At 42.1% G+C, this 72,089-nt stretch overlaps 1 pseudogene; it reads right to left on the reverse strand.

Annotated features, from left to right (window-relative positions):
* Nucleotides 1-8,587: 8,587 nt before the first annotated feature.
* On the reverse strand, nucleotides 8,588-22,298 carry LOC132651907 (stabilin-2-like; annotated as a pseudogene).
* Nucleotides 22,299-72,089: the final 49,791 nt, after the last annotated feature.

Raw genomic sequence — 72,089 nt, forward strand, 5'->3', positions numbered from 1 at the left:
TGTTGCAACAACCCAGGCAATGGGACTAGTCACTGTCATCCTAAATCAACTCTATGCCCACTTTCTCTCACTGACCCAGTTTTTTTCTCCCTATATCTCAACCTTCCCAGAAAAACCACATTGTTTTATGCTGTTACCAAATGATCTTCTTATAACTATTTTCCAAGTCTCTTCGAGAATGCAGACAGCAGTCAGGTGTGGTGGCACATACCTTATTCCCCATACTCATGAGACAAGCCCAGCCTACTTTACAAAATGAGTTCCAGGACAGCCAAGGGCTGTTTCACAGAGAAATCCTTTCTTGGGGAGGGTGGGAGGAGGGAAGGAGACAGAGAGCAATTGCATGATAGAATGCAGCCCATCAATTTAAGACTCTCCCATTGCCCTATGACCTTAGCAGTCCCTTTTCTTTGGGCTCAGAAGTTCTCCATATGACAAAGACTGCAGCTAAAAAACAGCTACAGTGTTCCTACTCTACATTTTTATATCCTCTTAGAGTTAGGAAGGATAGTTTCCTGCTACAAGATTACACTTCTTACTTTCCCTTGTGGCCAGACTAAGCAGCTCCAGAAACAAGGGACTATGATGTGGTAGTAGTTTCCATCCACTTAAAGGTCTGCATTTGATCATCTGTACCATTTGGGCATCCATACACGTGGCTGATAAGGTGGAACTGTGCCATGAGTAAACCTGGTCCTATCTGTGCTAGCTAGTTTTATCTCAACTCAACAAGCAAAAGTCATGGGAGAGGAGGTGCCTCCTCTCAATTAAGGAAATGCCTCCATAAGATCATGTTGTAGTACTGCCTTTAGGGCATTTTCTTATTCAGTGAAGGGATGGGGCAGGGCTCAGTCCATCTGTGGTTGTGCCATCCCTGGGCTGGTGGTTCTTAGTTCTATAAGAGAGCAGACTTAGCAAGCCATATGAAGCAAGACAGTAAGCAGCACCACTCCGTGGCCTCTGAATCAGCTCCTGTCTTTGTTCAAGTTCTCACTCTATTTCAGAGTTCCTGTTTTGACTTCATTTGATAAGACAAACAGGAATATGGACACTTATGTCATATACGCCCTTTCCTTCCCATGTAGCTCTTTGATTATTGTGTTTCATCACAGCAAAAGAAAGTATATTTATGTTGCAACCTAAAAGCTAGACCTACAACTTCCTTAACAGTACAACAGAGCTGAAGGGGAATGGGGTGGGAAACTTCAGGTTCCATAGGCATAACATATTTGAGAGCTGTGAAGAGATGGTCTGCTAGAATTTGAAGGCTTAATATACCTGTCACAACAAAATACCCATTTATGAAGGCCCGTTCTTTCAAAAGGCTACCTCTTCTCAAGTTTTTAACTCCCAATGGGTACAAAGCAAGCCAAGTACTGTGGGCTGGACTTCACCTCCACTCACCTTCTGACCAAGTGCCTTTATGCAGCACACAGCCCATACTCCTGTACATAATGATCCTAACCATGGAGGCGTGATGCCAGTTGACTAAGAGTTCAAGACGCAGCTGTACAATCCAGGGGCTAAGAAAAGAACACTCATGAACTTAGTCCAATTACTTATTTTGGAGTGTTGCCTCAACTGTGACAGGAGGATGATATAGCACTCACATTTTAACATTATAAGATACACAAGGAAAACCAGCTGGGGGTGTGATATCTGGAATCTAATGGACCTTCAGAAGTTCCAATTATCATACATAGGGCAAGGAGTTTGTTCTGAAGCCTCCAGGACAGAGTCACTAAAGGATAGCAGGAAACAGGCATCATGTATAGGATGCATAGTGGCCATGCCATTCAAACAGAATATCCCATGGGATTTCAAAGCAAGAAGGGAATCAAGCCAGCATTTATTGAAGGTCCTTTACTGGCAAGCCTTGAAGTAGAGGGTGTTATTTAATCTTCACAAAGAAAGATAAATGATGCTTGGAGGGATTAGATGACTTCCACAAGATTATTCATCTAGTGAAGAACTCAGACTCTATCATTTTAACATACTTTGTAGATATGGACTGTGTGGGAAGGACACCAAAGTGTTGGGACTCACTATTCCATGGTGATAAGTTCAGAAAGAAAGTCATGTCTATTCAAAATACGTAAGAAGGGAAATGAGGTGAGTGTGTGTATTTGTGTTCACTGAGCCTGGAGTTCAATATTTCATCTAGACTGGCTGGCTAAAGATCTTTTTGTTTCTGCTCCCCTGTGCTGGTGTTACAGATCTATGAAACTATACCCAGGTTTTTACGTAGACACTAAAGATCTGAATTCAACTCTTCAATTTGTATGACAAGCACTTTACCTATTGAGCCATCTCCCCAGTCCAATTTTATGTTTTTGTAATCAGTTTTTTTAAAGTATTTTAGTACTCTGGAAAGCTAAGACTAGAGAGAAAACTGTTGGTAAGCAGTGTCACTTGGCATTATATGGAGTCATAATTTCCCAAAAATGCTGAATCTCTTGCCTAACACTGCTGAGGGAAAAACCTCTGGATAATTCAGCAGAATTGCAAGGACTTTGAAAATCTTATAAACTTCCAAACAACCTCTTTTTTGAACAGAAATTGTTCAGTTATGGTTTTTAAAAATTGAGGATGTATGCCCCAAATACAAGAGCACTGACATTCGTAAATGAAACATTATTAAAGCTTAAATCATACATTGATCCTAATACCTTAAGAGTGGGAGACTTCAACACTCCACTCTCACCAAGGGACAGATCAACTAGACAGACACCAAATAGGGAAATAAAAGCACTCACAGAATCCCTAAATCAAATGGACCTAAAAGACGTCTACAGATCATTTCACCCAAACTCAAAAGAGTACACCTTCTTTTCAGCACCACATGGAACCTTTTCCAAAATTGACCATATAGTGGGTCACAAAGCAAGCCTCAACAGATACAAAAGAATTGAAATAATCCCTTGTATACTGTCTGACCATCATGGACTAAAGCTAGACATCAACAACAACAGGAACAACAAAAAGCTGACACACACATGGAAACTGAACAACTTACTACTCAATGACAGGAAGAAATAAAGAAAGAAATTAAAGACTTCCTAGAATTCAATGAAAAGGAAGGCACAACATACCCAAATTTATGGGACACATTGAAAGCAGTGCTCAGAGGAAAATTTATAGCACTAAGTGCCTGCAAGAAAAAATTTGTAACATCACATACAAACAACTTAATGGCCCAACTGAAAACCCTAGAAAAAAAAAGAAGCAGATACACCCAAGAGGAGCAGACGGCTGGAAATAATCAAAGTAAGGGCTGAAATTAATCAACTAGAAACAAATAAAACTATCCAAAGAATCAATGAAACAAAAAGCTGGTTCTTTGAGAAAATCAACAAGATAGACAAACCCTTAGCCAAACTAACTAAAAAGCAGAGAGAAACTATCCAGATCAGCAAAATCACAAATGAAAATGGGGACATAACCACAGACATAGAGGAAATCCAAACAATTATTAGGTCATACTACAAAAGCCTATATGCCACCAAATTTGAGAATCTAAATGAAATGGATAATTTTCTTGAAAGATTCCATCTACCAAAACTAAGTCAAGATCAGGTAGAAAGACTGAATAGCCCTATATCTCCCAAGGAAATCAAAGCAGTCATTAACAGTCTCCCCTCCAAAAAAAGCCGTGGACCAGATGGCTTCAGCGCAGAATTCTACAAGACCTTCAAAGAAGTGCTACCTCCAATTCTCCTCAAGCTATTCCACAAAATAGAAACAGAAGGAACACTACCAAACTCATCCTATGAAGCCACAGTCACCTTAATACCTAAACCACACAAAGACCCAACAAAAAAAAAAGAGAACTTCAGGCCTATCTCTCTTATGAACATTGACGCAAAAATACTCAATAAAATACTTGCAAACCGAATCCAAGAACACATCAAAGATATCAACCACCATGACCAAGTAGGCTTCATCCCAGGCATGCAAGGGTGGTTCAACATACGGAAATCCAACAATGTAATCCACTACATGAACAAACTGAAGGAGAAAAACCGCATGATCATCTCCTTAGATGCCGAAAAAGCATTTGACAAAGTCCAACACCCATTCAAGTTTAAAGTCTTGGAGAGATCAGGGATACAAGGCACATACCTAAAGATAGTAAAGGCAATATATAGCAAGCCTATAGCTAACATCAAACTCAATGGAGAGAAACTTAAATCAATCCCACTGAAATCAGGGACAAGACAAGGCTGCCCATTGTCTCCATATCTCTTCAACATAGTACTTGAAGTCCTAGCCAGAGCAATAAGACAACTAAAGGAGATCAAGGGGATACAAATCGGAAAGGAAGAGGTCAAAGTGTCACTATTTGCAGATGATATGATAGTATACATGAGCGACTCCAAAAATTCAACCAGAGAACTCCTTCAGCTGATAAACACCTTCAGCAAAGTGGCAGGATACAAAATCAACTCAAAAAAATCAGAAGCCCTCCTATATACCAAAGACAAAAAGGCTGAGAAAGAAATTAGAGAAACAACACCCTTCACAATAGCCACTAATAACATAAAGTACCTTGGTGTGACTCTAACCAAGCAAGTGAAAGACCTGTTTGAGAAAAACTTCAAGTCTCTGAAGAAAGAAATCGAAGAAGATATCAGAAGATGGAAAGATCTCCAGTGCTCATTGGATTGGTAGGATTAATATTGTGAAAATGGCCATTCTGCCAAAAGCAAGCAATCTACAGATTCAATGCAATTCCCATCAAAATACCAACTCAATTCATTACAGACCTTGAAAAAAAGAGTCTCAGCTTCATATGGAGAAACAAAAAACCCAGAATCTCCAAAACGATCCTGTATGACAACAGATCATCTGGAGGTATCTCCATTCCTGATCTCAAGCTGTACTACAGGGCAACAGTAATAAAAACAGCATGGTATTGGCATAGAAACAGAAAGGAGGATCAATGGCACCACATAGAAGACCCAGAAATAAACCCACACACCTCTGAATACTTGATATTTGACAAAGAAGCCAAATCCATTCAATGGAAAAAAGACAGCATCTTCAACTAATGGCGCTGGACCAACTGGATGTCTACATGCAGAAAAATGAAAATAGATCCATCTTTATCGCCCTGCACAAAACTAAAGTCAAAGTGGTTCAAGGACCTCAACATAAAACCAGATACCCTAAATCAATTGAAAAAAAAGTGGGGAACAGCCTAGAACTCATTGACACAGGAGACAACTTCCTGAACAAAACAACAACAGCACAGGCTCTAAGAGCAACAATCAATAAATGGGACCTCATGAAACTGAAAAGTTTCTGTAAAGCAAAGGATATGGTCATCAAAACAAAACGACTGCCTACAGATTGGGAAAGAATCTTCACTAACCCTTTATCTGACAGAGGACTAATATCCAGTATATACAAAGAACTAAAGAAGCTGAAAAGCAGCAATCCAAGTAATCCAATTAAAAAATGGGGAACAGAGCTAAACAGAGAATTCTCGACAGAGGAATATTGAATGGCAGAAAAACACTTAAAGAAATGCTCATCCTCATTAGCCATCAGGGAAATGCAAATCAAAACGACCCTGAGATATCACCTTACACCCATCAGAATGGCCAAGATGAAAAACTCAAGCTATAACACATGCTGGAGAGGTTGTGGAGAAAGGGGAACCCTCCTCCACTGCTGGTGGCAATGTAAACTGGTACAACCACTCTGGAAAGCTATCTGGTGCTTTCTAAGACAAATAGGAATTTGCTTCCTCCAGACCCAGCTATACCACTGCTAGGTATATACCCAAAGTTTGTTCAAGTACACAAAAAGGACACTTGCTCAACCACGTTTATAGCAGCTCTATTTGTAATAGCCAGAACCTGGAAACAACCCAGATGTCCATCAACGGTGGAATGGATACAGAAATTGTGGTATTTTTATACAATGGAATACTACTCAGCAATCAAAAAGGATGAAATCATGAAATTTGCAGGCAAATGGTGGGATCTAGAAAAGATCATTCTGAGTGAAATATCCCAGAAGGAGAAAGAAAAACATGGGATATACTCACTTATATAGACCTATAAGATATGATAAACATAATGAAATCTATACACCTAAAAAAATAATCAATTGAGCGGACATGGGGTAAGATGATCAATCCTCGTTTAGAAAGACAGATGGGATGTGCATTGAACGTATGACAGGAGTCTACTGAGCGCATCTGAAAGACTCTAACTAGCAGTGTTTTCAAAGCAAAGACTCATGACCAAACCTTTGGCAGAGTACAGGGAATCATAAGAAAGAAGGGGAGTTAGTCTGATGGGGAAAGGATAGGAGCTCCACAAGGACCAAATATATCTGGGCACAGGGTCTTTTCTGAAACTGACATTCAACCAAGGACCATGTATGGATATAACCTAGAACCTCCACTCAGATGTAGCCTGTGGTAGCTCAGTAACCAATTGGTTTCCCAAAGTGAGGGGAACAGGGACTATTTCTAACAGGAACTCAGTGACTGGCTCTTTGGTCTCCCCACCCCCGAAGGGAGGAGCAGTCCTGTTAGGCCACAGAGGAGGGCTTTGCAGCCAGTCCTGAAGATACCTGATAAAACAGGATCAGATGAATGGGGAGGAGGTCCCCCCCATCAGTGGACTTGGAAAGGGGCACGGTGGAGATGAGGGAGGGAGGGAGGGACTGGGAGGGAATGAGGGATCGGGACATGGCTGGGATACAGAGTTAATAAAATGTAACTGATAAAAAATAAATAAAAAATAAAAAAAATTGAGGATGTAAATACCAAATAAGAACAATTTATTTAAAATACAAGCAACTAATTCTCTACCTAGACTTACACCTTCTGAAAGTTTCCTGTGTTCTGGAAATTTCTTTTTATTTTATTTTTTATTTTTTATTTTTTTATCAGTTACATTTTATTAACTCTGTATCCCAGCCGTGTCCCTGAAGACTAGAAAATGGCCATTCTACCTAGATTCACTAGAAATGACATTGGCAAAACAAGTTTTTGCCTCAGAACAAAGAACCCAGGCTTTACATTCTTTGTAGGCAGAAAGATTTGAATCTCTGGAGAAAAAGAGAATCAACACCCAGGAGCAGTATTGGTGCTGGCCAGTTGGTGCTGCTCTAGGTAAAAACAGTCCCATAGGAGCAATGAGAAGCTGTAGGTCTCACTGCATAGTGTGAGGCAGATGAGATCCACACATTTGCTTAGAACCCAGAAGGAGCCTGCTCCTGCTTGTTCTCCAAGGTTGACAGAGATTTCTGAACTAAGACAGAGAGTAGAGCAGTTAATTTTTTCTATAATTTGGCTTATTTTGGCTTTAGTACCTATATCCTTAGGTAGCCGAAAACTCTTTTATTGTCATAGTTCTAAAAGTAACATTATTAGGGAGGCCATATAATTTTAGAATTTTAATAATTTCCCAGGAGAACAATATTTCTTTTCAAAGATTACCTTAAAGTGAGTGTGAGTTCTAAAGGGGAGTAAAACTGCTTTTCAACAATAGCAAGTTTTCAGAACATTCAAACATGGCTTGTATTTTTTAAAAACATCCTTCCTGGGGTTGGAGATTCAGCTCAGTGGTAGAGCATTTGCATAACCTTGGTTCAGTCCTCAGCTATGGAAAAATAAATCCTTCCAAAGACCCCAGGGGATCTGGCCTATTACCTGGAAACCATTAGAAAACTCTCATATACTGACAAATTGTTGGCTGAGACATACCAACCATCTAATTTTTAGCAAAAGATTTATGTTTGTATTTTATGTGCATGAGTGTGTTGCGTGCATGTGTGTATGTATGAATGAAAGTGTATCTCATGTATACGTACTCTCAGAAACCAGAAGAAGGCATCAGATTCCCTGGAACTAGAGATACAGATCATTGTTAGTCTCCATATGGGTATTGGGAAGTGAAATTGTGTGTGTGTGTGTGTGTGTGTGTGTGTGTGTGTGTCTGTGGTTTATTCCTTTAGCACTTTCAGAATGGAAGATGTCCTTGCTGGTATCTGAAGGTATTCTAGCAAGGACTCTATCCATGAATCTATGAGCCAAAAAGGCAACATATTTCAGGGTCAGCATGGCAGTGTGCTTGAGTCTGCCTGTATTAGAGTTGGGATGCACCTACACATCTGTTGCTTACACTCACTTTAGTATCACTAGCCACTACGTTTAGGATCAGGTCCTAAAACATGCTAGACAAGCCTCACAGGTGATTCCTGACTACACTGGAGTCCTTGAGTCACTGATTTTAATGAATTGGGTACTCTCTACCTCTCACATTCTGTGTCATCAATCAATCAATCAATCAATCAATCATCTACATACCTATCTCTTATCTATCAACTATTTATTTTCTATCAAGTGTCTATCTATCTGTATCTGTATCTATTGTCTATCATATGTCTATCTATCTATCTATCTATCTATCATCTATCTATTGTATATAATCTATCTATCTATCTATCTATCTATCTATCTATGTATCGATCTACCTGCTTATCTATTGATTTTAGTATGGAGAAATGCCAGAGTGGTCAGAGACTGGGACAGGGATGCCAATGCCATGCCTTGGTAACTGGGATACTATACCTCTGGAGAAAGGAGGTAATTGAGGGTGCCAGCCTTCATATTATTTAATGCTTCATCACTTGGAACAAAAATTCTATATGAACCAACAAAGCCACCTTCTTCTAGGGCATATCCAACATTGGTTTCCTGCATTTGAAAAATAAAATTTAACAGTATTCCTTATTGAAAATAACATTTGAAGTAGCTGCTAGAAAAACTGTTTAAAATTGGTGTCTCTGATGATTTTACAGAGGACTTGACTCCATTCTTCTGAAATACATGAAAGCACGTTCCTCTAACAAAAATCTGAACTTGCTGTATCTTGCTTGTACTATTGTCATTATGCTTTGCTGAAAAGACAGATTTTGTTCAAAAGTCAGTAAAAAAAATAGTTTTGGTAATATGAACCTTCATGTTAAGAGACATGGAAGAGTTAAGGTGAAGGTGTGAGTATGTATAAAAGGACCAAGCCAACTGCTCTGTGTATACAAGTGTTTTGATTTGACAGGTCATGTAATCTGTGCATTCTACAACAGTCTCTGGCCATATCATGCAGGTGAGAAAGAAGAAATTCATTGTGATCATGACTATCCTCCATACAGCCCAAGGAATGAACTGCAGTGACAACCTGGCACCAGGCAGAGTTGTCTGATATGGCCATAAGTAAAGTTTAAGAAAACATCTATAAATCATCTCCCACCCCAGCATGCCTTCCTTTCTCTCTGCAGAAACACTCAGTAGCCTACTGAAAATGGACAAACCATCCTGCCTTCTCTAGCTTGAGATCTTCCTTGTAAAACTTTCTTCATAGATTTAACTCTCCAGGCAGCAAAGATGGTGGGGGTAGAAAGAACTCAAATGTATCCAACTTGCCTTACCTGGGGGTTGCTCTCAAGTGTGGGCTCTATCTTGTCCATGGCACTATGGAGGATATGTACCAGCCCATTTAAAGCAACTCTGTTCGTCTGGATAATTTTCATTCTTTGCCTCTGTAAAGTTTGAACTTTAAGGTTGTCCTAAAATACCAAAGAAAGAAAAATAAATAAATGAATAAAATTAATATGGTGTTCTAGAAAGAACAATTCTGGGATTAGAAAATAAAAGTTTTGTGGCTGTGAGACATTGGATAAATCACACAATCTTATATGAGGACAAGGTGTCTGCTTGGCCTACTTTGCATTGTACAGTCATTGACATCACTGATGAGTATCACATTCAAATTTTGAGTTGGTCAGTGTATGCTCTCCTCCAATAAGCTGCAAGCCCTACTAGGGTGTAACAGTTCAGTTGACTGTAAATACTTCTCTTGCTTTAACACAGTGGTTCTCAATCTGTGAGCCAGGACCCATTTGGGGGGTAATGACCCTTTCACAGGGGTCACACATCAGCTACCCTGCATATCAGATATTTAAATTACGCTTCCTAACAGTAGCAAAATTACAGTTATGAAGTAGCAACAAAGTAACTTTGTGGGTGGCTGTCACCATACCATGAGGAACTGTCTTAAAAGGTCACAGCATCAGGACGGTGGAGAACCACTGTTTTAACATATTACACAGAGAATGTGAAAAATACATGAATTTGTTGCCTGAGAAACTGGAACTAATTGCTTTTCCTATTATGTTAGTCCTAAGAATTACAGACAATAAATGTAATGAATGAATACATGGATATGTATACATATTCAGGAATATGAATACATGCTGTGTCACATATATGCTTCTCTATCATAGCTATCATCCATCCTCACATTCACAGCATAGCAGATTGGTGTCACTAAGATCCACACTTGAACCCTGGCTCAGATATTTTCTGTGACCTCTCCACTGCCAGTAGGAGAACCAAGGATTCTGATGAATCCTCTTTTCCTGAATTGTTTTACATAATTTAAATAAAGGTTGATGCTTGTACTTATCATGGAAAGAGCACCCATCGGTCTGCCAGCTCTTGAAATTAAGGGAAATATAAGAAACAGCCCAGGACAAAACCCATCCAGGCGCTCCTGTTAATTACTTCACCAGCTTAGTCAAAACACAAAATGTGTTGTGAAGGAAAGTGAGGTAGTCTGATTTAAAAACAAACAACCAAACAAAAAAACAGGAAACAAACTGGCAGGATGAATGGAGAAGATGCATCAGTGACAGCAACCCAAACCAAACACACTCTATTCATTTTCTTTTGTAAGAGGAATGCTGATGGTTTGGAACCAGGAAGCTGGCTCAGGGCACTTTGTCTTTATGGTGGTGACAAGCCAGCCTGCCTTCATCTTGGGCTTGAAAACCACAATAGTGAGGACAAAGTAGGTTCATTACAATTTATGATTAAATATCTGTTTCTTAAGGATTCGGCTATGCCCTACCTGTAATCTTAACTGCAAATGGTTCTATACTGCCTGTTCCAGCAGTATAGAAACAGCAACCATGTCATTGTTTCAAAAGGTAATTATGACCACTTGTTGTTTTGATTATGTCTGTGTTTCAGGAGGTTGTTTTGACCATCTTATTATGCTTATGTTCTGCTTCTGTAACCCTGCCTATTTGCCTGCCAATCCCCTATATGAAACCCCCTACTTCTGAACTATAAAAACCCTTATCTCACTCATGTCCAATGCTGAACACTTGAACCCCACCTTTGGGGAGAGTCAAGCCTGTGTACACAAAATTTTAAAAAGTGTGGTTTAATTAATTGCTTTTTTTAATTAATTTGACCAAGATGTTTTGGGTCAGTGGTCATTGTCCTCACATCTGTGGGTTTAGAAGTGGCAGCTGAATGATGTTGCCTTGAATGCTAAGTCAGGCCAGACTCAAAGAGTTCCTTTTCTATAACAGTTCTCCCAAACCCCTCTACACAGTTCCCCAAATCCCAATACAAAGTCCCCCCAAACCCCAATACAAAGCCTGGGTATTGCCTTTGTGCTGTCATGGGAGTAAAATCAGAGAAATTCTGACCTTATCCCTGTTGAAGATTTCCCCTGACTTTCCCGGCAAGGTATAGAATGTGTCCATGTCATTCATTTTTTACAGTGCTCATTTGCCCAGCAATGATGTGGAGCTTCACAAGGTACCAAGCAGCCTCCTTGTTCATTAAGAGCTCTTTACCTAAGAAAAGAGAGCCACCTTGGGTGATGTCTGGAGAAAACAAGTGTTATAATACATTCCACGACTCACCCATCATAAAAGACTCCCAAGCTGGAGTGCTCTGCAGGGCTCTATCTGAAGTAGGTGATGTTTCAGGTGAGCACAAGCCTTAATGAGAATGGGAATCTGGAGAGTCTGAGTTGATGCCCAGAGTATCACCCTGGAACTCACATGGTATTGAGAAAAGAGCAATGACTGCAAAGGGAGCAAGAGGGTACCAGGCATAGAGGAATCTAGAAAAGAGGACCAGAATGAAAACTTCTCAAGATTTTGTTTTTAAATGAAAAGAGAAGGTAGTCCTGAACTTGAAGATGTGCACCACCCCATGTTTTTAAAACACAATCAAAGAACAGACAGTCAAAAATAAAGAGCAGGTACAATGGAATGAGGATGCTTTAGAATAATGAATTTATGGGACCAAATCTGTATCTTTGCTATTCCTCCATTATCTGACCTGTCCCGCGGGCTAGTTGAAGAGGTTCTACCTGAAAGAGGGAGTGGAAATTGGGGGACAGAGTCTCAAAGAATGGAGACAAGACAGATTCCTGATCAAGTCACAGTTTATTGAATGTGCAATCAGCACTTATAAAGCAAAGGGTACAAGCAACATTTTTTCACAGTAGCAACACATCTGTGCCACCTGGCAAGACATGTAGGAATTCACTCAAGGTTACACAAAGTTTGCTGTCTGGTTCCCAAGGGTGCAGGGAGCTTGCTATCTACTTCTCAGGCTCAGAGCACCCTGCCTGCAAAGATCCACCCAAGGACGGTCTCTGAGAAATTGAACTATGAATATGACCTGCATCTGCCAGGGAAGGAGGCAGAATTCCAATTACCAGACTCCTTCAATAGTGAACAATCAACAGATACAGTTTTATTGCGTTCTCTACAAACTTTATATATTAAAAGGGAGGAGTCTCCTTCAAAAATATCTAAGATGTAGGATGATGACATTGTTTTTTCTCCACAGCAGAGGAGACACAAGACATCTCTCTGTAGGTCACCAGTAGACAGGCTCATCTCGGGTGGTTGAATGGCAATATTGTACCAGTTTGAAGGAGACTGCCCCATACTAGACTTTAACATAAGGTAGCAAAAATGTCATCTGAGAACATCTTTTGTGAAGGAGAGATAATGCATCCTTAAAAAAAAATAAACAGCTTGTAGAGCAAGGAGAGCCATCACCAAATCATACCTTATTGTGAATGTGATTAAAAGATGGAAACAGATTCCATCCCAAGCACTCAGAAGAACTCAGCATCTTTAGTTATGGCTTTATCAATAAAGATACAGATGTAAAAAAGTTGTGGTTAGAACACCATGGTTTAAAAAAGGCTTCCAGCCATGTAGCACATGAGATCTTACAAGGAGGAACAGAAAGGCTGTTATGTGAGTCTGTGAACATAAAGCTGGGATTGCACTGGAGAGTCCAAGATGTTAGAGATGCCAGAGTCCTGGATGCATGTAAAGGAGAGCTGTGCAGACCTGACATGGAACCAGCATAAGAAAGTGTGATGTACTAAACAAGTATCAAAGGAGTGGGTGATTGAAAGAGCCATCTAAGTCAGGATTTTTAATTTGCTGGTATTTCCATACTTTGCCCCCTTTCCTCCCTTTGTGTTTTGGAAGTTATGTAACTTGCTTTGTGATTTTACAGGGGGTTTGAGATAAGCAATTTCCTTGTGTCTCAAAAGAGACTTTGGACTTTTAAACTGTCAAAACTGTGACGATTTCAGGGACTTTTGAGGTTGAATTGAATATGTTTTGCCTTATGATAGGGTAAGAAGCCTGATGGGGGCCAGGGAGTGGAATGTGATCCTAATGGCTCATATGTTTGAATGTTTGGTTCCCAGTTGGTAGAACTGTTTAGGAAGGTTCCAGTGAACCTTGAGGTATTAAAAGCTTATGCCAAACCCAGTCTCTCTCTCTCTCTTTCTCTGCTGCCTGAGAGTCAAGATGAAAGAAAGCTCTTAGCTACTGCTCCATCACTGTCCCTGCCTGCCTCCATGTTCCCTGCCATGATGGCCACTATAAGCTGCCTCTGTCTTCACAGCAATAGAACAATAAATGAGATATGCAGCATCCTTATCTTGAGTGTGATAAATGTTTCTCACTTTAAATAAGGTACTGCCTACTAAGGCCTTTTATATTGGCCCCTTAGATGGGGTCATCTTAGATACTCACATCAATTACTTTAAATCCCATATCTGAGGGCAGCAGCACATTGAAGGGTCAAGGCTTGTTCAGTGGCCAGGCATAAGTTTTGTCTTAAGAGACCAAACACAGGAAAAAAGAAAATATCATGGTCAGAGGTACATAGGTTTTGAGACTGCTCAGGGGGTTTTGAGTAAGGTCTAGTCCCTGTATGCCTTCTGCCTTCCCTCTACTCTGTGCTGTTCCTGGCCTGTCCCTACAAGGACTAGTCCAAGTGCACCAGCCTTGCCTGCCCTCTTCTGCCTACTTGTAACTCTCAGATGCCCTGGCCTGGAAGAGTGCTGCCCTCAAGGAGGGAATTGCATACCCAGGATGGAGATGAAAGAGGTCAGCCTTACTTGCCACATTCTTCTAGTTTCAGTATTTAATTCCCTATGTCTCTCCATGCTGTTTCCAAAGCAGATTAGGACTTCACCCAAGTCCAACTGAGGTACTCTAAGAACACATGGTACTGTGATATGCAAGCCTCTCATCTTCCCAGTACTCTCTAGGAGTTTCTCAGGAGACCTAGCTGGGGCTTTGTAGGTGCTCTGTTCTGAAAGGGCAAGGTGTGTCAAGGCCGCCTGGCAGTCCCACAGTCCCTGATCAAGTGCCTGGCTTGCTGAGCTGTTTCATCTCTACATGTAGAGATGCGAGATCCACACAAGGGAAGGTCAGAGGAGTCCATGATAGACCAATTGTTCCATTTGTACCCTTTTGACAAGGAAAATGTTTGAACAAAGGACCCTACATTTGCATTCTGCCCTGGACCTTGCAAGTTAAGTATTCTGATGGTTTCCATTACCCAGAAGATGCCAGGAGGTTAGGACAGGCTAATGCTGTCATATATTAGCCAGGTGCATGGGGAAGGTGAAAGGTAATCAGTACTCTGTCTAGGAGCACTCGTGCACAAATGTGGGGAGGGGGTGGGGGTGGCTGTGTGGTCTGTATTTCATAGGAAACCTTCACCTCCTTCCATTCCCATTCACCTTCCTTAGAACTCTTAGCTGAAGGTTTGAATTACTGCAAGACTGTACTCCCACCCAAGCCCTGTGTGTAATGCTTGATTTTCCCTAGGAGGTCTTGCAAAGAGTGGAGCATCACACAGAAGATAGAATTATTCAGAGAACACAGCATTGGCCTGCAAGGACACTGACTTCTTCCCTGTGTTCTTTCTGGGAGATTGTTTCAGTTTACTTGGCCAGTTTTAACACAAATGATGACATGTTAAGGTTTCTGTCTGGTCAGGTCTGTGATCTATCAATCTATCTATCTATCTATCTATCTATCTATCATCTATCATCTATCTATCTATCTTTGATTGTTCATGTTTGGGTGAGGTGTTACCCAGTGCTCTGATCAGGTATAATATTTTGTCCTTCAGGGGCTGTGGGGTGACAGTTGGTAGAAGGCATTTGTAAACAAGTGAGCATGTTGTGTTATCACACACTCCCTCAGGCACAGAGAAGATCTGTTACTATGACAAGTTAATTAGTAGCTTATACTTAAGGGTGCACACCAGCATGTTTAGTCCAATATTTAAATGACACCTTCCCTGCTGGGCATGGCTACCACCACGTGGCTGTCAGGTTTCTCAATTTTCAGCATTCTCTGCAACCTTTATTCATCCTTGAAAAACACAAGAAGTCAAGGGGAAATGGACAATCTTTTACACCAGTGGCTGTCCCTCTTGCTCTCATAGCTAGTCTGTTAATTTATGTGGATATCATGACCTTATCCTCAGCTCTCCTCCCGCTAGTCTTTGCAGTGCTAGTCTGCCTGTCAAACAGCCCTCTCCTTGGAAACAGCTCTTCTGCCTCTCCCCATCACCCAACTGGCCTGTCCCTACAAGGATTAGCCCAAATGCACCAGCCTTGCATGCCCTCTTCTGCCTATTGTACCTTGCAGATGCCCTGGCCTGGAAGAGTGCTGCCCTCAAGGAAGGAATTGCATACCCAGGATGGAGATGAAAGAGGTCAGCCTTCCTTGCCACATTCTTCTAGTTTCAGTATTTAATTCCCTATGTCTCTCCATGCTGTCTCCAAAGCAGATTAGGACTTCGCCCAAGTAACCTTTCTGGCAAATGCATCTGTAGAGAGGGTAAATCACATTCTCAGGGACTTGGAGTGTTCTTGAATTGAGAGTATACAGCCCAAGTCTTCATTTCACAATTGAGGAGAACAATAAGAAAGAACAGGGTTGGAGAAGCAGAGACTCAGTGCTCCCTTAAGCTCAGACCCTGGCTTCTCTCATTGCCTTTCTAGATGGGTTTAAATAATATAATGTGTGCATTTACACACAATAGATAGCTTTGTGTGTTCTCTAGAAGTAATTTCCACAATGTGGTCCAGATAGCATCCATGTCAGAATCACCTGTAATGTTTGCTACAAATGTAGACTCAAGAATAAACTGCCCATAGCTAAGGTTGATAGCCAAGGTAGTCAGCTGTAGAATCACCATGGAGACAACTCTATGGACATGCTTGGGTGTGGGTCTCTAGATTAGACTAACTGAGGAGGGAAAACCCACTTTAACTGTGGGTGGCAGCATTCACGGGACTAGGATTCTGGGGTAAACAAAATGGAGAAGAGAGTGGGCACAAACAAGGGATCATCACTCTCACTGCTTTCTGTATCAAGTGTTCATCACACTCTCTCTCTCTGCTTCCTGCACAGAAGCAATTGTCACTCTGCTCCCTGACATGCATGTGCAGCTGCCTCTAAGGCTCCTAGTTTTGTGACTTCTTCACCACGATGGAAGTTTAATCCAAGCTGTGCACCCAAGTGCTCCCTCCTTCCTTAAGCTGCTTTTGTAAGACAATTTTTCATAGTAACAGAAAAAAGAGCAAACATGCTACAAAGGCAGCCTGCAGGACAGTAAGACTTAGAACCATCCATACGTAGTACATGGCCCCTGCTTTCTCCTTCCTCAGGGAAGCCTCCTCAGAAATTTGCCTCAATAGTCTCATAAGAAAAAGAGGTAAAGATGTGCTGGCTGAGCCTGGCCACAGTCTGAAAACTATCTCTCGAGGCCCCGGTGGGAAAGCATTGACTGACAGCATTTGGCACTCTCAGTGCATTATCATTGTGCCTTGGCTAATTTCATACTACTAATATGTGGTCAACAAGCCTGAGAAATTCCTGAAAATTTAACCCTCAGCTCTGAATGAGGAAACACTCACCACTGTTTTCAGAAAAGTTCACAGTGGAAACTGAGAAAGCATGTAGGATGGTGACTCTGGATAGGAAAAAAAAAAGATTGGATGGGAAAAATCTTCCAGAGAGAAAGGCTAAGGGAGATGAAGAGATACTGGTCGGTTCCCACCACAGCATAGAAGAGATGTGTTAGGGCTATGTTCCAGATTAAACTATTCTCTCATGAACCCAGCTGCAAATAAACACCATCTCTTGGAAAACAGATATATTTTCAAATCAGTGGGGCAAACCTCTCAGAGCCCTGTTGCCTGGATTGCAGCAGTGACCATTTTGGTTTTCTTTATTTTTTATTTTTATTTTTTGTTGGACATTTTTTTTAAAAAAATAATATTAGTTTCAGTTTGTTAACCTTGTATCCCTGCTGTACTCCCCTCTCTCAGTTCCTCTCCAATTGAACCCTTCCTCTATCATCTCCTCCCTGCCCCTTTCCAGGTCCACTGATATGGGAGGACCTCCTCCCCTTTCATCTAACTCCGGTTTATCAGGTATCTTCAGGATTGGCTGCAAAGGCCTCCTCTGTGGTCTATCAGAGCTGCTCCTCTTTTGGGGGGTGGGGAGACCAAAGAGCCCACCATTGAGTTCATGTCAGAAACAGTCCCTATTCCTCATATTAGGGTATCCACTTGAATACTGTGCAACCATGGGCTACATCCAAGGAGAGGTTCTAGGTTATATTCATACATAGTCCTTGGTTGGAAAAAAGAGTCTTATAAAAGACCCGTTTCCAGATATATTTGGTCCTTGTGGAGCTCCTCCCTCTCCTGGTCATATTAACTCCTACTTCTTTCTTAAGGTTCCTTTCACTGTGCTGAAGATTGGTTATGAGTCTTAATATCTCCTCTGATACACTGCTGGTAGGCTCTTTCAGAGGCAGTTTGTGGTAGGTTCCTGTCCTATTACTTGTTTTCTCCAACATCCACTGCCATTGCTGTTCTGTTCTCCCATCCACCCTTTGTTGAAACTCAAAGTTGACTTCCTCAGAAGAGAAACCTGTTAGCTGTATGTTTCAACCCTTCTGACCCTTTTCTCTTACATAATAATATATAAGAATTGTGTATCTGCTGCCCACCACAAGCCCTGGAAGCATTCAAATGTTACATGTTTTAAATAGGATCTCATTATGTCATGCAGGCTAGACTCCTACCTCAGCTTTGCAGATTCTGGGATACAGTTGTACAGCAGCAATGCTCTCTTTAAAAAGGTTGCTCTAGGTTTCCTCAGTCTGTTCACCTTATTGGCAGTTATCTGAACTCTTCCCTATTTCTGGACATATCAGTTCCATTAATTCACCTGTTTAGGCCCATTGTATTTGTACCCCATAGATATCGTACGCCAGTTTCCACAGTTTGTCAGGCAGAGGTCTACTGGAAGACACACCTGACCATTCCCTTGGTAGCCTTCTTAGCATGCACAGATGTGCCAATTTGGTCCCAGGTAGGAAGAGATTACATGAGGGTGGCAAACATTTTTTAAACATGGGTTGATAGCTTGAGAGAAGGTGAGACAAGAGGTGGTTAGCATTCTCAGAGATGAAGGAGAGATAAATGAACCGCCAGGCAGCAGTGGCTCAAATGCATCACAGACATCAAGGCAGTTGGACAGTATTCAGAAAGAATGCATCTTATTATGCTGTCTGATCACGCTGCTCTGCCAACATGAATTCACACAGGAAAAACAGAAACTGTAATTGCCTATGAAATCTTTGTATTAGCTAGATAATGGAAGGGGATCTGCCACTATTCCAAGATTTCTCAGCTTTCTTCCTGGAGCTTTGTCAATTTCTTACTGAGCTTCACAGAAAGGCAAATAGGGTGGGATCCTACCCACCCTTGCAGATTTGGCCATCACCTTCACAATCGGGAAGGCATTTGCATTCGAGTTTGGTTTCATCTTTGCTGGAAGGTGCACATATGGAGTTTTCTGGGCAGAGCAAAGCTGCATACTCTGGGATGGATGCACAGGAAGGTTTTAGAAGCACTCCCGTGAGTAGGATAACCAATTATAAAAGTCTTTTATTAAAAATGTTAAGGCTGCCAGGCACGGTGGTGCAGGCCTATATTCTGAGCATTAAGGGAGACAGAAGTAGGGGCAGGAACAGGGGTAGGTGAAATTCTGTGAGACTGAGAACAGCCTAGTCTGCACAGTGAGCAAGGAAAGACAGGGCTATACAGAGAAACCCTGTCTCAAACAAACAAGCAAACACACACAAAAAAAAATAAGGCTTATGGCAATAATTATTAAAATATAGCAAACAGGATCTCTTGTAACTCACTCAGGTTGGCTTCCAACTTGCTATGTAGTTTTATTGCTTGGAAAAAGGGTTTCTCACTGAGCCTGGAGCTAGGCTTGTAGCCTAGTCCCAAGTATCATTTTGCCTCTGGGTCCTATACTGCTGGAGTTCTATGTGCACAAGCCACAGCAGGTTGTAGAAGTTTGAACTCAGGCCTTCAGTCTTGCAAATCGAGGGCTCTAACTCCCAGAGTCATCTCCCCAGACCGGGAATCACTTTTAACCACAACAACCACTAAGAGGACAGCAAGGCAAAGATGCTATGTCATGGAAAAATGTAGTGTGTTCTCATATGAAGTCATGAAATAGCCCAGGGTGGCAGGGCTTATTAAGTGAGGAAGCACACTTAATGCTTGTCATACCTGGGGCCCCAGTAGGCTGAGAAGCAGTCGCAATCTCCATCACGATTGAGGCCACTGCAGGGCACACTATGGACATGCTGTAGGCAGAAAAGGGAGTGTGTCATTCTCTGATGGGGATTGCTACTAAAGATCACAAATGGGTAACAGTCTCAGGAAGCCCATCTGAGAGTCACTCCCAGAGAAACTAGTTTGCATCATGGCTTCATCTCTCTTCTATTGAAGTTGGGATTTTTCAGTGTGTGAGTTGGGCAGTGGTGCCTCGGCTGTTAAGAGTGTAAAGTAAGGAAATGGATCTAAAGCATGCCTGGCACAGAATAGGCACTGGTATTCTCTTCCCCACTGAGATGTTTGCTTCACCTTTGGATAGCCTGAAAGTGGGAATAAAGAGAAGAGTCCCTGTTCCCCTCAACTCTGCCCTGTAGCTGGCTGACATCTCTGTTATCAAATCTTCTTCAATCAAGTGGGCAGTGCTATGATTAGAAAAGAAAAGGAAACCAATAGAGCCCAGAATGACTATGTCCTATTTCTGCCCAGCATAGATGGCAGATTAAGGGCCTTTGTTATAAATGGTCCACGCTTCAACAACCATCTCTTACACAGTTTACTATCAAACTAGCCAACAGTATACTGAAGCCAAGACCTGTGGCTACTAAGCTGGAAAACACACATATGGGAAATATCACAGGGAGCTCTGTTGAACTCTAATCTAGAACTCAGAGAGCTTTTTTCTGGGTCTCTTTTTAGGCTTAATCCTCTTAACAATTCAGGGCTTGCAGCCAGCAAGATGGGTCAGGAGGTTAAGGTCCAACTGAGTTCAATGCTCAGAACTCAACTTACATGGTGAAAGGGAAGAACTGAGCTGTGAAAATTGCCCCATGACCTCTACATATGTCCTCTGGCATGCCCATACGTAAGCACACAAACTAAAAGTTTACAATGTAATGAGGATAAATAATACATTTTATTTATTTCAATTAATAAAGGAAGAAATTTTCATTTATTAAAAACAAGTAGTGTCAGAACCATCTTCATCCTTTTTGCCCCTGCTTCTCCCATGGCACAAGCAGGAAGCATATCCTCTTTCATGTAGAAATATCTGGAATTTCCGTTATGTTTGTGCTTGTCAGCAATCAATGCCCAGCATTACAGAGGTTCCCTGGATTACCTTCATACTAACTTTTCATCCCCACATAGGCAGTTTACTTTTCTGGGGTACTGTTTGCTTGCTTCCTACTTTCCCACCTCAGTATTCATTTAGTTTATTTAATTTAAACCCTAATTGATTGTGCTAGGGAAGGAGCTGTATAGAAGGAGAGACAAAATAGGATTCTAATCACTTTGGTTGTGTGTTAGTTGCTCTCCTTCAAAGCAATGCAAATGTTAAGAACCTGTGGAGTAGTATGACATTCAACTTGCTTTGCTAGTGCAGTTATGGAATGATCTTTGTGGAGCAGAGAGTGAAGGAACACTTAAAGATGAGGAGGAACTAGGGAACAACAGTAATGACAGCTAACAGCTACTATGCTCTATCTCATTACACACTCCCCAGAGATGGCCATACTACTTGCATTCACAGGTAAAAAGCTCACAGAGACCATGTTCTATAAGTTCTCCAGTTGCTGCAGTGAGCAGCCCTGGAGCAAGAGCCCTACCAGGGTCTAAGCTTCAGCTTTAATCCTTTCATATGTACCTCCTGAAATTGTGCTTCTGTGCCAGAATAATATGACTGAGTCATTCATTCATTCATTCATTCATTCATCCATACACTTATTTGTTCATTTTGGCTAACAAACAACATTGTTTCCAGTGCTGTCCACACTAGAGAAGCTAGGAGAGAAAAAAATATAATGGATTCTTGCCTTCAACAACAACCCATGCATCATAATGAGGAAGTCTTCTTTTCCTCCAGGTGAAATGTATTATGCAACATGCTGAAAAACTTATGGGGTTGAATGTATGTATGTGTTTATAGGTTTTTTGAAAATGAAAGAAAGCAAACTGCTGGCCAGATATAGCATATAAGCCCAAGATAACACTCCTGGGCTTATTCCCAAAGGACTCCATATCCTACCACAGAGACACTTGCACATCTATGTTTATTGCAGCTTTACTCTCAATAGCAAAGAAAAAAAAGAACCAACCTATATGCCCATCAACTCATGGATGGTTAATGAAACTGTGGTGCATGTACAAGTGCCACCTCGCAAACTCAGTACCCCCAAACCTCTGTCCTCACTAAAGCTCCAGTTTCATGTTCTTTGTCACAGCCAGGGAAAGGCAAACTACTTTGTATTTTAAAATTACACAACTCTATCCATTTCTGGAGGCCAGAAATCCAAAACCACTGTTAAAAATCAAAGTAGCCATCTCTGGGGATTTTAAACGTTTACAGTGCTTTAAATGAACAGAAATCAAAAGTACCTGATGAAAAATTTGGCCTGAAAACATTGTCAGCAGCACAGATTTCACAAGCTGTTCCCCATAGCCAGCCTGAAAATTACAGGTGGATGACATCAGAGCCAAGGTCATACCTGGTGACTCCTATGTTATACAGAACGCCCCCGGGTAACCCACCAATCGCCTGGCCATTATGTGCTTCTCAAAACTCCCTTTCCCCTGAGCCTTTCTTTTTTCAGGTCCCTTGCAATCTGTACATGTCACAATGTACACATTTTGTTGTTTTTCAGTTTATTTAATTTCATTTATTTTTGTTTGTTTTCAATACATCTTGATGGCTCCAATTCTTCCAGTCCGCACTCCTCGACCTTCCCTCTCTGGAAGATCTGCTGTTCCTCTGTTCCCCTTCAGAAAAGTGCAGGTCGCCCAGAGATACCAACCAAACATGGCATAACAAGATGCAATAAGACTAGGCACAAGTCCTCATATTAAGGCTGAATGAGGCTGCGGTGAAAAAAAAAAAAAAAAAAAAAAAAAAGATCCGAAGAGTAGTCAACAAATTCAGAGACACCCCCTCTCCAACTGTTAGGGAGTCCCACAAAACTACCAAGCTACTTTTTTGTTTTTGTTTTGTTTTGTTTTTCCTTTTGTTAAAGGTCTAGACTCTATGGAAGAAAACTGTCAGCCCAATGGTATAAACAGACAGTAAGTGCTGTCAGTTATCACAGTTTCACCCAAGGACAAAACAAAACCACTTTCAATTCTGTTGAGAAGGCAGCTGAAATCAATCCCCTTTAGAAGGACCTGTGTTCAATTCCACCACAGTTTGAAATTCACAAGAGTCATCCTTGGTTAGCTAAAGAAATTCTTCAATGGCCACATGTCCCTGGTTGGCTCAGGGTTGGGAGCATAGCCCCCAGGCTAGTCTAGTAGCAGGGATGACTGTTACCAGTAACAAGAAGTGACAACGTTAAACCTTAAATGCATTCATAATTTAGATTTACATAAATGACTTCACTTTATACCTTCAAAGAGGCTTATTCCATAGGTCTTTCTTCAGGTTTTAGTGGTGTATAAATGGGTGAAAGGTCATTTTGTTGTACATGGTGAACTCACTTTATTAACCCTTTTACTCTTACAGAATTCTATGATGCGATGTCATGAAGGCAGATCAACAGGTAGGAAGGGGGAAGCTGTGACCCGCCCAATCATCTAGCCAGCAAGAACGCACCCAGACACAAGGATCCTTCTGCAGTAACGTTTATTAGGATGAATAGAGGAAGACGATAACCGCCAGAATGGTGATGCTTAAATACACCCTATGGCGGCGTGTACTCCGCTGATTGGCTGCTTGCCCATTGCCCCTTGTGACGTCCCGGACTGGGCAGTAACGCTCCTGGGCTGGACAGTGGCTTGGCGCGCTTTTGCAACTTGCAGACGTGGTCTATTGTTTGTTCATTAGGGCCAGGGCTGGATGTCGGTGCCATCTCATGATGGCAATTGCACTCTCTTGGCTCTCCACATCTCCCCCTTTTTGTTTTAATGAATGAAAACTGCCTCAAAGCCTTGTAATCGCGGCACAAGAAAGCCCTAAGCTCGATCAAGCGGACTCCTTCTTTGGAGAGTAAGCGATTAAGAGCTTTAGATTACTCCCTTACCCCACCAGGTGCAATGGAGACAAGTCCTCTGGGTGCAGGGGCTAAGGGAGAAGATTAAAAATGGAGGTGACACCCATTCCCGTGCAATGGAATAAAATTCCAGGGAGTGCAAGGGCTGTCATCCTCCTATCTTGGTACCGCAGCTGCTTAGGCAAAGGCAACATTGTGACTTGGATCACTCATTGACTCAGTGCAATGGGTAAAACCCCTGAGGTGCATCAACTGAGAGTCACAGTCTGTTTTAATTTTTTAACCTGGATAACCAAATTTTGGGAGATAATCCTTGTTCCAAGGCCACAAGTGCTTGGGTGATCATGACCTTGTCACGTTGTTGTTGGGCTTTGAGCTTGCAGACCAACCAATGTAAGAAGACTAAGCCACAACATAGGGCTGCACCAAACATTCCAACGCCCACCCATTCCTTAAAATAAGAAAAGGCAGAAGAAGCCCAGGATAATAAGCCATCTGTGAGCGATAAATCCACTCGAGTAGAATTAATGGTCACCACTGCTGCCCTTAGCTCTTTCAAGCGTTTCTTCAAATCCTTCTGACCAGTTTCCTGCAAGATATAAGGACAATTTCCTGGACAAATTAGCGGCTTGGGTAAGATTTTCATATTGTACACTGGTAATACAGAGTGCTCCTATTTTTCTCTCACATCCTAATTGAGCCAATTGAAATAAAATATCTATTCTTTCTTCCATAAGATCCAGACGCTGGTTAAGAATCATCAATCCACCTTTTAATTGTGCACTAGCAGATACATGAAGGTTCATGACTTCAGCCACACCTGCTGACAATTGATTTACTGTTGTGCTTGTTTGGACTGAATTTGCCATTGCCAAGCCGGCTGCAGTGGCAGCAGCTGCACTGACAGCGATGGCAGTAACAATGGCTGCGGTGATGCCAAAATTTCTCTTCTGTCTAAACAGGGAGAGGGTGGATGGAGTCTCCACAGGGATTGGGATCCACTGCAGGACTCTAACAACCAGGGCACGAGTGTAACGCCTGGCATTCCAACATTGCGACATCCAGCATGTCTCATTGGTACAATTTTTAAAAGAATTATTGGACAAAACAAATAAAAAAGGAGGATAAACAGACAGGACTAGGTGGAAAAGTTGTCTGATTTGTAATGGTTCTATTCCAGTTGGTAATTTGCCATGTTGTATTTACCATTTCCATACCCTTTTTTAACAGAGTACCATTTATGGTGCCCCTGATGATCGATTTCCCTACAGTACCACCACTAATGAATCCCAGAGGATTGAGGTCCATACAACTACCATTTATCCCACAAAGTATCCATTTATAAAAAGGGACCATATTTCGATGTTGTATAAAGAGCCCCTTTTTTCATTACCCAACTTTTTGTAGGATCCATTAACATATTTGGGGAAAAAGAAAAGGTTTTATTTTTGTCAGCCCATCAAGTAAAGTGCGACTGACAGTCGGACTATGGAGGGATGGTCTCATTTTCCTCCCATGTACATGAAGGGGCCACCCTAGGTTGAAGAGGTCTATCTTTATCTAAAACATTTGGTCCTAAAAAGGAACCATTTATCCAGGTGACCTTTTGCAAAAAGGTATAATAGATATCGATGGTGTCGTTATCATCCCTTTTCTTTTGGGTCATAACTTCCCAATTTCGATCCTTATAACTAAATGAGCCAAGCATCCTTTTGGTAAGCCGAACACAATCTCCTACAGAATCCTCGATTTGAAAGCAAAGGGAGCCAGCTTCTGGAAAGTCATGGCTTTCCCCTAATGATGCCTCAGTCTCTTCATAAGGCAAATAAGGCAGGCCTAAATCTTTATTGGATGAGAAGAATTTTGGGAAAGTCAATGAATTATGTCTGACCGGCATAGGCTTCAGGAATGCAGACAAAATGGCCCAACGTTGTACCCCCCACAATACTAGGAACCCGATTTAGAAGGATCCAAGCAAGAACTGGAATTAGTTGCAGGTATATTTGTTGGAGAATCATCTTCAGCTGCTGCGAGCTTTCGCGTGAGACGCTCCGGTACCCAGAATGGATTGTTTTCTTCCTGTGGGAAAACACAGACAGCTCCCCTGGATCTTATTAAAATAGGATCCGGGCCTTTCCACTGACCAGTCAAGACATCCATCCATTTGACCATTTCATTAGGCCTATCAGGCTCTAAGCAGTGGCGATCAGCCGCCAAGAGGCCCTGACTGTCCAAATTTAAAAAATTGAGAGTAAAGAGTGCCAAGGAAACAGTCACTCATGGCACTGAGGGCAGAACCTCCTCGACTCCCCCTTTTTGTTTTATTAAGTAGGATTTTAGAGTGCGATGAGCACGTTTAACAATATCTTGTCCCTGAGGGTTATATGGGAGACCTGTTAGGCGGGTCACTACCATTTGATGACAAAACTGTCCAAATTTTTGAGAAGTATAGGCTGGCCCATTGTCAGTTTTTAGAATTTTGGGCTTTCCCCAGGCACTCCATGCCTCCAAGTAATATTGAATAACATGGGCTGCCTTTTCTCCAGTCAGGGGAGAAGCAAACATAACTCCAGAGCAATTATCAATGGAAACATGTAAATATTGTAGTTTGCCAAAAGATGAAATGTGAGTAACATCTATTTGCCACATCTGTAGCAGATGGATTCCTCTGGGATTAATCCCAACATGAGGCACAGGTAAAAACTGAGCAATTTTGACATTGGGTAACAATATCTCTAGCTTCCTTTCTAGTTATGTCAAATCGATGACGCAATGTCTCAGCTGTAACATGAAATTTTTTATGAAACTCCTTAGCCAATTCTAAATTTGAAAGGAGGGCAAATGTAATTATCTTTGTGGCTCGATCTGCCAGGTCATTTCCATGGGACATGGGACATGGTAGACCGGAATGAGCCCTAATATGTGTAATAAAAACAGGGGATCTTCTGGTAATTAAGGCAAACTGAATCCTTTGAAAAATTTTTGCAAGCTTGCTAGATGCTTTAATTAACCCAGCAGCCTCCAAAATCTTTGTTGCATTAACCACATAACAGGAATCCGAAACAATGTTTAAAGGACCCAAAATTTTTTCCAAAACTTTTAATACCACTAGACATTCCACAATTTGGGGCGAGGTTTTATGATATTGTTTAGAAACAACTTTATTATTAACCACATAAGCTCCTACTCCTGTTTTTGACCCCTCTGTATATACTACCAGTCCATCCCGTAGTGGTTCCTGGGATGTTATATGCGGGAAGACTATCTCTTGAGTTAAAGCAAATTGCAAAACAGGGTGTCGAGGATAATGATTATCAATCAAACCACTAAAGGAGGTAACTAGCACCGCGCAAGTATTAGAGGTAGCAGTCAATACCTGAACTTGATGAGCTGTATAAGGCACTATTAAGGACTTTGGCTCCTTTCCAAAGTATGTAATGGCTGCTTTTAACCCACGAAGTGCAAGTTGAGCAACTGCATCTGGATATCATTCAATAATTTTTGCAGGAGAAGCATTGGGATGAACCCACAATAAGGGTCCATCTTGCCATAATACAGCAGTTGGTAAATGTTTAGTTTTAATGACACATAGGTCAAAGGTCTTAGTTTCATCTACACGTTTTAATTGGGCATCTTGTAAAGCGTCTTCTACCACTTGCAGGGCGTGGCTTGCAGCTGGTGTTAAGGCTCTGGGTGAAGAAATATGAGCATCCCCTTCCAAAATATCAAATAGGGGTTTTAATTCAGCAGAAGGAATCTTTAAAAATGGCCTAAGCCAATTTATATCACCTAATAATTTTTTAAAATCATTTAAGGTATGCAAATGGTCCCTGCGAATTTTTATTTTTTGAGGAACTATTTGTTCTGGATAAATAACAGTCCCTAGAAAGGAACCTACTTCTGAAATTTGGACCTTTTCAGTGGCAATATGTAATCCCCATTGTTGCAGGGTTTTTTGTAACAAAGGATACGCATCTTGCAAGATGGCTAACTCCTCATGGCACAAGAGAATATCATCCATATAGTGAATCAGTAACAAGGATGGAAATTGCTGTCTAACTGGTTCAAGAGCCATCTGTACATACAATTGACACATGGTGGGGCTATTAGCCGTGCCTTGAGGTAGAACTATCCACTGATATCTTTGGTCTGGCTCACGGTGATTAACAGCAGGTAGGGTAAAGGCAAATCTCTGTCTGTCTCGTGGGCACAATGGAATGGAGAAAAAACAATCCTTGATGTCTATTATTATAATTTTCCATTGCTTAGGCAGGGCTGAAAGCAGAGGCAAGCCTCGTTGTACTGTTCCAAATAATCACATCTGTGCATTAATAGCCCTCAAATCATGGAGAAGCCTCCATTTTCCTGATTTTTTTTATAACAAAAATAGGTGTATTCCAGGGGGAAGTAGATGGTTCCAAATGACCAAGCTGTGCCTGTTCTTTAACCAGCCTTGTAGCAGCTTCCAGCTTTTCAGAGGAAAGGGGCCATTGAGAAACCCATACGGCTTCCTCTGTGAGCCAAGATATGGGCATGGAACCCTCAATGGCAGCTAATGAAAACCTAGGTCTTGTTTCCCTGTATTACTTTCCTGTGAAATCGGATGTAATTCCCTTGTTCCTGTTTACCAAGGCCTTTTCCTTCCTTATAACCCATCCTTTTCATTATATCAACCGCTTGTTGAGAGTACTCATTGGTCAATGTCAATCCTAAATCTTGCAAAATATCTCTTCCCCAGAGATTGACAGGGAGAGGAAGAACATATGGTATGAAACTTCCTGTTTGACCTTTCGGTGCTTGCCACATTAAAGAATGTGAACTAACTGTAGGGCTGGCCTCATATCCTAACCCTTGTAAGGAGTGGGATGATTGTGTAACAGGCCACGCCTTAGGCCACCAGGTGGAAGAGATAATGCTTTTATCAGCCCCTGTGTCCAAAATACCAGTAAAACTTTTCCCTTCTATCTGCAGTTGTAGGGTAGGTCTAGTTTTAAGATCAACTACCAAATGAGCAAAATCCATTCCTGTGGAACCGAGTCTTTTTGCGCCCCTTGGTGTTTCGGTAGATGGAAAATAGTCATGAAGGCTTGGGAGGAGGACTAATTGAGCAATCCTATCTCCAGGAGAAATAGAAAATACGCCTTGGGGGCAGGAGCAAAGCACCTGGAGCTGTCCCGTAAAATCCTGATCTAATATTCCAGGATGGACCATAAGTCCTTTTAGAGTGAGAGAGGAGTGACCTAAAATAAGACCAACACTTCCTTCAGGCAGGGGGCCTTCCAACTCCACTGGGACAGGTCGTACCCCCATGTGTGGCATCAATAAGAATTGGGAGGTGGAACGGAGGTCCAGGCCTGCTGATCCTCTTGTCGCTCTACAGCTGGATAAACCCTCCTGTTGTCTGCCTGTGTCCCATATTTTTGGGGCCCTGAGACTTGGGGCCCAAAGACCTGTTTCTTGGAATATTCTCATTCCTCTCATTAGGGGGGTTTCATGCTGGATAAGCTTTCCCTGAATATCTCTAACTGAACGGCATTCATTAGCCCAGTGATTGCCCTTTTTACACTTAGCGCAAAGTCCAGGAACTTTCTTTTGTGCAGACACACGGCAGTCTCTTTTAAAATGGCCCATTTTGCCACAATTAAAACAAACTTTATTGTTTTCAGAACTTGGGCGGTTCTTGTTATGTATTATGGCTGCCTCCAGGCCTGCGTTGATAAGCGGGCCTCCGAGTCCTAGGCAAACTTTTATCCAATCTGTTAGCCCTTTGTTCCTTCTAGGAGTAATGACTGTCTTACATTCTGGGGAAGCATTTTCATATACCAGCTGTTCTATCATTGGCCTAACTCGCTCCGGAACTCCAAATATTCTACCTGCTGCTTCTGTCATTCTGGCCACAAAATCTGAGAATGACTCCTGAGGGCCTTGTATAATCTTTGTCAGGTGTCCTCCGGCCTCACCCTTCTTTGAAAGGGCTTTCCATGCCTTAATAGCAGCAGCAGAGATCTGACCATATGCCCCCCCAGTCATAATTTGTCTGATTATGAACAAACTGGCCTTGCCCCGCTAGCAAATCAAAGGTCCATTGCTGCTGATTGTCTTCTGCATGGGCATTGGCCTTTGCCTGAGTTTGGGAAGCATCATACCACAAGGCTTTCCATTCTAAGTACTGTCCCATATTAGGTAGAGCAGCTTTTATGGTACTTTGCCAATCATTTGGAGTCATGGCCACGCTAGCAAGTCTTTCAAGCTGCAAAATTGTAAAGTTGGCATCTACCCCGTATTTGTTAACTGACTCTGCCAGTTCTTTAACAAGAGGATATTCTACCGGTGCATAAACACGTTCCCTTTCCGCAGCCTCAAATACAGGGAAGGCTTGTAAAAGCCTTTTTTTATCCCCTTTTCAAAAGAAGGAGTCTAAACCGTGTCTCTCAGCATAAGGCGGAGGAGCTTTAGGGGTTAATGAGAAAGCCCCCCGAATCTCAGCTCCTCCCCTCTTTTGTTCTCGATTTGGTGGTAACTGTGGTTCCTGAGGGTGGCGCCCCTCCTCCTCGGAGCGAGCCGCTTCTCCGTCTAAATCTGACCCCTTGGAGAAACTTAGTTTATCAGATTCAGAGCTATGAAACCCCAAAGCCTCCAATTCTCTTATTGGATAGAGAGGCTTTCTTTTTGCATTTTTACTTCCCTTTTCACCTTTCTCTCCCAGGGCATCCTTTCCCTTACTTTTCGCTTCTGCAGTTTTAACATCCGCAGAAGAGTCTTTTTTAAAGACGTCCTTTTTTTTTTTTTTCTTAAGGGCCCCTAACCTATTTTCCCATTCTGTTTCTGACATGCTGTCTTGTAATTCCTCTAACACCCCTTGGCCAGCTGCTACAGATGGGTGGCATCTCTCATCTTCTAAGCAAGATTTTACTAAAATCCACAATGACCTAGCTCCAACTTTTAGGTTTTCATTTTTGTCTGCTCTCTGTAAATCAGCTTCTACCTTATCCCAGGAAGCAAGCGTCAGCGACCCTGAACATGCAAACCAGGGAGCAATGTGATCAATTTCCGTAATAAACCTTTTTAACGTTCTTTTTGAAAGCTTTAATTCATGCTGTTTTAAAAGCAACTGAAGTGCCGTGATCACCGAATGTGAAGCTCCCATGCTGCTCCCTTATCTACGAGAGAAACTGACACAGGGAGGGGCAAGGCTGCTTATGTACGACAGACTAACAATGTCCCAACGGCACACCAAAAAGGGAGGGGAGGACACTGCAGCTTATACACGTCCGTCTAACGATGTCCCATGGAGAAAAAACACTTTAGCACCAGTCTTTATGGAAACAAAATGAATACCAAAAGAAAAATCGCTAAAGCCATCATCAAAACAAATGTAAGAGCAACTGGGACAATTAAATGGGGCGATATCTCTTCAAGAGCAGACACGCCTCTCAGAACTTACCCGTTAGCATTGCAGTTCCGAAACCACCCTGCGAGCGGCAGGGGGTCTCCTCACAGGGCTGGCGATCAATGGCTGCCCGGCGTCCCGGGGTTTCACCACCAGCTGTGACCCGCTCAATCGTCTCACCAGCAAGAACGCACACGCGGACACAAGGATCCTTCTGCAGTAACGTTTATTAGGATGAATAGAGGAAGACGATAACCGCCAGAATGGTGCTGCTTAAATACACCCTATGGCGGCGTGTACTCCGCTGGTTGGCTGCTTGCCCATTGCCCCGTGTGACGCCCCGGACTGGGCAGTAACGCCCCCGGGCTGGACAGTGGCTTGGCGCGCTGTTGCAACTTGCAGACGTGGTCTATTGTTTGTTCATTAGGGCCAGGGCCGGATGTCGGCGCCATCTCATAATGGCGATTGCACTCTCTTGGCTCTCCACAGGAAGCAGCATTTCAGGAGCCATTCTCTGAACTTACTTGGCAAGAGCATCTTCTGGTTCCTTCCATGCTATGATCGCAAATTCCCCTGCCACTGCATGGTGAACCTGCTCCTCTTGGACACTCTGGAATAATTGAACAGACAAGAAAAATCCATCCATTCTAGCCTGATCAAATGCATGCTGCAAGATGCGGTTGGCACCAACAGTGTGCCACTTAGTGTTACGTGCCAGGGACAGAAAAAGCAATTGAAGATCCTTTCTTTCTGATCACAAGTTAGAGGCCAACCTGGAACTCCACTCCTAGTGAATTCAAGGCCATAAATTTAAAGGCTGGAGATATAGCTTTTTGCTGGAGACCTTGCAGAAGTGGGGGGACTGCTAGGGGACTGAGAATTGGACTTGGGAGCAGCAGGGGTGAGGCTAATATGGCACATGAGGGTCACTTGAGCCATTCCATGATGTCCTTAATTTTTAATTATTTAATTTTTAATGCTTGGTGTTTTGCCTACATGAAGATAGGTCTGTATGAGGGTAAGATCCCCTGGAACTGGAGCCACAGGTAGTTGTGAGGCTCAACATGGGTGCTCAGAAATGAACCCTAATCCTCCAGAAGAACAGCCAGTGCTCTTAACCACTGAGGCATATTTCCAGCCTCCTCCAAACATTTATTTATTAAGGTGAGCAAAGGAAGCCAGATTTCTCCTAGAGCTGGTTGCAAACAAGCAACCACTTTCCTTTTTAGTGGAGCTATGACCAACCTCTACAAGAAGGTTTTCTAGTCACCAAACCATCTACCAAACATTACAAGCATGCTGAGGCATAGGGACACGCACCAAGGAAGCCAGTAAGAACAATGCTTCAGCCCAACAGAATGTGAAAGAGTTGTAAGTGGCAGAAGTTTAAAGTATGTCTGCTGTGTGGATGAGAGAGTTTCCTCTCCTCTTATGTGTTGTTTGGTCTATTTTGTGTGTGTGTGTGTGTGTGTGTGTGTGTGTGTGTGTCTGTGTGTCTGTGTGTGTGTCTGTTTGTGTGTGTGCATGTGTTATATTAACATGGATTTAATGTCAATTTGGGTGAGTTCATACTGTCCGTCCTCAGAAGGGAATGCTAGGCATTTCTAGATGGGACCCTTGTTTGTTCTTCCAAGAGAGTTGCAATAAAAAGCTGACATCGGCCCCTGGCTTCCAATCTCTCTGTGTGATCTCTTTTTCCCACATGAGTTCCTATCATCTTGTAATAGAGCCAAGATGGCCCTCACCAGAGTTGGGCCCTGCCCATGCTATGCCTCAAGTCCAGAACTGTCAGCTAAAAACTCTTTTTTTTATAAACTTAGGCTTCCTCAGATTATAGTAAAAAAAAAAAAATAATAATAATAAAATAAAATAAAACACCTGATGACCACAGAGGGACAGGTTATAAATATTCAGTCCACAGAAACAGTTCTTAGGTAAGATGACTTATAAGCACAGAGAAAAGATGTTCTCTAAAAGATGCTGGTGGCTCTCATTATGTTGGTCTTTCAACAAATGGTTGGTTGTCAATTTGCAGATACTGTGGACATGATTCTTGAGTTGTCCCATTGGACAACACATTTGCAGGTTTTTCCTCTGCATCCTTCTATTCAAAATATCAGTGGCTTACATATTTGCACTTTTTTTTCAAGACAGTGTTTTACTCTATTGCTCTGGCTGCTCTGGAACCCTCCATGTAGACCCAGGTGGCCTTGAGCTCACATAGGTTCTTCTGCCTACTGAGTGCTGGGACTGAAGGTATGTGTATTTTGAATCCAGTTTTCCACAATAGTGGCAAAGCCACTCTTCAAAGCCCTGCAGATGATCTAGGGCCCTGTTGTGCTGTGTTACTGTGATGGACTCTCATTAAAACAACCAGACAGGGACAGGATTATGACACAGGTGACATAAAATTTAGCAAAGTGGGGGAAAAGAAGCCATCCTACTCAGAATTACACTGACAGTCATTTTTGAAAATGAGCTGTTGATATGAAAACATCCTAAGTAGAACTCATTTTTTATAACATTAATATTGCCTCAATCCCTTAAAGCAAAATTAAAAGGAAGGAAGGATAAAAGGAAGGAAAATAAAGAAAAAAGAAAGAGAAAAAAAAGAAAAGAAGGAAGAAAGGAAGAAAGGAAGGAAAAAAGGAAGGAAGGAAGAAAGGAAGGAAAAAAGGAAGGAAGGAAGAAAAAAGAAAGAAAAGAGAAGGAAAGAAAGAGAGAGAAAGATGAAAGAAAAGAAGAAAAAGATCTGGTCTGAGCTGGTCAGTAACAGAAGATGCAGGAGGGAAGTCTGATGGAAGAAGCCTGGGCCTGGCAATCAGGACATTCCAGGAGTGCCAGCTTGAGCTTTTATGGCCATGTCTCTTTCTCCTCTCAGCACAACCCTGGTCTGGCTCTGAGATTCAGCTCTTTGCTGTTTCCTTGGCAGGGTGTTATTGGGGCAGAAAGATAGGTGACAGTAAGTGTAAGCTGCTACAACTCTGGCTGGATATCTGGATATTTACTTTCTTTGAGATTGGCCTGGTAACAGTTAATGACACTCAGGAAAAAATAAAATAAAATAAGAAAATAAAAATGAATGTGTTGGGGGCAAAGACTTTTCTCTGTGGGGAGCAGAGAGTTGATCATCAGCCTAATGAGGGCACAGGTTTTTACAACTCAGCTGAGGACACCTTGTAACAGGCCTGGTCCCCACAGTGCCCCCTCCTGGAGACTTCAGATTTTTTTTTTCAAATAGCCTAATTTTGAGAGGACAGATTGGTTTCCCTTTGGCTCAAAGGATAGGGCTGGTCAGAGTATAAATGGAAGTCTTTGCTAACAAAAAAGTTGGGAAGAGAAAGATGGACAGACATTTCTTAAGCATGAACCAGGAAAGCTCTTGGGATGTGTGTGCATGTGTGTGTGCAATTTTTAAGGGCCTTTTCTAAAATGCATAAAGTCTCTCCTAGTCTGGGATAAGCCCATGACCCCTCAAAATAGCAAACACAATGCTAAGGATGCAAAGATTCATCAGAGGCAAGGTTTGCAAAGGGAACTTAAGAACTACTAGTACAGAACCTGGTGATGAGCTTGCCACCAAGCCTAAGGACTGCAGTTTGATTCCAGAAGCAAATGTGGTGGAGGGAGAGAACTGATTTCTGCAAATTGTTCTCTGAGTCTTCTCACATGCTCACTGTGGCAAACCACACACACACACACACACACACACACACACACACACACGCACACACACCTAAGAAACATAAAAGAAACAAGTTTTATCAAACAGCAAACCAAAGTAGAATTTATACCATATTTGAAGCTATCTAGGCAGAAGTAATAAAGAGAAAATAATAGTTAATTAAAACCAAAAAAGAGGACAGACATTTCAGACAGAGACTGAGAAAGTTAAAATCCTATTGGATGTATTAAAGAGGAGAACAGAGACAACAGTGTTTGGAAAAGCCAAACATTTACAGATAAAAACACATTTGAGTGGTAACAAAATGTATCCAATTAGCAGTTGTCCAAACACTTACAGCAAAATGTTCAGTCTACCAACAAGCAGTAAAGACAAAATAAAACCCAGAGAGAATTCTGGATACACCAAGAGAGTATGGGTGAGCTGTGTGACAATGTCAAGGAGAAAGGAAAAAAAGATACTGAAAATTAAGAGTCAGCATTTCCCAAATGTGATGGAGATGCTAGACACCCCTTGACCAGTTTGCAAAGAAGGAAAGCAATGTGATGAAGATTGCACATGACCACAAAACTTAAAATCGATGACAAGACCATCTTACAAGCAGAAAAATTCAACGTGTAGTGAGAATTGAGTTACCATGAAAACAGCTCTCTGCTTGTACTCAAGTCGACCTAGAAAACAATGAAGCATTCCTTTTCAAAGTACTAGAAAAGAAACACTATTGCAATCTAAAATACCACCTAAAATAGTGATAGCTCTAAAGAAAAAAGACATAACAAAGATTTTTTTTTTCAGTTATAAAAATGCTGAAAGAGAAATGTAATTAATTGACTAGGAAGAAGCAAAATAACAGCAGGTAGAGATCTTGAGTCACACAAAGGAATGGAAAATGCTGGACATGATCATTATGAGCAACAAAACAAAACAACAAAAACAAAATAACCAATGGCTGGTTAAGACCAAATTACTAATGCTGTATCATGTGCCTTTTAGCACACTGCAGGGAAGGACAGAGAACTAGACTATCAAGCCTGGGATGCAGAGAAGGATGTGTGATGTTGTAGATGTCTGCGTATTGGGTGGTGTAATATGACCTGAAGGCAGACTGCAGAAAACAAGGGGTGTTTTTATATACACAGAAGCAAATGCTTAATCCCCTAAATAAACAGGACAGCAAATACATCAACAAAGAGGAAGAAATAGGATAATATAATATAATTGAGAGGGAACCAAAGAAGCAGACAAAGCAACAGAACAGTTTCACATAATGGAAAGCAAATCAGGTAGTGAATATAAACCTGACCTTTTAGGTATAAATGGTCAAATACCTTAAATAAAAGTGTGGGTTATCAAACTAGATGAAAAGTTAAGAACTTAACTGCGTAGATGGCTCAGTGGAAAATGTACTTCTCTCACAGGGTGAAAACTGAAGTTCAGATCCTTCAAGCTCATATAAGGGCCAGGCAGAGAAATAGGATCTCACTCCAGCTGGCTAGCTAGACTAGCTGCTTTGGTGAGCTCTGAATTAAATTGTCAGGCTCTACCTCAATGGTGGACAGCAGTTGAGGAAGGCTCCCAACATCTGCCTCAGGCCTCCCTATAAATGTGCTCATACGAGCATTTATAGTGCAAACCACACACACACACACACACACATGCAAAATATATTAAGAACTAACTATATTCTGACTATGGAAGACTTGCTTTATTTCTTTATTTTTGAGGCAGGGTCTCACTGTGTTGCCCTGGCTAGCCTGAAACCCACAATGTAGCCTAGGACTCCCTCAGATTTCACAGGCAATAGCTTTGCATCAGTTTCACAAGTGCTGCAATTACAATTATGTACGCTCATACTTTAAATATAGAGACTCAAATATGTTGAAGATAAAGGAGATAAAAGGATATAGAACATCACCTGCACACCTGCACAAATGCTGACTCTTAATTTTCAGTATCTTTTTTTCCTTTCCCCTTGACATTGTCACACAGCTCACCCATACTCTCTTGGTGTATCCAGAATTCTCTCTGTGTTTTATTTTGTGGTTTGAATGAGAACGACCCCATAAAGTCATATATGTGAAGGCTGGTGCCCAGTTGGTAGAACTGTTTTGGAAGAGACTAGGAGCTGTGGCCTTGTTGTGGGAGGTATGTCACTGGGAATGGGCTTGAGGTTTCAAAAGTTTATGCTAAGCTCAGTCTGTCTCTCTGCTTTCAACTTATAGAGCTCCCAGCTACTGCTCTAACACCATGCCTGCTGGCCATGATGCTTTCTGGTATGATGCTCATGAACACACACTCTGAAACTGTAAGAAAGCCCTAAGTAAACACTTCATTTTGTCTCTATTGCTGTAAAAAGATGCCATGTCTTGGAATGTCATGACATCATTTTACAGCAATAGAAAAGTAACTAAGACACCACCAATTACAAGCAAGCTGGGCGATTGGAGTTCAGTAGACAAGTAGATTTCAGAATGGGACTTTTTTACAAAGAATAAGAAAGTTCATTTCACAATATTATAATGGCAACTCAGGAAAGAATATACATCATAATTTTAATGAACGTGATAATAGTCATAATACATACAATGAAATCTCATAAAACCTCAAGGAGAAGCTGATAAACCAACAGAGTCACAGAGTTCAATACCTTTCTCTCAATAAATGATAGAATGAAGTATTCCTCAAATATTTAAGGCTAGAGAGACCTTGAGCAGCCCTTTCAATCAACATGACCTAATTAACACTTACAGAGCATTGCCTAAGGACTACAGATCATCCAGAAGAGAAGCACACATAAGGTTAACTGTTTTCGAGAGAGCCATCTGAGAAAAAGGTTGCTGGATCTGAGTGTGACAGCCCATGCATCAGAGGTGGAGTTAGGAGGATCAGGAGGCCAAGGTGATTCTCAGCTACATATAGAGTTTGAACCCAGCCTGGGTTACATGATATCCTGACACAGGAACACATGCACACATGCATACATGAACAAACATACAGAAAACAAAACAAAACAAAAAACAAAAAGCAACAAGACCACCTCTCCCAAATGTTGCTGGGATTATTGGAAATAGTTGGAGTTGAGCTTTGATCCGTACCTTTCCTCAGATGAAAGGGCTGACATGACCTAAACATAAACCTAAAACTGATAAGCTTCTAGAAGAAATCCTGTGAGATCCTAGGTGAGTCAAAAATTCCTAGACATAATACAAGGAACACTATTTGTTCCTTGCCTCAACATGATGGAGGAAGATTTCCTTGCAACGATGCTGTTAAGACAGTGCAACGGAGAGAACTGTGAGCCACTATTGTGAGTCACAAATTCCATAAGCAGCCTGTGTCTAATCTACTTAAAGAAATCTCCAAATTTAATGGTAAAAGAAAAACTGACTGCAAAAGTGTGCAAATAGAAACAAGAACCTGGACATCAACTGAAAGCACATCCAAAAGCTTTTGCCCACACCCTGCACTGCATTTCCCAACCCAAAACTTTACCTGCTTTTCCAGAGGCCTTATGGCACCAGGATCACTGAATAAGGCCCCTCACTAAGACCTTGCTCGCCAACTTCTCTGAAAGCACACCCAACATCAGTAAACTGCACCCTAAAACATGTGCTTCATTAATTACCCTCACTATGCACACTTGTATCACCACTTTGGAAAGCAGTTAGGCAGTTAGGCAGTTTCTCAGAAAATTAGAATTAGTTCTACCTCAAGATCCAGCTATACCCACTCCTGGGCATGAACTGAAAAGATGCTCCACCATACCACAAGGACACTTACTCAACTATGTTCATAGAAGCTCTATTTGGAATAGCCAGAGACTGAAAACAACCTAGAAACCTCTCAATGGAAGAATAGATAAAGAAAACATGGTACATTTACACAAGAGAATATTAAAAACAATGATGTCATTGTTTTCAATGATCATTGAAAAGATCATCTTTAGTGAGGTATCCCAGACACAGAAAGATAAACATGATATATATTTACTTATAAGTGGATGTTAGCCATAAAGTATACAATAACCATGTTACAATTCAAGGCTCTAAGAATATAAGTAACAAGGAGAGCTCACAGAAACTCACAGAGTAGGGGAAATAGAATAGGCTATTGGGGGTGGATGGATGGAGAAAGCTAGGTTGGAGAGGAGAGAGGAGCAGGAGGGATCAAGTCAGGGAAGGACAGAGAGAGAGAGAGAAAGAGAGAGAGAACTGTGAGAGAGAACTGAAATCAGTGGGTGTGGCCATCTCTGGGACAAGCTAGAAACCCCCAGGAATCTATGAGTGTCACCCTAGCTAGGACTCTTAGCAGTGGTGGAAATGGACATTTCCTGTAATCAGCACAGACTTCCAAGTGGACAGGGACACCAACCCAAGCAAGAAACCTTAGACCCACAGCTTGTCCTGCTTACAAGAGGTGCAAGGATAAAGTCTGAGCAGAAATAGATGAAACAGCTCAGTTTGAGACCCATGCCATGAGAAAGAGCCCACCCCTGACACTGTTAATGATACTTTGCTGTACTTGCAGACAGGTGCCTAGCATAACTGTCATCTGAGAGGCTTCATCCATCAGGTGGAAACAGATGGAGACACACAGCCAAACATTAGGCAGAGCTCAGGGAATCCTGGAGAAGAGCAGGAGGAAGGACAGAAAGAGTCAGAGAGGTCAAGTACACCACAAGAAAACCTGAAGAATCAACTAATCTGGCCCATGGGAGCTCACAGAAACTGAACTGGCATACAGAGAGCATACATGAGACAGACAGCCCTCTGCACATATGGAACAGTTGTGTAGCTCAGTTTTCATGTGGGTCTCCTAGCAGCAAGAGCAGTGGCTTTCTCTGACTATGTTGCCCATTTTTGGATCCCTTTCCCCTAACTGGGCTGCCTTGTGTAGCCACAAGAGAACATGTCCCTAGTCCTACTGCAACTTGATATGCCAAGGCAGGTTGGTATCCATGGGAAGCCTCTACTTTTCTGGTGGCAAGATGAGATGAGAGGGAGGGACTGGAAGGATGGAGGGAGGTGAATCTGAGATCAGGATCTAAAGCAAAGATAGAAATAAAAAAGATTCAAAAGCCTGATGCCTGAGACAGACTTTCTGTATTCTGTTGTTGGCACACTGGGACATTTTATTCCATTCCAGCAAGGGTCTGTGTAGGCAATAACATTTGTGAATGTACTAGTCACCAAGAATGATTTTGAATCTCAATTATTTGGTGAGCTTTCTAAGATTCTGTCTGTCCACGAATGCAAATGAGCTGAACTGTTACAGGAATGAAGCACATACCTATTTAATCTGTGTGTCCAGACAGGAAAAACTAGTGACCCACACAAGTAAACTTTAGTGAGAATTATCTACAATCTATGAAATGTTGAAAGTTGGTCTCAAAATACCACTACTTATCTGTAGTTATAAAAAAAAGGAAGATAAATAAGTGGTTATAATTAGGTAATGTCCACTCAGGTTAGTCAACTCCCCATTTGACTTCCCATGAGTGGCAATGATCTTTAGAGCTTGCTGAGTTTCAGAGGTCATTCTGTAATGAACCTTGGCAAGTGTGTTCACTGAGTTGAAATGTTTTGATTTACTTAGGGACAAATGTTTAAATAAATGAGGTTGTTATAAAAAAGAAATAAGCAAATTAAAGATATAAATTAAAACAATAGAGGTTTTTATTCAATATTTAGAATGGCTAGAGAAATTTTAAAAAAAATATGGTTACATCATATTTTATAAGGATCTCCAGGATACAGAGTCCTTATACACTGAAAATAAAAATGAGCTGGAGAGGTGGCTCCTCTGAGGGTGCCTGATTTCATACCCAACAATAATGTCATACCCAATAATCTGAGTTCAATAACTGTGACCCACACACTGGAAGAAGAAAGCCAACTGTCCCCAAAATTTCCCTGTGACCTACCGACACTTGACACAGCCCAGAATAACACAAATAATAATGATAAAAAAAAAATGAATGAAGAGTAAAAAAAGGTTGGATACTTCAGAAAGCGGCTTGGAAGTGTACTTTGGTTTGTTTGTTTTGTTTTGTTTTAATCTTTTTTATGTCTAAAGTATAACCCAGCTTTCTTACTTCTAGTTATTTATCAAAGTGAAAGAAAAAAAAAAAACACACACCTAAATGTCCACAGCATCTTTGTTCTTAATTGTCCTAGACTGGAAACAACCCTGAATGTATCTGGCTTAGTGTCTAAACTGTGAGCAGCCAGAGAATTCCCCACTGTGGAGAATTATGACCAACTGCTTGATCTGGAGTGAAGCTTGCTAAGTGAAAGAAGCCTGGCTATTCTGGAAACAAGGTTGAGGTAAAGCCAGCCCTGTGCAATCACGAGGACTTGGATTTGGATTCTCAGAACCTGTGGTAAGTGAAGACCAGAGAACATGCACTTGTGAGCCCAGCTTTCTTGTGCTGAGATGGAAGGCAATAAAGGAGAATGTTCAGAAGCCAGGGCCCAGCTGTGCTTTAAGGTACCTATGACAGTGGTATACACAGCAGCACAAGAAGGAAGACATGGTTTGACAACAAATCCACATGCCTGCACACACACACTCACACACACGCACACATGTGTGTGCACATTTATGCCACCTACACATGTATGGTTACTGTTACCAATTTACCTGAAAGGAACCTGAGACATAGAGGTGTCAGATAACAAAGTCACACAGCATTACAGGAAAGGATTCTCAATGGCTCCAACTCTAGTTGATCACGGCTTCTCTGCACGATTGAGTATGAGATTTTCCGAGTCAGTGGGTTTTTCAAATCACTGATTCAGCCAAGGGAATTATGTAATACTCGCTGAGTGCTTAGTGTTATTTTCCAGGTTGGCTTCTCTTTGTGTTTACAGAGGAAAGTAAAATAATGTTTAACCAGGACAGAGGGACTATCAAGTCTTACTTCAAAGAGGAGCATCCATGAGTGTCTGTCTTTGAAATGGGTAACCCTCCAACTGAAAGCCTGATGTTTGCTTGCAGCTCTGCTAAGAATAAAGGCCATTTGGAAATGTTTGTCCCCTAAGGGTTTCCCCAAAAGCCAGGAAGCTACTATTTTGCTGGAGGTGAGACATTTTTTCCTCTGCAGAGGCTGCTTTCTCCTGACCAGCTTATGGCTCACTAGTGTGAGAACTCACTGCTAGGTAATGTGTCCCCAGAGATTTCTATGTATAAATCCAGACTCCAGTGTGATGATCCCAGGGAGTGGCATCTTTTGGAAGTGGTTAGGTGTTGACTAGCAGGCAAATAGGGAGTTTGGGAAAAGGACAGCAACAATATGGGGATGAAGCTTGTTCATTTTATGGCTTAAGTGTGTCTTTTAATAATACCTAAAAATTATGCAATTGGTTTTAAAATAGAAGAAATTAAAGCAAAATGAACATTTGTTTTATGTATCTGAGATTATTCTGTGTCACCTTGAGTCCTGCTAAGAGTGTGCTTAGCAAAACGGCCATTCTCAGCATCTGCATTTGAAAGAGCAATCTAAGAATTTGCTTCAGGGGCATATTTGTGATGCCTTGTGAGGCTGAAGTAGCTGATGAGACTATTTTAGGTCATTATCATGTTTCCTTTAGGTCACTGCTGGTGGGTGGCCTCTGTGTCAAGGCTTTTCTCATGTATCAGAACTGTCAGCAAACCACCAGCTGGTCTGTTGCTTCAAAACAAGAGAATTCATTTCCTGCCCAGCAAGAGGTGCTGCACCCACCCTCCACAGAGCCTTACTTGTTAAGAGTTTGCCTAGCTCAGGCAGTCTTAGCTCACTGCACAGCACCAGTAGAAAACACACCCTGATATGCAGGCATCACCCCAGTTGTAACTGTCTGCCCGGGAAACAGACATGAGCTAAGTTCCTCATGTGAGCTCTCTCTTACTTTCCCCCTCATTCTCTCTTACACTCTTTCACTTTCTCTCTCTCTCTCTCTCTCTCTCAGGGTGCCACACCCCCCTTTTTCCTCTCTCTCTCCCCACCATGTCCTGCTACCCAGTCCCTCCTTACCCTCTTAATAAATCTCTTTTTTACCCCTCAGTGCATACACACATTGGCAGAACAGCATGGCTCTTGATCCACAGATCCCTTAGGTGTTTGTAAAGTAGGTGGCACCTAGCAAGGAATGTAAAGTGGGGGAGCAGGGGCTGGGGCATGTAAATATCACAGCACAAAGAAACAGTCTCACTGAGCATAGTAACACTAAGCTGGACATAGAAAAACAGAGACCACTTCTTTTATGGAGGCTGAAAAGATGATTTAGCCACTACAAGTGTTTACTGCTCCTGCTCCTGTTCTGATGTGGGCACTGTTAAAAATTAAAAAGAAGCAGGAGGCAATCGATATTCTCTGCAAGAGATTTATTAGGAGGGTAAGGAGGGAGTGGGTAGCAGGACATGATGGGGAGAGAGAGAGGAAAAAGGGGGTGTGGCACCCTGAGAGAGAGAGAGAGAAAGTGAAAGAGTGTAAGAGAGAATGAGGGGGAAAGTAAGAGAGAGACCACATGTTGGTATCAGCCCTTTAAGGGGGAAGGTAACCATGCCTTTCCAGTTGAGGCCACCTGGCTGGCTGGCCACACATAATGACATAATCATAGGTTTCTGGGTAACCCAGAAGCAGCTTGTGTTCCAAACTACTAACATTCCTCCCTTTTTCTATAATTAAAAAATGGGGAGGTTGTGCTTTTTATAAGGTAAGTTAAAATATATAAATTTAGGCTCATTGAAAGCAGCTCTTGGTTCTCATGCAAGAGCTGGAGAGAAAGAAGAATTATAGCAACAAAATGGTCAGATTGCAAGGTCAAGAGTAAGAGAAGCCTCTGCCCTGGAAAATTTAGGTTAGAGGGTTGTCAATGGAGAGTTGCCCACCATGCAAGGCAGCAGATAAGGGTTGGAGAATGCTGTTAGAACCTGGAGCTGCTTATCCTGGTCCTGAAGCACACCACTTCAGACTTTTGTTAACAACAAGTGAATAATGGGTATAGATTCTCTTCTGGCTACTTCCTGCTGACACTTTGGATGCTGCAGAGAGGTCAAAAGGCTGAAATGTTGGCGAATTCCAGGAAGAATAGGCTGCTTTGATGCTTTCCAGGGTCTGCAAGAACATCCATGGCTGGGAGGGAAGGTACAGGTCCAGCTTGTTGGAAGTCTGTGAAGTCAGAGTTGAACACCTGTAGCTTGTTGGAAATCCCTGAGATCAGAGTTGAACACCTGTAGCTGCTATGGCGCCATTGTGGCTATAGGAAACACCTGTGTCTGGCAGGACACGGAAACACATATATAGGCAAAAGATAAAGTTGAGTATGGAGAAAAATCCTGTAAGTATATATTGAAAGGTTTAGATCAGGGAAGGCCAGGAGAACACCAGGAGAACATTGCATCTAAGAAGCAGGACAACATTTTCAATACAGCAACCAAGAGACTGAACTCTGGGCCCTAAAACAACAGCGATAGTGTTTCCCAAGTGAGAGGAAACCCCCATGGTGTGGGAATCAAGCGGGTCCACGCTCAGGCCACCCAGCCAGAACCTGGAAGAGATCCTTGGTCGCACAGGCACTAGGTCCCCAAACCAGAGCCACATGCCTGTGTATCCTGATCACCTTCCCAGGCTCATCGGTGGGCACAAAAACACCAGAGACAGGGAGTCCCAGTCACGAGAAAAACCCAAAGGGAAGGAAAAGAGTGGGACTGGCCACTGGTCACCCAGTCTTTCCCTGGAAAAAGTCTTGTAGACCACGGGTACCTGCCGCCAACACTTAACTGGCCTCCTGCCACCAGCACAGACAGGAGTTGTGTGCCAGCTCTCTAGCATAGATGGAGCTTTGCATCCTAGTGCAACAGAGACAGTTCCTGTCAGGAGAGGGCCCCACAGGGAAGGAAGGAAACAGCACTGACATGGGATACCCAGGCTTTACCTGGGGAAAGTTTCTCACAGACCAGCGCATAAGAGCTCCATCACTGAACTGGGCTCCCACTGCCAGTGCCAGCACAGAGATGGGCTGTGTGTCCAGCTCTCTTGCACAGAGAGAGCTGAACCTGCATGCCCTAGTGCAACACAGTCTCGGAGTTCCTGTTGGGAGAGGTCCCCACAGGGAAGGATGGAAACAGTACTGATTTGGGACAGCCAGGCTTTTCCTGGGGAAAGTCTCTCACAGACCAGCAGGTACAAGCTCCATCACTGAACTGGCCCCAGGCCGGAAGCACAAAGAGTAGTTGGGCACCCAGCTCCTGTAGGCTAGCGGGCAGGCATGTGTGCCTCCAGCCCAGAGACCTGCTTTGTACCAACTATTCCTCACAGATAGAACTGTGTGCCCCAGGACACCAGAGACTTGGTGTCACTGTCTGGAGAAATTCTCACAGGGAACTAAGCAAAGGGGACGGACTTAGGCCACCCAATATATCAATGGAAAAGATCCCATAGACTGGCCCAACCCAGGGACTTGCTATGCACCAGATAGCCTGCTGTTATCAGGAGAGCAGTACTCACCTGCCATAGATTACTGCTTGGGTACTGGGGCACAGAGCCCCAACCTCAGACCTTCAAAAGCCGGGATCCCCGAGATCAAACCCAGATACTGCTCCATGGGGCAACCACTTATCCCTAACAAAACTGACCAAACCATGGGACACATAGGTTACAGCATCAGATCACTAAATTCACAGCAAGAAACTGGGCAGCTCTCTTCAGGACTTCTCCTGGTGTGAGGAGAGCCTCTCGGCTAATAAGGACCACAGTTCAGATGTCTACACCTGAGGTGAGCAGTGACAACAACTCCTGAAAAACACCAGCCATCCAGTGACTATACCCAAAAAGCTGAGGAGGCTTCCTTCAGAAAAAAAAAAAAAAAAAAAAAAAAAAAAAAAACTTCCTGCCAAAGGGATTCTCTCAACCACAGGATTCCAGGAAAAACCAGAAACCAACTTCAAAAACCTAAGATAACCCAATGGGTAGAGGCCAGCATAAAACTTCAACCAACAAAAGCCAGAGCAATATGGCATCTCCAGATCCCAGTATTCCAGAGACAGGTAGCCCTAGACACCCCAGCATCATTGCAATGCAAGTACAGGACCTAGCATCATTGATCATGAAGAAGATAACAGAGGAAACAAATAAAATGCATAAAGAAATAGAGGAAGATAAAAACAAACAGTTTGTGGCCATCTGTAAAGAAATAGAGGAAGTTACAGCCAAACAGTGGCCTATAGAGAGGAAATGATTAAATCACTGAATAAAATAATAGAAAAAGAGGATTGTTCAAACACACAGCTGAAGGAATTGATGGAAAAACAGGAAAATACAGTCAGACAAGTGAGGGAAATCAACAAAATGGCTCAAGACCTGAAGATAGAATTGGAAAACTTAAAGAAAACACAAATGGAGAAAATTGTAGAGAGAAACAACTTAGGGAATAAAACAGGAACCACAAAGGTTAGCATAAGCAATAGACTACAAGTGATGGAAGAAAGAATCTCAGGTGTGGAAGATACAATGGAAGAAATAGATGTATCTGTCAAAGAAAATGTTAAATCTAAAAAATTCCTGACACAGACCATCCAAGAAATTCAAGACAACATAAAAAGACAAAACCTAAGAATAATAGGTGTGGAGGAAAAAGAAGAGTCCCTCCTCCAAGGACCAGAAAATATTTTCAACAAAATCATTGAAGAAAATTTCCCCAACTTAAAGGAGAGGCCAATAAGAATTCAAGAGGCCTACAGAACATCCAATAAATTAGACAAGAAAAGAAAATCCTCCCACCATATAATAATCAAAACAGTAAGTATACAGAACAAGATAAGATACTAAAAGCTGCAAGGGAAAAAGGCCAAGTAACATATAATGGCAAACCCATTAGAATCACTCCTGGACTTTTCAACAGAGACTATGAAAGCCAGAAGGGCCTGGACTGATATCATGCAGGCCCTAAGAGAACCCAGATGCCAGCCCAGGCTACTATACCCAGCAAAATTCTCAATCCTCATAGATGGAGAAAACAAGATATTCAATGACAAAAACAAATTTCAACAATACCTACACACAAATCCAGCATTACAGAAGACACTGGAAGGGAAAATAAAACCCAGGAAAACTAGCTACATTCAAGAAAACACAGGAAATAATTAACCTCATTACAGTAAAACAAAAAGCAACCATGCACACAACCTTATGACCACAGCCAACATCAAAATAAAAAAATCTAACAGCCACCAGTCATTAATCTCTCTCAACATTAATGGACTCAATTCTTCAATAAAAAGACACAAGCTAACAGAATGGATGCTTAAACAAAACCCAGCAATCTGTTGCATGCAATAAACACACCTATGGCACAAAGATAGACATTAACTGAGGGAAAAGGGTGGGAAGATACCTTTCCAAGCAAATGGAACAAAGAAGCAAGCAGGAGTAGCCATTCTAATATCTGATAAAATAGACTTTCAACCAAAATTAATAAAAAGAAATGGGGAAGGACACTTCATACTCATCAAGGGAAAATTACAAGAAGAAATCACAATCCTGAACATATATGCCCAAAATACAAGGGCACCCACATTTGTAAAAGAAATATTGATAAAACTTAAACCACACATAGATCCCCACACATTAATAGTGGGAGACTTCAACACCGGACTCTAAACAAAAGACAGGTCATCAAGACAGAATATAAACAAAAATACAATGTCTCTAACAGAGGTCATGAATCAAATGGACCTCACATACATTTACAGAACCTTACACCCAAACACAAAAGAATTTACCTTCTTCTCAGCACCTCATGGAACCTTCTCCAATATAGACCATATAGTGGGTCACAAAGCAAGCCTCAACAGATACAAGAAGATTGAAATAATCCCTTGTATCCTGTCTGATCACCATGTAATAAAGCTGAACCTCAACAACAACAAAAATAGCAAAAAACCTAAGCACACTTGGAAACTGAAGAACATTCTACTAAATGACAGCTAGGTTAGGGAAGAAATAAAGAAAGAAATTGAAGTCTTCCTAGAACTCAATGAAAATGAAGACACAACATACCCAAACTTGTGGGACACAATGAAAGCCGTGCTAAGAGGAAAGTTCATAGCACTAAGTGCTTTCAAGAAGAAATTTGAGGCAGCTCATTCAAGCAACTTTATGGCTCACCTGAAAACCCTAGGAAAAGAAGAATCAGACACAACAAAATAAAGTAGATGGCTGGAAATAATCAAACTCAGGGCTGAAATCAATCAATTAGAAACAAATAAAACAATTCAAAGAATCAATGAAACCAAAAGCTGGTTCTTTGAGAAAATCAACAAGATAGACAAACTCTTAGCCACTCTACCTAAAAGGCAGAGAGACACCATCCAAATCAACAAAATCAGAAATGAAAAGGGGGGCATAACTACAGACAACTAAGGAAATCCAAATAATCACTAGGACTCACTTCAAAAGTCTATATGCCACAAAATTTGAAAATCTAAATGAAATGGACAATTTCCTTGAACAATTCAACATACCAAAGTTGAATCCGGACCAGGAAAATGAATTAAATAGTCTTATAACCCCCAAGGAAGTAGAAGCAGTCATTGAAATTCTTCCATCAAAAAAAAAAAAAAAAAAAAAAAAAAAAAAAAGAAAAAAGAAAAAAGCCCAGGAACAGATGGTTTCAGCCCAGAATTCTACCAGACCTTCAAAGAAGAGTGAACTCCAATTCTCTACAAACTATTCCACAAAACAGAAACAGAAGAAACATTACCAAACTCATTTTAAGAAGCCACAGTCACCTTGGTACCTAAACCACACAAAAACCTAAAAAAGAAAGTGAATTTCAAGCCAATCTCCCTTATGACCATTGTTGCGAAAATACTTGCAAACTGAATACAAGAACACATCAAAGATGTCATCCATTATGACCAAGTAGGCTTCATCCCAGATATGCAGGGGTAGTTCAATATATGGAAATCCATCAATATGATCCACCTTATTAACAAACTGAAAGGAAAACAGCCACATGAATTTGACAAAATCCAAAATCAATTCATGTTTAAAGTATTGGAAAGATCAGAGATACAAGGCACATATCTAAACATAGTAAAGGTGATATGCAGCAAGCCAATAGCCAACATCAAACTGAATGGAGAGAAACTTAAAGCAATCCCACTGAAATCAGGGACAAGGCAAGGCTGCCCCCTCTCTCCATATCTGTTTAACATAGATCTGGAAGTCCTTGCTAGAGCAATAACACAGTTGAAGGAGATCAAGGGGATATAAATTTGAAAGGAAGAAGTCAAATTATCACTCTTCACAGATGATATGATAGTATACACGAGTGACCCCAAAAACTCTACCAGAGAACTCCTACAGCTGATAAACACCTTCAGCAAAGTGGCTGGATACAAAATTAACTCCAAAAAAATCAGTAGCCCTCGTGCATAGAAAAGATAAAAGGGGTGAGAAAGAAATTAGAAAAACCACACCCTTCACAATAGTAAAAAAAGACATGAAGTACATTGGAGTAACCCTAACCAAGCAAGTCGAAGACTTGTATGAAAAAAATTTCAAGTCTGTGAAGAAAGAATTAGAAGAAGATATCAGAAAATGGAAAGATCTCCCATGCTCATGGCTTGGCAGGATTAACATAGTAAAAATGGTCATCTTACCAAAAGCAATCAACAGATTAAATGCAATTCCCATCAAATTACCAACACAATTCTTTACAGACCTAAAAAGAAAAATTCTGAACTTCATATGTAATAACAAGAAACCCTGAATTACTAAAACAATCCTCTACAATAAAAGATCTTCTGGAGGTGTCTCCATCCCTGATCTTAAGTTGTACTATAGAGCCACAGTTTTAAAAACTGCATGGTACTGGCATAGAAACAGAATGGTGGATCAAACTGAACCTAACACAGGACCCAGAAATAAATCGACACACTTATGGACACCTGAACCTTGACAAAGATGCCAAAACCATATAACGGAGAAAAGATAGCATCTTCACCAAATGGTGCTGGTCTAATTGGATGTCTACATTTGAAAAATGCAATTCGAGCCATAATTACTAGACTGCACAAAACTAAAGTCCAAGTGGATCAAAGACATTAAATGAGACACATTAAATTGGTTAGAAAAAAAAAAGTGGAGAATACAGTTGAACTCATTGTCACAGGAGACTATCTTCTGAACACAACACCAGCAGCATAGGCTCTAAGAGCAATAATCAATAACTGGGACCTCATGAAACTGAAAAGCTTCTGTAAAGCAAAGGAAACTGTCATCTAAACAAAACAACTGCCTACAGATTGGGAAAGAATCTTCACCAAACCTTTATCTGACAGAGGAATAAAATCCAGTATATATAAAAAACTAAAGAAGGTGATAAAATGCAAACCAAGTAATCCAATTAAAAAATGGAGAACAAAGCTAAACAGAGAACTTTCTGTAGAGGAATACCGAATGGCAGATAAACACTTAAAAGAAATGCTCAACCTTATTAGCCATTAGGGAAATGCAAATCAAAACAACCCTGAGATTTCACCTTACACTTACCAGAATGGCTAAGATGAAAAACTCAAGGGACAACACATGCTGGAGAGGTTGTGGAGAAAGGGCAACCATCCTCCACTGCTGATTGGAATGTAAACTTGTACAACCACTCTGGTAATGAATCTGTCTTTTTATCAGACAACTAGGAATAGCACTTCCTCAAGATCTAGCCATACCACTCCTAGGCATATATCCTAATGTGGCTCAAGTACACAATAAGGACATTTGCTTTACCATGTTTGTAGCAGCTTTATTTGTAATAGGCAGAAGCAGGAAACAGCACAGTTGCCCCTCAAATGAAGAATGGATGCAGAATTTGTGGTACATCTACACAATGGAGTATTACTAAGCAATGAAAAATAAGGAAATCATGACATTTTCAGGTAAATGGTGGGATCTGGAAAGGATAATCCTGAGTGAGCTGTCCCAAAAGCAGACAGACACATACAGTCTATACTCATGCATTTAGACATGTAATATAGGAAGAACCTTTTAAAATCTGTCCATCTAAAGAACCTAATCAAGAGAGAGTACCCTGACTAAAATGCTCAAACCCCACCTGGAAAGGCAAAGGAGAAGGATATCATAAGAAATAGAAAACAGGAACCCAGCTAGAAAGCAGCCACGGAGGGCCTCTGAAAGGCTTTTCCATGCACACTATCAAAGCAGGTGCTGAGACTTATGGCCAAACTTTGGGCCGTGTGCATAAAATCTTACGTAAGAGGTGGGAAATAGTAAGATCTGGAGAGGACAATAACTCTACAAGGAAAGTAACAGAACCAGAAATTTGAACACAGGGGTCTTCCCAGAGACTCATACTCCAACCAAGTATCATGCATGGAGATAACCTAGAAACCCTACACAGACGTAGCCCAAGGCAGTTTCGTAACCAAGTTGGTTAGTTACATAGTAATGGGAAGAGGGACTGATTTTTACATAATCTGATTGGCCAGCTCTTTGATCACCTCCCCCTGAGGAGAGAGAATCCTTACCAGGCCTCAAAAGATGACAATCCATTCACTCCTGATGAGCTCTGATAGACTAAGATCAGAAAGATGGAGAGGAAGACCTTCCCTCTCAGTGAACTTGGGGAAGAGCATACATGAAGAAGAAGGTGGGAGGGTGGAAGAGGGAGGGGATACAGAGTGAATAAATTGTAATTAATAAAATAAATATAAAAATAAAGAAAGAAGAAATGAGGGAATTGGATCTTGAATTGACCCAACCTCCTGCTGCAGCTGCCTTCCTCCCTCCCAAGACAAAGAACAAGGTTCCTAATATCATGCAGGCTTTTCCTGTAACTCCTAGCAGAGCACAGGCTACTGCCCTACCCCCTGCCAAAGAGGTCCAGTCCACCTCAGGCCCTGTAGTTGAAGGAGAGGATGAGGAGGAGAATCTTACCTCCAGTGAAGGGGCCCCTGCAGATGAAAATGAAATTTCTGCCACCTCAGCTGGGTAGTGGGATGGAACATATGAACAACAGTATTGCCGCACGGGGTTTAGATATAGAAAAGATCTAAAAATGCAGTTTCACAATATGGGCCAGTTGTTCCCTTCACACTGTCAGTAAATGAAACTCCTAGTGAAAAGCGGCTGACACCCAATGATGGGTAATTTTTGACTCCTGCTGTATTATCAGGGGGTGATTTTGTCCTCTAGAAGTCAGATTTTAATGAATTTTTGCAAAGAAACCACATGGCTTAATGCGGTGGCTTGGCGGCTATTCCAAACACTGGACCTTGCAAAAATTACGAGGTAATAGCCCCTATGATACAAATGAGCAACAAGCCACATACCCTCTTGGTTTTCTTTCTCAAATACAAACTGCAGGACTCAAGGCTTGGGAACAGCTTCCCTCTAAGGAAGCACTAACAAACTCCATAGCTAAAATCCAGCAAGGACCAGAGGAGCCCTATACTAATTTCATCAGCCTTCTTACTGACATGTTGGAATGGATTCTGGGCTCCCATGAAAATGAGAGTGAATTCATTAAACCTCTGGCTTTCCAAAATGCTAACCCTCCCTGCCAAGCTGCCATAAGGACATACCACGAAGGCAAAGACATTTCTGTTTATATCAAGTACTGGAAAGAAATCAGCTCAGCTCATTTTATTGGCATCTCTATTGGAGCTGCATTCCAGGGCCTAAATTAGGTGTCCCTCCCTAAAGCTTGCTTTATTTGCAAACAACCAGGGCATTTGCCAAGGAATGCAAGGCCAATAAAACTGAGTGCCAGCTGCTTTCTAATCCAAGTCTCAGCATCACTGGGCCTCAGATTGTCACTCTTAAAAGGATAGTCAAGCCAATCGCCTACCAAAGCAGGGAAACCTCTTATGGGGCCTGCCTCTGGCCCAAACATGAAACAAACTTCTGGGGCTACAGGGTTTGTCCCCCAAACATCACCCCCTCAAGCTCAGGCATCTCAAACATTTCCCCCATTCCCAAACAATCAAGCCATCCCTCCCTACCCAGAGCAAGAGACAGAAAGTGCAGAGTTGGACTTGTGTGCCTCCACCAGCACAATACTAACACCTGATATGGGAATTCAGGGCTTGCATACAGGAGTATTTGGCCCCTTGCCTCCTGGCACATTTGGACTACTTCTTAGTCTCCCTAGTTCAACTCACCAGCAACTACATGTCTCTCCCACAACTACTGACAATGATTATACAGGAGAGATAAAGATTCTAGCTTCTTCCAGTTATGGTACCTTAACTAGTAACCAGGGACGAAGAATTGCTCAGCTGTTACTGTTTCTCCTCACACATTTTAACCAGAAAAGTTTTTGAAAATCCAGAGGCAGCAATAATTTTGGATCCTAAGATGCTTACTGGATTCAGACTATTACTTTGGATCCATAATTCCTCAATTTAAAATTGGACAGAAAAATTTTGACGCCACCATAATTACACACACACACACACACACACACACACATACAAAATGGCCACCTTCATGGCCCCTTACAGCTTCTTTAACACACCTCAGTAGCATAGGACATGTCCAATCCCCAGCAAAGTTCTGAAGTCCTCACATGGACAGATGAGGAAGGAAATACAGGCTCCTATTAAACCCTATGTATGCCAGGCCTACCTGTTAATCTCTGGGGTTGGGATATTCTTTCCCATTTAAATCTCATTACATGTAGTCCAAATGAAATTGTTACCCACCAAATGCTAAAAATAAAACAGGCCTTCCTTCCCAGAGAAGGCTAAGGAAAACATTCACAGGGAATAGAAGAACCTATCCAGGTAATTGAAAACATTGACTATGCAGGATTAGGCATGACAAATTCAGCCTAATGGTTGTTGGCATCCCTCAACTCCATGCAGACAGAATCCCTTGAAAATCTGATGAAGCTGTTTGGGTTGACCAATGGCCTTTAGCCTCAGAAAAGTTAGCAGCAAGTATGACATTAGTACAGGAACAGGTTGTCAATGGTCACATTGAACCTACTCCTCCTCCTTGGAACAAACCTTTTTGTTGTTAAGAAAAAGTCTGGCAAATGGAGGTTTAGTGCAAGACCTAAGAGAAGTTAATGAAACTATGCTTACCATGGATGCTATACAACCAGGACCTGTAGATATGCCTGCTGACTTTTATAAGACAGTTATGGATCTTAAAGACTGCTTTTTTATCATCCCCCCTGCATCCCCAGGGTAAAAATGCTTTTCATTAAGGCTGCCAGTAACAAATTTCAAAGGGCCTATGCCTTGCTTCCAATGCAAAGTTTTGCCTTCAAGGCATGGCTAATAGTTCCACTCTGTGTCAAAAGTGTGTAGCCCAGATTGCTGATTCTTTTAGAACATTTTGGAAATTTTCATATATTACATTATATGAATGATAAACTTTTAGTTGTACCTGATGGCTCACTGTTGCTTCATTCTTGTCAAAAACTTTCACAAAAAATAATAGATTATGGTTTACAACTTGCACTAGATAAAATACAATTAAAAGACACATATTTTTATTTAGGAGTTGAGTTCCATCGTCAAAAAGTTACTACACAATAGATCCAGTTAAAAACTAGCCATTTAAGACTTTCAATGATTTTCACAAGCTCCTAGGAAATATCAATCAGATAAGACCTTTTCTTAAACTCACTACAGGGAGCTTAAACTTCTCTTTTATATTCTCAAGGGAGACTCTAACCCTTCTTCTCTTCACTCTTTAACCCCAGCAGCAACAAAAGCCCTTCAGGATGTGGAAACAACTATCCAAAATCAGCAAGGTACATTTTATTTGCTCTAAGGAACCCCTTCTCTTTATCGTGTGTACCTCATCCCAAAAGCACACTGGGGTGTTTTGGCAATATAATCCCCTCATATGTTGTGGACACATCTCTCCCGATCTCCCACTAAGATTCTTGCCCCTTATATGCCTTTGGTTGCAGAACTCATCCTTGTGGGACACAGACAAAGCTGTCAATTTTTTGGCAAAGTTTGTGATAACTGCCCTATTCTAAAGGTCAGTTAGAATGGCTCATGCAAACTACTGATATTTGTCCCATTGTCTGTTCTTCCTTTTCTAGGATAATTGATAACCATTATCCTGCTAATGAGTTACTCCAATTATTAAAACCCACACTCTCATCTTCTCCAAAATAACTTCCCCTCAACCATTATCAAAGGCACATTTAGTGTTTACAGGTGGCTTTTATAATGGGGTGGCTGCCTATACTAGTAATGAAAAAACTAATTGTATCCAATCTCCTTTTAAATCAGCACCACTTATAGAGCATTTTGCCGTAGTTAAAATTTTTCAGATTCTAGTAAATTTCCCTTTTCATCTATATACTGACAGTGCCTGCCTATATTGGCCACTCTGTTCCACTTCTTGAAAGGGTTCCCTATATTAGACCTTCTACAAATGTTGTTCATCTTTTTGTCAAGTTCCCGGAGTTAAAGAACTCTAGAAGTCAACCCTTTTATCTTGCTCACCTCCTAGATCCCTCAGACCTTCCAGGTCTTCTCTCTTTGGGAAATTCATGTGCCTATGCTGCCACAAGTTTGGCATTCCCCATTTCAGTAAACCCTGTTAATCAGGCCAGAAAAAAAATTGTGCCCTGCATCATTTAAATGCCCATACGTTTCGACTGCTATTTAAAATTACCAGAGAGCAGGCATGCCAAATTGTCAAACACTGTCCCCCCAGTGTCACTCTTTTGCCCACTCCCCATTTGGGAGTTAATCCCAGAGGCCTCTTCCCAAATGACATGTGGCAGATGGATGTTACTCACTTACCTGAATTTGGCAATCTTAAATATCTTCATGTAACAATAGATATCTTTAGTGGATTCATTTTTGCCAGTTTACATATAGGAGAAGCCTCAAAAAATGTTATAGCTCATGTTTTAAATTGCCTCTCAGTTATGGGCAAAACTAAGGTTTTAAAAACAGATAATGGTCCTCCTTACTCTGGAGAAAACTTTCAGGAATTTTGCCATCAATTACAAATTAAACACATCCCCAAGAAATATTCTCTATCATGCACTGTTTGTTCTTAATTTCATAAGCTTGGACACCTATGACAAGTCCCCCGCTTATCACCTTTGGAGCCCTGAAGCAAAAATTATGCCACAGTCATGTGGAAAGACCCCCTCACATCCAAATGGAATGGTCCAGACACATCTGCTGTTGAGGATCAGTGTGTCTGTTTGACACCAAGGAGGGAGCAGCCAGATGGCTGCCAGAAAGGCTAATAAAACAAATAGATGGCCCTCCTCTAAACAGCAGAAAAAAAATAAAACTAGCCTGAGAACAACCATGGACTCCAGACATCCAGGGTGGTGAGACCTTCTTCAATCCTACTTCTATATTTTTTTTTTTTTTTTGTACAGATCAAACCACTTTGGATAATATTCCTGGGAGTGATCAAGCAAGGCCAGAAGTTGATTACAGACTAGAAGAACAATGTCAACCAACCCTATCAATATACTTCGAAAGTTTCTGTAGAAAATGGTTAGTTATACTATGCACAATCACAAGTCACTTTGGATATGGAGTGGTACCCTGACATGGCCTTTCTTGCCCCTGAGTCACTCTTCACCTGTTACCAATGGGAATAACCAAATGGGCTTAATACCTGCTCAGGTTATAAGAGGATTAAGGGATGTGGAGGTGCTGGAGCCTTTTACTGTGCCTCCTGGGGATGTGAACCCTCAGCCATAACTGTCACAGGAAGCTAGGAACACCATAATAGTGATGATTACATTGTGATAACTAATACATCTAAGATTGATATTAACTCCTGGAAATCACATTATGATTTGACAAATACCTGTGACAGGCTAAAATGGTACTGGAGCTGGCAACAGCTCCGGGTCCCCATCTTAGATCTGTCTTTCACTTCTAAAGGATAACAAAAATCACTTCTCTGGCATAGGGGCCTGACTTGGGGCCTACATCTATACTTTGGATGGGCCAAGAATGGTCCAGGAGTTATCATTTACCTCACCCTAAGGAAAGAATCAGGTATTCCACCTGTAGCTATTGGAACCAATCCTGTCCTCTCTCCACCCACATAGATAGAACCCAGGAAAAAGGATTTTCCTGCACAGACAGAGCCTAAAGAAACTGTCCCTGCCTCCCCGACTCCTTCCTTTGCTGATAAGCCTATCCCCTCCTTATTTGAAGATGGGATTGATACATACTATATTATTTTAGACCTTGTTAATCATAACTTTTTAGCCCTGATTCATACATTCATGAGCTTACTGAGTCCCATTGGATTTTATGAAGCATCCCCTGCCTTTTATGAAGGCATTGCTGTCACTGAGGAAATCTACTCCTCTGACCATTCTAAATGCAGATGGTCACAACAAGCTGAGGCTAGATTGACACTGCCTTCTGTTTCTGGCCTTGGGTTATGCATAAGCAATAGTATTCCTCAGAAATACAGACATCTTTGTAATGGAACCATTACACAGTCACCCCACCTTCCCAATTATATCCTCCCAGGTCACAATAGCTGATGGAATTGCAGTGATGGCATTACTCCCTGTATATACACACCCCTTACCTCAAAAGCAATACTATGACATTCATTGAACACCCGCGGGTCCGGACACAGGCATGTATTACCACACTCAGTCTGAGTTCTTTGAATCTCCTTTGTCCTAAAGGTCATTCTTCTGTAAGGGGTAGCAGCAGTAGTTATATGTTGCTGCTCCTCCCCATCTCAACCAGGCCGTATTGGGTCCTCAGGGACACTACCATTTCCTTCCCTAGCATGGAAAATGCTTGGTCAAAGTAAGTAGTGCAATCTTCTACTTCTAGAACCTTGTCAAACAGAAACCCTCAATGCTGTAGCCTTTTGTTTCCTTCTTCCTTCAGTCTTGAACTGTCATTTAGTGGGTGCCTAGTATCGCTCAGGATGTGGAGCCACGAATGTGGATGAGGTCTGTATCTCACCCTTCCCTTGAAGAGATATGACAGGAGACTGGACAACACTGACAGGCAGCATGACGTCAGTGCCTGGAGGAAGGGTGGGCGGAACGGGAAAAGGGGAGGCCAGGGAGGACCCTCAAGCACTCTTCATGCCATTGGCTGCCTGGTGCGAATATGCAAATGAGGAAACGTCACTTCCTATATATGCTCTTTGGAATGCATCTGCAGGCACTGTATTCTAGAACCCCTGCAGGAAGGCCTGTGGGTGGTGAGCCACTCCAAGTAGCAGGCAGAGGAGATGGCTGAGGGCCTCCAGGAGTAAGTGATTTCTTGGGGTCTCGGGCGCTAGAAGGCTGGTGTGAGACTGGAGGAGGCAGGGAAGGACAAGGATCTACTTTGACAGGAGGTCACAGGGGAAGGCTGAGATGTCAGGCCACTGTGTGACCAGAAGACAGTAGAGGACAATGGAGGGCTGTGTGTGACAGGAGGCCGGGGATGACTACGGAGGGCTGTGGAGGGCTGTGTGTGACCAGAGGACAGGGGAGGAATGTGGAGGCATGTGGGTGACCTGAGGCTGGGGGAGGACTGTGGAGGACTGTGACTGCAGGCCTGTGTTTAATGGAGGACAGGGGAGGACTGTGGAGGGTTGTTTGTGACTGGAGTCTGGGTAGGCCTATGCATGGCTGTGTGTGAACTGAGTCCTGGGAAGGACTGTGGAGGGCTGTGGTGTCCACTGTGTGACTGAAGGACAGGGGAGTACTGTAGAGTTCTGGGTGGGGTCGGGGGCCAGAGGAGGACTGAGGAGGGCTAGGGTGGCTCTAGGGTGACTGGAGGACAGGGAACGACTGTGGAAGGCTTTAATGGCAGTCCTGTGTGTGATGGAGGACAGGGGAGGACTGTGTCTCTAGGCCCAGGTGTGACACAAGGCCTGGGAAGGACTGTGGCTGGAGGCTCTGGTGTGAAGTGAAGCCACAAGGGAAGACTGTGATGCAAGGCCTGTGTGTGACTAAAAGCCCAGGAAGGACAACAGCAGTGGTGGGGAGTGGAATGGGGGACTGAAGAAATGGCTGGCCAAGGTTGAAGGAGGCAGGTATGGGCTGAGAGCTGTGTCTTAAGCAAATGCTCTCTTATTGCAGGGCAGAACATTTTAAGAATGTTTGAAGTGCCTGTGGAAAATCTGGAGAAGGTCAGAAGTATTCAGCCATGGGTAAAGAGCATGCTTCTGAAGACTGGACTTGACAAAAGCAAAGAATTGCTGAAGGGCCTTAAAGGCTTTGACCCAAGTGACAGATACTTTTATACTACATCTTGGCCAGATGTTGCTCCAGGGGAATTTTTCAGAAAGCAAATGAGATACAGAAGCAAGCCATACTTCTGTAGCCTGTGCGAATACTCAGCAGATGTGCTTACTTCTCTGAAAAATCATTTGCATCATTGCCATGAAGATGAGGCTGACCAAGAGTAGCAGATCCAGTGTCCAGATTGCTCATTTGTTTCATGGCCTGATGTGTGAGTTCACTCGATTTTCTCAGCATACATGCCTCTCTTGGTAGGGGAAGCTTGACCACAGAGCTCTGGCAACTTCCTACTATCTTTTGAGATGGAGGGACGACCCCCTTAGTCATAGCCTTAATTGTCTAGGTTTGACCGTCTGCTGACTTTCACTTTAGGGCCACACTCTCCCTTGGGCGCTATACCCCTCCCTATACCCCCTCTATGGGTTCCTTCCCCCCTCACTCGTGCTCCCTAGCTCATGGGAAGGTCCCCTCTCCCACAGGGTTGCTCTACTTCTCTGACCCAATGGGAGATGCCCAGACACCCATCCCTCCAGACAGGCTGGAGAATTTTAGGTTTCTACACCTAGTGCCAGCTGGCACCAGGGCCTCAAAGTTTACATGCTTCTATAGCCAAACTTCACCTTGATGACAAATGGAAAACAAAACCTTCTTTAAATATTGCCAGTGACTGGGTAAATAAAGGTCCCTCCAGGTAGATAGAGGTTCCCATGTACAAGCCTCATCAATCCAAACCTTTCAATGTATACCTACAGGATTTTCTCTATACTCAACTTTATCTTTTGCGTATACATGTGTTTCAGTGTCCTGCCAGACAAATGTTTCCTATAGCAACAACAGCACCAAAGCAGCTACAGGTGTTCACCTCTGACCTCACGGACTTCCAACAAGCTACAGGTATTCAGCTCTGACCTTACAGACTTGCAACAAGCTGGACATGCACCTTCTCTCCCAGCCATGGGTGCTCTCACAGACATGGGAGAGCATCAAAGCAGCCTATTCTTCCTGGACTTGGCCAACACTTCAGCCTTTTGACCTCCCTATATCGCCCCCAGCGTCAGCAGGAAGTAGCCAGAAGAGAATCTACGCCTGTTATTCATTTGTTGTTAACAAAAGGCTGAAGTGATATGCTTCAGGACCAGGACAAGCAGCTCCAGGTTCTCCCAGTGTTCCCCAGTCCTTCCCTGCTGCCTTGCATGGCTGGCAACTCTCTGTTGACAACTGTCTACCCTAAGTTTTCCAGGGCAGTGACTTCTCTTATTCTTAACCTTGCAACCTGACCATTTGTTGCTATAACTCTTCTCTCTCTCAACCCCTTGCATGACAACCAAGAGCTGCTTCCAGTGAGCCTAAATTTATATACTATAACTTACCTTGTAAAAGGCAGCCCAAGCTCCCTATTTTTAATTAGAGAAAAAGGGAGGAATGTTGGGATCAGTAAGCAGGCACTTCTACAGGCAACCCCAAGGGACCTTATAGACCAGTTAGCAGGTATTGTGAAGACACCCAGACCACCTGCTAACCACCTGGAACTACCTGTGCATGCCCTGGGTCACCCTATAAGAGAACTGGAGCCCTCCCCCCTCCCTCCTTCTTCCTTTTCCTCTCTCTTGCTCTCTTCTCTATCTCTCTTCCTCTCTCTGCAACCCCCCTTCCCCTAATAACCATCCCACATGGAACCGATCTCGTGGTGTGATTTGTGAACTAGCATGTGACCTCCACATCGGTGCATTGGTCCTAACATTGGTCCACAGGTGCACAGGCACACATTTCTTTACATTCCTGCTCTGGTCCTAAATTTTTTTTCCATTAGATTCTTCTATTCTTCTTCTTTCTTAGGATAACTTAGCACAGGGAGGGGAGTGAATAATGATAACCAATGTCTTTCTTCCTTGTTCTTGATTTTAGACTTGTGCCTCTTAAGATGTTTCCATTTACAAGAGAGAAAATATGCATGAGGGAGCATACGACAGAAGCTTTGCTGCAAAAGAGGTGGGGTGAATTAGAGAGCAGTGTCTGATTGAATGAGAGAAGATCGTGAGATTCTAGGAAACATAGTGAAGCACAGTGAGCCTCATTTGATATTAGGGCTAAGCATTTTTTATTTGACCAAAATGCATTATAAAGAAAGACATCACAGAGGGGAAGCAACTCTGCCAGGTAGGAGAGGGCATCTTTACCTTGTTGATGATGTGTATCACTCCATTTGTTTCTGCATTGTCACAGTCCACAATGGATGCCCCCCAATTGTGATACTTTGCAAGGGCAAACTGAATGGAAAAGTGAGTGCACTTGATTTTGTATTACCTCTGGGTTTTCTGCCTTTTGAGCATCAGTATCCATGTAGTTTTGGGCCATTAAATACTTTAAATTGTGACCCAATAGACATCACAAACAGATAGACAAACATATTCTACATGAGGGGTATTTTCTGCATGTCAGTCTGTTCCACTCTTGCAGGGAAATTTTCATTCAAAACATGGCTTCTCTGGCAAGTGATCACATCCAAACACCACCTAGGCTGGAATGCAAACAGCATCTTTAATCCAGGAGACAGAGGCAAGCAGATCTGAGTTGAAGGCCAAGTAGCAAATAAAAAAAAGCTAAGGTCCAGGTGTGGTGATACATCCATTGTTTAATCCCAAACAATGAAAGGTAGTTTGTAGAAGAAAGCATCCTCTTTTAAAGTGATGTCTAATTGAGAGACAGAAACATTGATGATTAGAGAAAGATTTGACAGAACAGAATACGCCCAACTCTCATGAGAAGAGAGGAAAGGGAAGATCCTTAGTGAAGCAGGGTTGGCAGTATGTGACTGAGCTGGGGGAGGGGAGTGGAATGGAGGGCTGAAGACATGGCCAGCTGAGGTTGAAGGAGGAAGGTACTGGCTGAGAGCTGTGTCTTAATCAAATGCTCTCTTAATGCAGGGCAGAACATTTTAAGAATGTTTCAAGTGCCTGTGGAAAATCTGGAGAAGGTCAGAAGTATGCTGCCATGGGTAAAGAGCATGCTTCTGAAGACTGGACTTGACAAAAGCAAAGAATTGCTGAAGGGCCTTAAAGGCTTTGACCCAAGTGACAGATACTTTTATACTACATCTTGGCCAGATGTTGCTCCAGGGGAATTTTTCAGAAAGCAAATGAGATACAGAAGCAAGCCATACTTCTGTAGCCTGTGCGAATACTCAGCAGATGTGCTTACTTCTCTGAAAAATCATTTGCATCATTGCCATGAAGATGAGGCTGACCAAGAGTAGCAGATCCAGTGTCCAGATTGCTCATTTGTTTCATGGCCTGATATGGTGAGCAAACACTTCCAGTTGTTCCATGGGGCTGCTGTGAAAGTTCACAGCCCCAAGGACAAGGTTCTGGGCAATGAAAAGCCAATGAAGGGTGGTATAAGACATTTCACATGTTTAAAATGTAACCTTTCCAACACTTCCTTCTGTAGCATGAAGAAGCATGTGCTGATCACCCATTTTCACTCTTTTCTTAATGCCTATGTTGGCTTTCACACTAAGGAAGTCCAGAAACAGTTAACAGCCAGTGATATTCTTTCTGTGGCAAGCACTCTACCACCTGAAAGATACTTTTGTAAAAAGTGTAGTACCAGGATAGGCAGTCAGGATGATCTGATGGCCCATATTTTGACATCAGATATATACAAGGATTGGGAGAATAAGTTGAAGTCTATAATCTCAGAAGACAAAAAGTGGCCAGGGCTTTGGAAGCAAACACCCATTGTTGCAAAGGCAGGCTTGTCCAGACAGCCAAACAGCAGGGCTGCACACACAGCTGCTCCAGCCAAGCCCCTTAGGTGTCACTTTGATTTGACAGAGAAGACCCCAAGTCCAGCCATGGTACAGCCAGTGACCTTGGCCCAACCTGTGATCTCCAGCAATGTACAGCCACCAAAGGGGGTCCCAGGCTCTTTCTGTAGCCTCACCAATTCTCATTTTGATACTACCCTGTCCCATGTGGCTTTTAGCCCTCTACCTGTGGTCCAGACCAACCTCACACTGAGGCCTTCATCTCCCTCGACTGACTTTTAGGCTTCACCTAATAAGCCTGTAGACCCTCCTGCACTATATGTAAGCCAGCCACTTGGGCCTGTGAATAAATCTGTTGGAGTGAGCAATCAATCAGTGAGTCAAGCCATCTAGCCTGGGATTTTACCACTCACACAGCCCGTGGGGTCTACAAGTGGACCAGCAGGACCTGCAGTCAGATCAGTGGGGCTTACAAGTAGGCCAGTGGAGCCCACAAGTGGATTGGTCAGGCCTGGTTCTCTGACTTCTGGCTATTCAAACAACCCTGGGGTTCTCCAGTCCATGCCACCAGGAACAATTTCTGTGGGTGAGCTGGTCTCATAGGCAGGCCTTCCTGAGGGTCAGATGACCTCTGCTTCTGTGATTCCTGCACAGAGTGCAGCTTCTGGGGTTCTCCCCACTGGTCAAGCAGTCCAGTCCACCATTCCCCATATAGGTCAGACAGTCTCCTCACAGGTTCTTACCTCTTGTCAGACAATGTCTGATAGGATTTTACTTACAGGTCAAGTAGTATTATCTGGGTTGCTACACCCCCAAACTGTGGTGGTCTCAGATGTCCATGTGAACCAGGGTGTGAGCACTGGTATTCCTCTGCTTGGTCAGCCTGTTAACTCAGGTCCATCTTTGGGCCCAGCATGCTTCAGTTCAGTCAGTCTGTTGGCACCAGCATCCTGCTGGAGAGCCAGTTAGTAAGAGCTGACACTGCACAGAACACCCTGTTCCTCAAATCAGGCTCTGTTTTCAGGAAGCTGCTTCCAAAAGGCTCTCAGGTCAATGCGAAGCCCCTTTACAAGCTGGACCCCAAGCCTGTCACTCTGCCTATTCCTCAGGGCTCTACCATCAAGACTGTTTCATCCCAGGTGTCCGCCAAATTTCTTCCCCCCACTGTGGGTATGCCAATTTCCAGTGCTCCAGCCAACTTTCTTCCTCTCCGGGGCTGGTAAGCAATGCAGACCAAAACATATTTGTTAAGATCTCCTTTCCTGAGGTGGATATGAATCTGTTTGCCACTCAGGCCAAGCAGTGGAATATCTGCCCATTTTGCAATGTGTTCTTCCCATCCAGTGTCTACCAGGCTCACATGGAAGGGGCTCACAAACAAAGTGAGTTCAACTCCAGTGAGAAACTTGAACCACTAAAGCTGGCCTTGCGTGCACCATTTCTTAAGTGGACAAGAGATAGGACCATGCATTGCCTCTCCTGCAAATGCCTAGTCTCAGAGGAGGAGCTAATGTACCACTTACTCACACATGGCATGGGGTTTGTGTTTTGCCCATGTACTTTCCACAGCATTCAGGGTCTCTTGGAGCACAGTGAAATTAAACACCTGAGGAGGAAGAACCTATTGTTGGATTATCTTAACAGGGGCTTCCAGTTGAGCCTAGATGCTGATGGCAACCTGGTGTTCCCCCATCTTGATTTCATCATCACTCTGCCAAGAGAGGAGATTGTAGAATAGGAGGTCCACCTGGCTATCCTGTCAGGCACATATTCCACATCTGGTGCCCTTCTATGTTAAGATGTCTTCTCAGGTTAAGGTTGTAATTCAGCTCAGAAAAGGAGAGCTGACCTGCCACCTCTGTTTGACAACATTTATGTTAGCCAATGCCTACATGTTACACTTGAAGGACGGACAACATATTATGCCCATGGCTTATACAGTTCTCAATTCTTCCACCTTTAGGTGTGTCCACTGTGGTGGGATATACCCTGGAAGCTTGACTGTGGAGGCTATCACTCTTCATTTGTTGCATTGTGCACATGCACCCAAAGACAGCTCAGACCTGCCAGTTCAGTCCAGTTTTGTTGAGAAGAGTGAACTGCAGTTTGCCAGTGAGGAAAAGGTTATTTATTCTACCTGTCCCTTCAAAAGAAAATGGCCAGATGGCCATCGGGGTCCAGAAGACCAGAGGAGGGATGGGAAAGGTCCCTTGTGTGTACTGGGTAATGAAGCATCAGATCCGGAAGAAGGGACTAGTGCTGTGACTTTGAAGAGACAAAAGAATGAAAGGACAGCTTTGGAACTTGAGGCCAGTAATTATTCACTCCAGATCCTAGCATTAGATCCTACTGAATGCAAAAACTACTCCTCTGAGAAAAAAAAAAAAAAAAAGCAGTTTCTTAGAGATTATTTCCAAAAGAAACCATATCCTAGCAGAAAAGAAGTTGAATTGTTGCCTTTAATCTTGAAGATGGAACAAATTATTGTGGCTTTGCTTTTTGGAACAAGAAGATATATTTGCTTGAAGGCTATAGACGACCACATCCCCTCAATTCTTCTAGGTTTTGATATGTCTGAACTTAAAAATGTTAAACACAGACTGAACATTGAGAATGAACCACAAAAATCCTGGGTGGTAGTTTGTGCTGATTTTGGTGCCACCTTTGCTCTCTTGTGTTGGTTTTTGCAGCTTTTCTGGATTTTTCAAGGAGTTAGGAATACTTAGGTTAAGAAGTAAATGCTACCACACATGCACTGATTGATTTAGTTGTGTCTTTTAGCAGTTACTTCAAAGATTTCTGTTTTTTTTTGTTTTGTTTTGTTTTTTTGTTTTTTCTTTTCCCAATCATGAGAATGAAGTTTGGTATTTCATATATCCTTTATTCTTAGTATTGTCCATGTTAAATGATAAGAAGAGAAGTCTATAAATACCTGTCTTTTCACTTTAAGAAATTTCTGCTTCTTTGTAAATGGTTAGGTGAAAGTAAGATCATCTTCTGTAGTGTTAGAGGCAGCAGCCTAGGACACAGCAGTGCTTAGAGATGGGAGCACTGTCATGTGTTTTGCTTTCTAAGAAGACATTTATGAAATTACCTTCTATTAATATTTGCTTACCATATTATGAATTTGATATATGTTTTTAGGGTTGTTTTGAAAGCTATGTCTGAAAACAAAATTCATATGCCTATGGCAAATACAGTATAAATATTTTCTTTTATTATTAAAATATTCCCATTTCAGGAACTGTTATATAACTCATAATAAGTTCTTTTCTAAGGGAGGTATTTGTAAGGACTGGAATGCATTCCTTTGTGAACTTCATAGGACATGCAAGGCGCTGGAATCTAGTATGAGTTACTTATACATGGCTTGTGCATGTTTTGCAGAGGAATAGGCAGAGTAACAGCCTTGGGGTCCCACATATAAATGGGATTCCCATTACATGCAGATCTTTAATCTCCAGTAAAAGATAAGATAATTTATTGAATAGACATTGAGAAGACACAGAACTCTATCTTAACTTGAATCTACTGATAAGCAGGTTGGAGGAAAGCACCATGGTCACATCTATGGCATTTCTGCCCTTGTGTGTGGACCCTATTGAAATGGAGTACAAGTTTCTATCTTAATGGTGGAATGGGTTAGACAGGGAAATCTCTCTCCTAGTTTGAGTGTTAGAGTTGAGAAAGTGGGATTACTTCTTGCCCAGGTATCCATTTGAGGGTTGCTAAGGTACCTGTTTATTATTGGTTTGTGGATGCCAAGCCCTGTGTTTTCCACAGACTATAAGCACCAGCAGATTGCACAGTAATGCAGATCTTACAGCTTAGTTCAGAATAATCTTTTTTCTGCAAAAGAAACTACATCTGATCATAAGGCTGTGCTCATGAAGAAGTAATACACAAAGGAAAAGTATACTACTGGTTTTTATTCTGAATAAGGTGGTGATTTTGTCTTTTTCCTGTTGGCTGGGGTCTGACCTCCATCTTACACATTTGGCGAATTTGAATGGAATTGGTGCATAGGAAAATGGAGGAAGGAGAAAGGAATCACTGCCTCAGGATATTAAGTTTCTAGAACAGGAATAGGATCTTTTGAATAAATGAAAGTTTGACTTGAGATAGGGGAGGGATTATAACATTTGCAAATCTTATAAGATGAGGAAGACAACAATAAAATTCCTAAGTACCAGTTTTATCTTATTTGATATAAAACATTAATGTTTTATATTTCTCTCTTTTCTTTTGAAATACTCTTCAAACAGATTATGTTTTGTTTTTTTCTTTTTCCATCTTGGAATAAGAATTAGCAATTGGGGATATTAATGGTTGACTCAACTATCCTGTGTTAGGCTCCTAGTAAAAAAAATTAACTGTTACATTTATTTCATTACAATGGTTCAAAATGAGCCCCTTCTTCCTGAGGGTATTTCTTTTACCAGGAGATTGAATTACCTCAATTGGAATTATTACCTTTTGATGTGTAAAGGAGTAACGTGTTTCCTTCAGGTAAAGCACTTACAATATGGGGCTCTAGGAAGCAGTACAGTGTTGCTAAATGGATTTTTCTTTCTTTTTTTGTGTGTGTTTTCTTTTCTTTCTTTTTTTTTTTTTTCAGAGACAGGGCTTTTCTGTATAGCCTTGGCTAGTTCTGGAACAGACTTCTTAGACCAGGCTGGCCTCCCACTCAGAGATCCACTTCTGACTACAGAGTCCTGGCCTTACAAGCCTGTGCCACCATAGCTCAGCTGCTATGTGGGTTTTTTTTTTTTTTTTAACTGTAACATTAGCATGTAGTTTCTGTAATATGTATTCAGGCAGTTTTGAATCTGTTTTGACTCTTGGTAAACTCTGGTCAATTCTGAGACCTTGTCTCCCTTTTTTGTTGTTATTGTTGTTATCTATCTTCAGAGTGTCTGCTGTGAATTAAAATTGGTTTTACCACTGCCAAAAAATAAAAATAACGTTTGTTTTGGAACACAGTCTCAGAAATTTATTTTACATGGCGTCTGAGGTCAATTTTGTATTACAATTTTGTATTATCAGCGGACCTGGAAATTTAATATTTGCTTTCTGGTTTCTGTACAGATTTTTTCCCAGCACTTAGATTAGAGGAAGGCAGAAACATTTCTGAGTTTTTGGAAACTTTCTGCACTGGATCAATTTCTCATCCTTACTAGCCTCATACTTATATTACTCTTCTACCTTTTAAATATTTTACTTACTGAACTTCACCCTGTACTCAGATGTCCCATATAATCTCTCCCAATATCTTTTATCTCATAACAGCTAGATTTGTTCCTAATACATCTTCAAGTGACCTTGTAAATGCTGTGAAGAAAGTGGCTAAAGGAGACCTTTATCCCTTTCACCCCAGGCTGGATATACTTCTTTACGATAGTCCTCTATTTTCTCCTTATCCATTCTCTTGATGCCCTGTAGTCCCCTGCTGCTACTTCTAGTTCATTTTGTTGCAACAACCCTGGCAATGGGACTAGTCATGGTCATCCTAAATGAACTCTATGCCCACTTTCTCTCACTGAACCAGTTTTTTTTTCTCTATATATCTCAACCTTCTCAGAAAAACCACATGGATTTATGCTATTACCAAATGACCTTGTAACTCGCTATTTTCCAAGTCCCTTCAAGAATGCAGACAGCAGTCAGGGGTGGTGGCACATACCTTATTCCCAGTACTCAGGAGACGTGGCCAGCCTAGTTTACAAAGTGAGTTCCAGGACATCCAATGGCTGTTACACAGAAAAACACTTTCTTGTGAAGGTTAGAGAAGGGAAGAAGACAGACAGCAATTGCATGATTGAATGCAGCCCATCAATTCAAGACTCTCCCATTGCCCTATGACCTTTTCATTGGACCCAGAATTTCTCCCATTACAAAAACTCTTGTCAGCTACAAAACAGCTACAGTGTCCCTACCCTACATTTTTATATCCTCTCAGAGTTAGGAAAGATGGTTTCCTGCTAAAAGATTACACTTCCCTCTTTCTCTTGTGGCCAGATCAAGGAGCTGTAAAAGCAAGGGACTATGATGTACTAATAGTTTCCATCCACATAAAGGTCTGCATTTGCTCATATGTTCCATTTGGGCATCCATAGAAGTGGCTGATAAGGTGGCCCTTTGCTGTGAATAAACCTGGTCCTAACTGTTGTAGCTATTTTAGCTCAACTTGACAAGTTAAGTCATGTGAGGAGGTGCCTCCTCTCAATGAAGGAAATGCCTCCATAAGATCAGGTTGTAGTACTGCCTTTGGGCCATTTTCTAATTTAGTGATGGATGGGGCAGGGCTCAGTCCATCTGTGGTTGTGCCATCCCTGGGCTGGTGGTTCTTGGTTCTATAAGGTAGCAGACTGAGCAAGCCATATGAAGCAAGACAGAAAGCAGCAACCCTCCATACTGCATCAGCTCCTTTGTTTGTTCAGGTTCTCACTCTGTTTCAGAGTTCCTGTTATGCCTTCCTTTAATTAGATGAACAGGGATATTGAAGCTTATGGCAAATAAGCCTTTTCCTCCCCAAGTGCCTCTTTGATTATGGTGTTTCATCATAGTAATAGAAATTGTAGTTATGGAACAACCTAAAGCTAGACCTACAAGTTCCTTAACAGTAATACATAGGTGAAGGTGGGTGGGTTGGGAAACTCTAGGTTCCATAGGCATCACAGATAGGAGAGCTGTGAGGAGATGATCTGCTAGACCTTGAAGGCTTAATATTCAAGTCACAACAAAATACACATTATGTAGGCCTGTTGTTTGAAAAAGCTTCCTCTTCTTTTCAAGTTTTTAACTCCTGATGGGTACAAAGCAAGCCAAGTACTGTGGGCTGGACTTCACCTCCACTCACCCTCAGCTGCTCCATCATAGTATCGAATTCTTCAGTCCAATTGCCTAAAATATAGCTAGACAATTCTTTAGACAGATTTGCAGTACAGGAAAAATCCTCATATTGTATGCTAGTGACACAAAGTCCTGCATACTTCCATTGACAGCCAAGTTGATTGATTTGCCATAGGGTATCAATTTGCTCCTGCACTAGGTCAGTCCTCTGATTGAACACAATCAAGTCTCCTTTCAGTTGAGCATTAATTCCTTTTTGTACATCTAAAGCATGAGGTACATTGGCTAAAAGATTATTTAGAGTCTGTGCAGTCTGCATAGTATGACTCATGGCTAATGCCGTGGTGGTAGCTCCAACAGCCGCCCATAAGATGGCAGTAACAATGGCGGCTGTAATTCCAAGATTCCTTTTCTGTCTGAAGAGAGTCATTGCGTGAGGGGCATCAACGGGCACAGTCACCCAGCGAGGCATGCGAGTAACCAGGGCATACCTAAATTCACTAGCATTCCGGCATTGGGCAAAAAAGCAAGTATCATTACCACAATTACTTGGCTCTATCTGCCTAACAATGAATAAAAATGGGGGTTATAAACAAACAGGTGTGGACTTATAGGAAATATTATGAGAAGCCTTAACTCCTTCGTTGGAACACCCTACATTAGTTCTAGAACTAGCAGTGGTGGTGTCCAAGGTCTGAGTAGGTTGAGGAGACCCTTGACCTTAGGGGCAAGACATGCTCCATGTAAATTGACTAAATCCATGTTTTCCTCCACTTTTGAAAGTCATTTAAGGTTCTTAAATTATCTTTTCTTTTTTTTCTTTTTTTTTAATTTTTCATCAATTACACTTTATTCATTCTGCATCCCCCCATAAGCCCCTACCTCGTCCCCTCCCGATCCTACCCTCACTCTCCTCTCTGCATGCATGCCACTCCCCAAGTCCACTGATAGAGGAGGTACCTTTTACAGTGATCTCTGCAAAGTAATAAAGACACACATGGTATATACTCACTCATATAGACATACAACATAGGACAAACCCACTAAAACCTGTGCATCTAAAGAAACTAAGCAAGAGAGAGGACCCTAACTTAAACGTCCAATCCCCATCCAGAAAGGCAAAGAGGATGGACATCAGAAGAAGAAGAAAACAGGAAACAACCTAGGAACCTACCACAGAGGACCTCTGAAAGCCTCTGCCCTTCAGACTATCAAAGCAGATGCTGAGCCGGAGGGGCAACTGTTGGGCAGGTGAACGGAATTTTAGGTAAGAACTGGGAAATAGTAAGAGCTGGAGAGGACAGGGTCTCCACAAGGAGAGCAACAGAACAAGAAAATTTGAACACAGGGAACTTCCCAGAGACTCATACTCCAACCAAGGACTATTCATGGAGATAACCTAGAACCCCTGCACAGATGTAGCCCAGGGCAGTTCAGAGTCCAATTGGGTTACATAGTAATGTGAAGAGGGACTGCCTCTGACATAATCTGATTGGCCTGCTCTTTGATCACCTCCCTCTGGGGGGCGGAGCAGCCTTACCAGGCCACAGTAGAGGACAATGCAGCCACTTTTGATGTGAACTGACAGACTAAGATCAGAAAGGAGAGGAGAACCTCCCCTATTAGTGGACTTGGGGAGTGGCATGCAAGCAGAGGGAGGAGGGAGGGTGGGATTGGGAGGGGAGGAGGGAGGGGCTTATGGGGGGATGCAGAATGAATAAAGTGTAATTGATGAAAAATTTAAGAAAAAAAAAGATGGTGACTATCTACAATTCAAGAGAAACTGAGCTCCATTTTTCTTTTTTTGGTTTCCTTTTTTCACTTACTGGGATTTCTGTTTGCAATTTCTTTGTGATTTACAAAGGAGGGATATTTGCTTAAACCTGCACAACAGTTCCATGTACAAAGGCTGTGGTATCAAATGTCATCCCTCACATCTTCTTTTGTTAAAATGGGATATTTTTATTTTATTAGACACAGGAATGAACTTGAGAAACACTTGTGATTGATGGTTATCTTCTGTAGGCCAGGATCTTGATGCATTTATTTTGGTACTTGTAGGACTTTTAGCATGCTAGTGTAGATGTTAATGTTTCGAAAAAAAATTGAAGGTTTGAAATGCCAATGAATATACTAAGCACATTATATGAGTACACAAAGTCATGTTGTAAATTAAGAAAATTACTAAGGATAACTACCTCTTGTGTGCAGTGTGGTGTTTCAGTGCAATTTTATACACTATGCAGTGGAATAATTAGGAAACTTTAGCTCTCTGTCATTCTCATCCTTTATTTCTTCCTGGGTTGACAATGTTCAAATCCTCTGTTCCAGCTATTTGTTTGATTTACGTGGGACCTCTGGAGATTACATGTGGAACTCCA

The sequence above is a fragment of the Meriones unguiculatus genome (assembly GCF_030254825.1).
Source record: "Meriones unguiculatus strain TT.TT164.6M chromosome Y unlocalized genomic scaffold, Bangor_MerUng_6.1 ChrY_unordered_Scaffold_35, whole genome shotgun sequence".
Lineage (NCBI taxonomy): Eukaryota > Metazoa > Chordata > Mammalia > Rodentia > Muridae > Meriones > Meriones unguiculatus.